Source organism: Enhydra lutris, unplaced genomic scaffold (genome assembly GCF_002288905.1).
Source record: "Enhydra lutris kenyoni isolate GAN:26980312 unplaced genomic scaffold, ASM228890v2 scaffoldscaffold5, whole genome shotgun sequence".
Lineage (NCBI taxonomy): Eukaryota > Metazoa > Chordata > Mammalia > Carnivora > Mustelidae > Enhydra > Enhydra lutris.
Window position 1 is genome coordinate 13907958 of NW_019154089.1, and position 60948 is coordinate 13968905.

Sequence of the window (60948 nt, forward strand, 5' to 3'; positions counted from 1 at the left end):
AAGCAGAAATGGGCAGAGCCAAGGCAGGTGTCCTGGTCCTAGCTGGATTTAAGCCTGAAGCTTGTCACCCCTTGGATTTATGGATATCAATACACTTCTTCCCTCATCACTACCCTTAACTAGCTGCCTGAGCACATTCTGGTCTAATGGCAACACCATTTCTTCTCGAGTTGGCAAATTTCCTTCCAGCATCTCAAGGCCACCTTAACCACCCTTCCTGTGATGGAGTCAGCCCTCTGTCCCCTGGCCAAGTTGAGCAGGACCACGCTGAATGGACCCGTTTCCATGTCACCTCAATGACAGGACCTGCCTTCCCTTTAATACTGTAGCCAGGGCCCAGCATCCAGTAGGCGCTCACTAAATGCTGATTGGAGAAATAAATGAATGACTGCAGAGAAGCAAGCTACTCGTTCATCAAGTTTATGGATGACATGAAATTGGGAGCTGTTTCTAGCCAGAGGTTAGAATCGTAAAGCAGATTAGCTTTCGCAAATGAGAGTATGGCAAGGCTGAGTCGGAATTGGATGACGTTCATTAAGTAACTAGTTTGAAGAAGTCATTGCCAGCAGTCTGTGTGAGCTGGGGAGGTAATGGTTTCTGTGCACGTTCCAGGACAAGCTGTGGAGAGCAGGCTGGATACAGCAAAAGAAGCTGGATATTGAGGGTCGGTCTCCCCACCGAAGTCACTTCATGGGCTCCTGACAGGCAAGACCCTGGCAAGTCCTTCTGCCTCCAGGAAGGCACTCTCTGCTCTGTATTTTGGAGACTTAGAAGATTCAGGGAAGCATTAAAAAAAAAAAAAAAAAAAAGCATTAAAAATAGGGAAAGGGAAGACAAATTGGATTTCTGAAGTCAGGTTAAAGAGACTGAGGTTGCTGCATCTGGAAGGAAAAGAGGGAGAAACCATTTCTCCAATGGGTTTTTATGAGGGGCGTCACCCCCCAGAGCGGAGAAGGTGCCCAAGAAAGGGAATAATGGGCAGGGAGGCAGTGGCAGCCCGCCCTGCCCCCACTGCCGCCTCCAGAGCTGCTACCACCCCTGCTGTTTACGCTTTTATCGTTTGCAATGAAAGACGATGATGTGTGTGCGCTGTATTGATTGTGCCTCTTAGATTTTTATGTCATTGTGGAAAGCGGCAATTATGCTCACCCGCTCTGGAGGGAGCAAATGGCCCCGGGGGAGGATGCCGCAGGGCCAGGAAAACTCCAAAAGCAGGTGGGAGGGGTCCAGCTCAGGAGGTGGAGGCAGGAGGCAGCCAGAACAGGGGAGGGGACAAATTGAACCTGAGAAGGGAAGGAATACCACCAAGTGGATGCACCATCTACCCTGTAGCTGTTTATTAAACACCTATGGTGTGCTAGATACTCAAGTCATTGTCCCACACTCCTGTGAAAGCCCTCCAGTGGCTTCCCTTTTGCATTCATAATAAATCCGCTCTGCTTATCAAGACATACGTCATCTGACCCTCACCCACCTCTCTGGTCCCACCTCCATCTTCTCCCCTCCTCACTGCCACCTAGCCATCTGGTCTTTTCCTGGTCTGCCCACTTACCAAGCTTAGCCCTGCCTCAAGGCCTTTGCTCTTGCTATTCCCTCTGTCTGGAATCCTGTTCTGACACTTTATCCTGTCATTATCTTCGCATTCAGATCTCAGCTGAAATATCACTACCTCACAGAGTCCCATCATGAAGACCCTATGTCATGTCCACGCTAGCCTCTCACTGTCACACCATCTTCTTTTCTTCATAGCACTTCTCATTCTCAGATACGCTCTTGTCTATGGGTTCATTGTCTGTCTCTCCCACCAAAATGTAAATGCTAAAAGAACTGGGGTCTTATTTACTTTTCGTTCACTGCTTTGCCACTAACATCTAGAGGAGTTCCTGGCATGCAACATGAGTATAATGGATATTGATAACTATTACTAGCTAGTTAATAGTAAAGGAAACTGAGATTTGGGGAGTGTATTAATTAGGACCATATTTAACTGGAAGTAACAGGATATCCAGCTAATATCAAGAGGTGATTGCTAACATTGGTCCAATTGCTCAATGATGGCCTCATAGACTGAGGGATTTTCCATCTTTCTTCCCACTTTTTCTTAGGCTGTTACTCTCAGCTTGCCCCTCATGATCACAAAGTGGCTGCTGCTGCTCCTGATGTAATTTGGCATTCAAGACAGGAAGGAGCAGGCAAAATTCTGGTCTAGCTGAGTATGTCTCCCTCTTTACCAGGTCTTTCCCGTTTCTAAAACACCCCTCACTAGGATTCTACTTCCAGCTCATTGGCTGGATCTGTGTCACTTGCTGCAAGAGATATTGGGTAACAGAGCTCTCTGCGCTCCAAGATAAAGGAAGGCAGAGGAGAGGTGGCTTGGATGTGAGTGTTGAGTGAGCCAACCTCAGCAACTACAGAGAAGTGAGCAGACTTGCTCACAGCCGTGGCCATAGATGGCAGAGTTGAGATTTGAGTCGACATGTCTGGGCCAGGGTCCATGCCCTACTTGTCACATCCTGGCACTTCCCTCTTGGCATCTGGGAAAGAGGGCAAAGGCACTAAACAGACCATAAATGCCATCAGGCAGGTCATTCCCCCTCTCCCGCCCCAAACAGTCCTGCCCACACTGGCTTTTCTTTATCCCAACGTCTTCCCCCTCCCCCCAATGGCACACAGTGCTCTAGCCACAACAATCTACTCAGGCCTCCCCAAATGCACACGGTCTTCCCTCCGCTGTCCCTTTGCACACATTGTTCAGAGCCCCTGCCAACTTTCACCACTCTGCTCATCCTTCAAAGACCAGCTCGAGTGTCACCTCCTGTAGCTCTTCCCCTTTCTTGCTTACTCACATGCTAGGACCTGTCCTTATAACAAAGGGGAGACGATAAACAAAATAAATAAGACCATTTTATAGACAGATGGATGTGATGAGAAAACAAAACAGGGTGACATGTTAAAGAACAACCAGGAGGCTGTGACAGATGAAACAATGCCCCCCAAAGATTTTATGTCCTAGCCCCAGAACCTAAGAATATGTTAGGTTACATGACAAAGGGAAATTAATGTTGCAGGTAGAATTAAGGTTGTGTATAACGAAGATTTGGCTGGCTTCTGTCCCTGCTTCCTGGGAGGTGACCCTTAAATCCTTGGTATTTCTGGAGTGGTAGGATTGTCTTTGTTGTTCATGGTGGCCCCTCAGACCACACCTGAAGATTTATGCTAACGAAGCCATTGGGATGAGGGCTGATCATGCCAGAAAGAGCAGCCATGTGATTAGAGAGTTGAAACTTTGAGCCACCTGTTACTAGCCCGCCCTCCTCGGAGGAGGGAGGCTGGACATTGAGTTCAACCACAGGGCCAGTGATTCAACCAATTCAATCAGTCATGCCTACACAATGAAACCCTGATAAAAACTGACACTGGAGTTCCATGGAACTTCCTGGTTGACAATATTGTCACAAGCTGATGAGCTGGAAGGATAACACATCCTGATGGCACAGGGCTAGGACATAGAAGCTTCATATTTGCCCCCCACCCCCCGCCAGGCCTTATCCCCTGGGTCTCTCCCTTTGTTTCTGAGTTGTAGCTTTTTGCTTTCCTGAGTTTTCTGAGTCCTTCTAGCAAATTATAGAACCTAAGGCAGAAGTTAGAACTCCTGAATTGGTAGCCAGCTGGTCAGAAATGAAGATGGCCTGAACTTCTGCCTAATGTTTGAAGTGAGGGTAGTCCTGTGAAGGACTGTGGCCTTGACTCATGAAGTTTGGGCTCATTCCTCATAGTCAGGGTTATAATATTTTGCTAATCAACTGTCCTTGAGTTGGGAGATTATCCTGGATTATCCAGTGGGCTCAATAACATGGGTCCTTCCAAATGGAAGAGGGAGGCAGAAGAGAGAGAACCAGAGAGACAGCAGCATGAAAGCAGCTCAGCCCAATGTTGCTAGAGAAGGGAGGATGGCGGACCCTAGCTTCTAGAATCAGGCAAAGGTAAGGAAACGGATTCTACCCTGGAGCCTCCAGAAGGAATGCAGCCCCACTGGCACTTGATTTTAGCCTTCTGAGACTCAATTTGGACTTCTGTCCTCCAGAGCTGCAGGATAACCAAAGTGTGTTGTTTTGTGGTCATTTATTGCAACAGCAGTGGACAACTAACACAGGGGTATTTTTGGGTGGGGACGCACGTTCTTCTGTCACTTTGTTACTGGCTTTGATTGTAAAACCCTCAAAAATGTAAACCTTACCTGATTCAACTTTGTACACGCACTACTTACTGGAGACCCAGCAGGGACAAACTCCTTGGGAGCTTCTTCCCTCATAGCATTTTCATTTTGTTTAACATTGTGTGTGTGTGTAGTCTATGAATTTTAACACATGTAGAGATTCATGGAACCACTACAATCAGTATATGGAAGATGTCTGGCACCCCCACAAGACTCCGGCATGCTATCCTTTCTCATCACATATTTCCCACGCCCCTCAGCCCTGGCAACCACTGACCTGTTCTCCAATGCTATAGCTCTGTGATTTTGAGAACCTCCCATTAATGGAAACACACGTTACATAACCTTTTGAGACTGGCTTCTTTCCCTCAGCATAATGCCTTCGACAGTCATTCAAGCTGATGACTGTATCAATGGTTCATTCCTTTTTATCACTAAGTTGTATTCCATTGAATGGATGCGCTGCAGTTTATCCATTCACCTACTGGAAGACATTTGGATTGTTTCCAGTTCTTGGCAATTACCAATAGAGATGCTATGAACATTTGTGAACCATGCAAACATAAGTTTTCATTTCTTTAGACTGAATACCTAGGAGTATAATTGTTGGGTCAGATGGTAAGTATATATTTAACTTGATAAGAAACTGCAAAACTTTTCTGGAGGAACTGTACCATTTTGCCTTTCCACGGAGAATATGTGAGAGTTCTAGTTTCTCCACATCCTAGCCAGCACTTGGTTTTGTCAGTATTTTTTATTTATTTATTTTTTCCATTCAGCTAGTTATGCAGTTGTAACTTTTTGGCCTAATGGTTAATGATCATGGACATTTTCTCTTGCACCTGTTGGCCATATTCTCTTGGGTCAAGTGCCTGTTTTCAAATCTTTTGCTTGGTTTTTAAATAAGTTCTTTGGTTTCTTACTGTTGAGCTTTGAGCTTTCTTCTCTGGAAGCTCCTCTGGACTTTCCAGTTCATGGAGGTGCCCCTTTTCTAGTGCTCAGGGCAGAAGGTGGGAGCATTATTTACTTCCATCTATGTGCCCTTCCTGTAACTGCTCATGTTGGGCCCAAGTAGCTCATACTCTTACTGCGACTCCTGCCACCACATTGTTTGGTTGCTGGGGTAAAGATTACTGGGTGGCTCAGTTGGTTAAGCCTTGTTGGTTCAGCTCAGGTCATGATCTTAGAGTCCAGGAATCGTGCCCCACACTGGGCTCCCTGCTCAACGAGGAGACTGCTTGTCCCTCTGACCCCCCTCTCATACTCTCTCTCCACTCTCTCTCTCTCAAATAAATAAATAAAATCTTAAAAAAAAAAAAAAAGTCAAACAGGAGACTTATGTTTTCTTTCTCAACCATGGAAGACCCCTTCCTTGGTCTTCAAGCCAGAATTGGAAGGTTTTTCCTGTAACTCTCTCTGTCGATGCTAATACCCCCTTCAAGATTTTGGGCCGCATTGCATCAACCATTCAACCCAGGGCATAGTAGATTGGAAGGAAGTAGTAAACTTACCACCAATTTGGTGTTACTTTGGTATCTGGTCTTTTCAGAGAGTTCAAATAGCTCATGTGCATTCTCTCCAGGTGTATTCAATGGGAGAGAGAGGGTGGAGTGTCTTACCTAGACCTGGAACCTCCCAGAAATTTTTTAGAGTACGTGATGCATATTTACATACACAGTGCCAAAGCCACCATGCAGGAAGCACCTCTTACATCAGGCACAGGAACAGAATTTTGTGTTCAAAGGGTTATGCTTAGGCAGCTATCCCTTTCTAGCTGTGTGATGCTGGGCAAAAATCCAAATGTATCTGATCCTCAAGTTGTCTTGCCATAAGAGTGTGGCAAAGATCAGACCCAATAATATGTATAAAGCCCTTCACCTCAGGACCCAGAACATAGTAAGTGGCCAAGAAATGATAGCTACTCTTGATGTTATTATTACCACTTATTTTATTGTGGGCAGAGTCCTGGGGTTACAAACTGCAGAGAGGGACTCTGCCCATGTTATGCAGAAAGGGAAGGTCCATTTGGAGCTCCCGGAATCCAGGAGCTGAGGGATCAGGTCTAGGAACATCAGGGACTGCAGGCTGGGTCGAGCCTCACAGTTGAGTTTGCTCCTGGCACCACAGTGTAGGACAAGCTGCCCTTGGGGCTCCCACAGTGGGAGGTGGGTGTCATCCCTGCCCTCCCATGAAGACCACACCCGGGGAACTTTCCATGAGGAAATGGGGACTAATAAGCAGGGGGGACGTGGGTTCAGGGAAACCCTCCCCTTCAAAAAATCTCCTTTCCTCTTTCGAGTTAAAAGACCACAGGCAGGAAACCTAACCTCTCTGTACCTCGATTTTCTCACCTGTGAAATAAGGTCATAACCCTATGAACTGAAGATTTCACCCAATAATATCAGGAAAGGACTATAACTCCGGATCAGACACCGAGCTAGTGCCCAATTCTAAGTTTTATTATTATTACATGTCACTGCCCATTCAATCCTCAGAACAACCTCTGGGTGTTACTGACCTCGCTTTCCCAGTGGAGAAACTCATAGGGGTGCTGCGATTTGGCCAAGGACACTGACTTTAAAGCTGCTTTTTTCTTTTCTCTTCTTTCCTTTTTTTAAAGTAGCCTCCATGCCCAGCATGGAGCCCAACGTGGGCCTTGAACTCACGACCCTGAGATCAAGACCTGAGCTGAGATCAAGAGCCGGATGCTTAACTGACTGAGCCACCCAGGTGCCCCAACACTGCTTTGATTCCCAACAAGCTTTCCCTGTCCCCAAGGTGGGGGTGGTCAGAGTACCACCAGCTGTGGGGCAGGCCCCAGTGTATACAGCTGATGGCAGCCACAGCAGGGACAGCACTCGGGGAAGGGGGTCTTGTAACAAAGGGGGCTGTGAGAACCCCCTCCATCCGAGGTCCTTCGTGTGTTGGAAGCAAAGAGCTGACTACAAAATGAGCTCACCTGCATACAAAGTGCATCTACCCTCAGTGCCCCCACGTTTTGCTCCATGCTTTTCTCATGAGAGATATCGGTTATTTGGATGAAGCTGTCAGGATGAGAAATTGTGGGCTAGGAGACAGGACAGTGTCCCTAGCGGGTCTGTGGGTCATGAGGTTTGGCACCAGAAGCCCTGAGCTGACTGGGCACAGGCTGGGGTGGGGCGGAGGCCAGGGCTGGACCGCCAGCGAGACAGGAAACCTGGGGCAGGGCAAGCCGAGGGACCAATCGGGACCCATCCCGGGGCGGGAGGGGACGGTGCTACAGAGGGCTCCTTATTTTCTTTCCATTTTTTCCCTTTATTTCCCCTCCACTTAAGAAAAAGCTATAACGAGACAGACTATGGAACGACAAGATTGATTGTGTCGTTCTGGCCTTTGAGGGAAGAAGGGGGAAAAAAAATCAAATTATTGGACAGGTTCCTTTTAAAGAACTGCTGCTTTAATTTATTTTCTTATATTTTGTCGATAGCTGTTGTTTTTTTCTTGAACAAGTGCTGCACTTTATAAATGGATTTCACTTGGGCAAAACAAACACAGTCATTTCATACTTCTCCTTCCTTCTAAAATTTACTTTAAATGTGGTGAGTGGCTGAGATTTACACACGGGGTCTGACCATCACTTGGGAGGGGTACAGGTGGCTCTTGAGAAAGCACCCTGTCTCAGCTGGGGAGGGGACAGGCAGGGGCGGACACGGCCACAGACCACCTCCCAGCCACACAGTCAGGAACCCAGGCCTGTTGGGGCTCCCTGTCCCCCACCGAGGAGACATTTTAAGGAAAAAGATCCCCCCACCCACTCTTAAAGAGTCTGACTCAGTGAGTCTGGAGTGGATCCCCAGACTCTGTGGGAGTTTTTAATCTCAGATGATTGGATAATAAATCCAAGCTGGGTGACCTCCCAGCCTCACCCCTACCACCTCCAAGTGCCCTGGACTCCTCTGGTGCCCCCAGCCTCTGTCCCTCTGCTTCCTCGGCCTGCAAGTCAGACTCACCTTTTCAAATGGCAAAATCCTGTTCAGCCTCATAACCTAGGGCGGGTGTCACCATTCACTCACTCAGTTATGCAGCTGCTCATTGAAAATGTATTTATTCAGCACCTTTATATGCCAGGCACTGGGCTTGGCATTACAATGAGTAATATACAGAGATACAGAAAGAGGAAGAGAGAATCCTTGCCCTCCGGAAACCCACGGAACAGCCAAGAGGGAGGGAGAAAGCTTTTTCTGGCCCCTGCTGTGCCACACTCGGAGTGGGGTCTCGAATCCAGACATCCCTGGGGGTCCAGAAGACCCCTACGTGAGCGAAGAAGCAGGCTCGGCCTGGCTGGGGCCAGGGACGGCCCACCCTCCACATGGGGCTGCAGCCCAAGTACGCCTTGTGGAAGGGAGCTCAGAGTAGACAACTGGTTTTTTCAGGAGAAGCTAGGAATCCACATATTTATATGAAATCTCCTGGTTTTTTTTTTCTTTAGATCTACTCTCCCTGGGAGCCACACAAACCTGCCTGCCCGCCTGCCTGCCTGGCGCTCGGGCTAGGTGTGAAACCTTCCAGAGCCCATCTCCTGCAGAGGGAAGGGAGGGGCAGTGTCTGGCTGAGTGATGCCTGACCAGAGAGACCGAGCTGCAGTTGGGCTCAGACGCCTTCCCTGGCTACTGCCACCTGGGTCCCCAGGTCCTGGAGCCAGCCCCCTCCAGGGCCCAGGAGGCCCGGCCAAGCCAGGCCAAGCAGTCCCCTTTCTCTGCCGCAGGATCCTCCAGCCCGGTCGCTCTGCAGACTTAAATAATAAATTGCAGCAGAGAGAGGGAAATTAAGCCATGCAGTGGGGGAGGTGGGGGCTGGGGGCTGGAGGCTGCGATGGAAATCTAATGAGGAGTCAGCCAAGTGAAAAGGAGCAGGCAGACAGGGGGCGGGCTGCAGGGATGGCGAGGGGTGGGTCTCTCCGCCACCCCATCCCTTGAGCTTAGGCCTGTAGCAGAGCTGCATGGCAGCCTCCATCTGTCCACACTAGAAATCTAGCTTGCTCCTGCCATTGCATAAAGCAAGATGAAGCCCCCTGTCACGCCCTCACCTCAGCACACCCCATCAGGACGAGCCTCGCTCACAGGTGCTTGGCACCTGGGACCCCTCAGCTTCGTCCCCATCCTGATCCACCCTGATGAGTGTGAGTAGAGCTTGGCAGCTTTCTTCCTTGCACCCTTTACTCTCCCTTCCTCCCCGTGTCCCCCCTGTGCTGAGGACCCCAGGGTGCCCAATGTCTAAGGTTAACACGGCACAAGCAACAGGTCAGAACGTTCTGGTCCACCACGCTAGAAGAAGCCTGCCCCACCCAGGCTGGGAGAACCCTGGAGTGAGGGGACTGGGAGAGGTGGGGAGAGTTAGTCTGGCCCTGGGTGCCTCACATTTTTTTTTATTTGACAGAGAGAGAGAGAGAGCACAAGCAGGGGGAGTGGCAGGCAGAGCGAGAAAGAGAAGCAACCTCCCCACTGAACAGGAGCCTGACATGGGGCTCGATCCCAGACAGGGTCCTGGGATCATGACCCAAGCCAAAGGCAGACGCTTAATTGACTGAGCCACCCAGGCGCCCCTGTGTGCCTCACTTTTGAGGCAAGGCCTGGGGAGCAGCAAGGCCCCTCTACCTGTCCCCCAGCCAGCAAGACATAAGAAACTCCTTTAAGAAGGGTGAGGACAGACAGGTTTACGGTAGCTCAGAAGGTTCCCGTGTGCCCCAGGGAGCCACAACATTGGTCTTGGAGTGAGATGGCCACCAGAGTGGCCCTGGAACGTGACTGGGGGACCCCAGTGGCCAGGGTGGAGCACGTGGCAGAGGAAAGACCCTGGACTAGGAGGAACTGAGGATCTCAACGGAGAACTCTGGGAATGAAGACACAGCAAGGACAGTGGCACAGATGCAGGGTGAACTTGGCCCTCATTCAAGGCCTTGACCCTTTGTGGGCCCCTCCTCTACTTTAATGAGAAGGTGGAGACTTGAAACTGAAGAAGGAGACCCAGAATTAATCAAGAACACCTGAACTGACTATATTTACACGGAGTTGACCAAAATAGGGGCTAAGATAGAAATTGAGTTCAGTATTACAGAACCATCTTTGCCTACCTGAGTTTGTAACCCTGGAGACTCTTCCCATCCTTGGCACCGAGGTCTCAAGAGGCATTTGGTATGCGGGCAGGGACCCTCCTGAGTGTCTGTTCTGCTCCGGGCTCAGTCCGGGGGCTGGGGGTGCATCTGAGGTCCCAACCCTGCCTGCTGATATTGGACGTGGAGGAGACTGTCGGTGTGAAAGTGAGAGTGACTGCATGAGCTGATGTCAGATGCTGGGAACTGTGGCCTGAACCATCTGCGCAGGGTCCTGTGATCGCGATTGCCCTGGAGGGGACCCAGGAAGGCCTCTCTGAGAAGGAGACACTGGGCTGAGTCTCCGATGAGGAGAAGGAGCTAAAGGGGAAGGTCAGAGGAGAAGGCATTTCAGGCAGAGAGGACAGCAGGTGCACCGGGCCAGAGATGGGCATGGGCTTGCAGAATAGTGAAATGGGGCCCAGTGCATAGCAGCATGGTGTGAGCAGGGACAGTGAACCCCGCAAGGCACAGGGGGGCCTGCCCTTCATTCCATGTGATGGGAAGTCAGGAGCAAGAGAGGCAAGGAAGACTGGTTTGATTTACCTCTTTCAAAGACTAGATCTTGATGACAGGGGACAATCTATAGTGAAGCATAGAATCCCCTGCCCCCTTGAACGGTGCCAGATGCATTGTTCACAGCAGGCTCGTGGCCTCGCTGGCTCAGCTGGCAGCCCCTTGACCACTCCATGGACTTCACTTCCAAGATGCTATTCCTCCACACCGCACAGCCTCACCATGCCGTCTCCATGACCCCCTGTGGGAGTCCCCAGTCACTGTCCCCTGTTAAGCTGTGGTTTGTATGTCTATTCAGGCCACTGACCCAAGTGTGCCAAAGCCACAACGATATCTTCCTACTATCTGCATTCTTTATTTCAACCCATTTTCTGCCCTGCAGTGGAATGTAAGACTTGGTTATCTCAGTGATTAGGGTTTAAATTCTGTTGATTCAGATCTCCTTCTCCCCCATCTCCTTGTTCCTGGATTTCAGCAAATGTGGGTGGTATCTCAACATGGCGGGTGGAGGGGGTCGCAGGTGGGTTATAGGTCAATGTCTTCCCTACTGGCACTCACCCAAGACATGTCTTGGCTGTCCTCTCTCTTGAGCGTTGGCAGCAAAGAGGTGTCTGTATCCCTGTCTGGTCCCTGCTTGTAAGTGTGGGTGGTGGTCTCCCTTTGTCACAACTGGGAGGTCCAGTTGTCCCCCTAGTGCTCTGGGACTGGGAAGCTTCCTGCGCTAAGGACCTTGCTGCAAGCCACCTCTCACCTCCTGTCTATTGTCACCACACCCCGTCAGGGCATAGGGTACCAGAGGACCTCACCCAACCAGGAAACAAAGCTCAAGGGCTCCCTGTGGCCAGATCATCAGCTGCCCTGGGGGCTACTCCTCCCCAGCCCTGCCAGTGATTGCATAAAGAGGTCATTGCGGACATCCCCAGCCCACACTAGGGAAGATGAAGGCTGGGTGAGATGAAGCAATTAGGAGAGATGAGGCCATCTCTGGGGACAACTTGTGCTGAGAGCTACATGTGGCTGCAGGGGAGGAGGTCCCTGCCTCGGGGGCAGGTCCATCAAGGCAACAAGATGCCCAGTGAGGACCCCTCCAGGTTGTTGTTCTCCATCCCCTACTCTGCGTTGATACCATCCACAGACTTGGACTTTGCCTTAAACCCCCTCCTTGGCCCTGCTGGCCAGCCACATGGTACCCTCTGATTCCTGCTGTTACCCACCCTCCAGCCCTTGTCTGTATCCCCATCATTCTGTCCAGCATCATGCCTATTGGCCTTTTGCCTCCCTCACCTTGTTGGAAAGGACCCACAGATGCTGGAGCCCAGACCCTGGAGCTCTGGGGTCGAGTCTCCTCTCTTCCACTCTGATGCCCTGTCCATCCAGGTCTTGGCTGCTCCCTTCTCTGCCATCCATTTCCTGCCCAAGACATGGGCAGGAACCAGAGCATGAAGCTCTGTGTGCTTTCAGTCACATTCACCTGGGAAATGACTGCCGCAGACGGGCTGCTGGGGACAAGTGGCTGGAGCCCCATAGCACAGCAGAGACACTTTGGGCAGCAATGGGACAGTATTCCGTCCAGCTGTAAATGCATGCCCCTCCCCCCGCCAGGGGAGATAACCAAGTCTTACATTCCATTGCAGGGCAGAAAATGGGTTGAAATAAAGAATGCAGATAGTAGGATTGCACTGCCAGGGAGTCCAGTGCTCACCTGCCTTCCAGAAACTGGCCCAGCTGCCTGGGAAGAAGACAGGGATCCTTTTCAGAATGGTTTCTGATTGTGAAAAGCTGGGAGCCACCTAAGTATTCATCAAGGGGGCACTGGGTGTATAAACCTTGGACTAGCTGTGGAAGGGAAGACCACATGCAGTTCCAGGAAGGATCGAGAGCCACGCAGATCTATGCACACGGAGCTGAAAACACGTTGGTGCAAAAAAACGAGAAACTGATGATACTGTATGATACCATTTTAAAAAGGAAAAAAAAAAATCCACAAAAGAGTACTAACTCTTTTTTCTTTTCTTTTCTTTTTTTTTTTTAAGATTTATTTATTTGACAGACAGAGATCACAAGTAGGCACAGAGGCAGGCAGAGAGAGAGAGAGGAGGAAGCAGGCTCCCCGCTAAGCAGAGAGCCCGATGTGGGGCTCAATCCCAGGACTCTGGGATCGTGACCTGAGCTGAAGGCAGAGGCTTCAGCCCACTGAGCCACCCAGGCGCCCCAAGAGTACTAACTCTTTTAAGGTACATTTATGTATTTGTAAAATCAAGAGGGGAAAAAAAATCATAGTCGTTCCCTCTGGGAAAGGGGGAGAAGGGGTGGGATTAGTGCTGGTGGTCACAGGGGACTTTATCTGGAATGTTCTAATTTTTTCAAAAGAAGAACGGATCCTTGTATGACATGTGTAATTTATCATAACTGAAGAAGGACAAAGAATTCCAACAGCTGGGCCATATGCCCCTTGTGTCAGCCTTGTTCTTGGCTCCCCGCCCGCCCCCTCCCCCACTCTCCCCACCTTGTCTCCCCACCCCTCAGGCCTTCCTCCAGTCCCAACCCTCTCTCTGGACCCAGAGCTGGAGGCTGTTAGATCTTCCATTTAAAACTCCTCATCCGCGCCCGCACTGGGGAGTTTCTTACTCCCTTTCAGATGTAACTGTCTGTCACCAATAATAGTCTTTTTCGATTTCATTTCCTTCAGCTCCTGCCAGCCACTCTGAGAGCCTCCTTCCCATCCCTGCTGCCCCCCCACCCAGCCCCAAGTCAGGGGAAAAAAATACATTTTTGCCTTTACTATGATGTATGCGATCCCATAAAATAGTGAAACAGATATGAAAGGTTGAGAGAAGGTAGATAAATGGCTCCTATTATTCTACCAATCAAATGAAATACCTCTCCACGTCCTCATTTGAATGATAATAAAACTCGGAGAGGCTGCTGGTTCACTGTTGTCATCGCTGGCGCCGCTGGAACTGAGGAGCCACAGGCCAAGGTAACCTTGGGGTGTCCTCTGCAGCCTGCTAAGGCTGGTAGTCCTGGCTCCTTACTCTCCCCCAGCCCAGGGCTCTCCTTACTCCTACTCCTGCCCCACCACCAGCTCACCCACTGGACAGCTCTGCACCTGTCTGCCCAGCCCCCAGCTCTCTCCAAGCTCCACAGGGCAGAGCCAGGGCCCCAGAATAAGAAACCAAGGTACCGCCAGGAATGCTCTGCTTCTCAACTTTCTCAGTCCAGACCTCCCCTGAAAGTCCCTGACGGCCTGTCTAGATTGACCACCCACCCCAGGCATTCCCGAGGCACTAGCCACATGCCTCAGTGATGGGGCTGTCACTTGTGTCTTGTTCTGTCTCTAGTCCAGGGCATGTCTGTCTCCGTGGCTTGGCTCTGAATTCCAGAAGGCAGGGACCACACGGGACTGGCTTGGCAGTGCCTCACAGCCTAATCATGTGTGCGGAGTCTTCATTCACTCCGCCGGCATCTACCAGATGCACATGGAGCCCCTCCTTGGTTCAGATGCCTCGCCATCGAAGGAACTGGTGAGAAGCCCTTCATGGGGGAGCCCACTCCATAGGTGTGGGGCGCAGGTCAGGCCACCTCCCCTTTTGAGCCCTGCAGTACCACAGACTGCAAGTGCCCGCAGTTCCGTTTCCAGTGCATTTTTAGGGCCTCCCTTGCGTCCTGGCCTGACAACCAGGGAAACCCTGTGGCTTTGGCCTTCCTGCATTTCCCCCACGCTGCGGGGAGCAGCACCCGAGGACTCCCCACTTCCCTGCCACGGACAGTCCTGGCAGCTGTCAGTCCTGAGACCGTGTACCCTGGTGTGTGCTAACACGGGTGGGTGAGGCCAAGCAGACCCCACTCTGTGAATGGGAGACTCTGACAGAATTTAACATCCTGACGGCCACACCCTAAAGAGACTTGAAATTCTCATGACTCAGATTCCTAGCAGGGCCATGATTTTGGCCCTACCCTTCAAATAAATTCCCCTTGTTTAAGGTAGCCAGGTCAGTCACTGAACCCAGGACTGCCAAGGTCAGACAATGCCCCGAACTGGCCTGCAGGGCCCCAGGACTTACCCTCTTATCTTGCTCAAGTGACATCTCACTGTCCGCCCCCGGGCCCATCAGAGCAGAGGCCTGGCTGAGGAGGTTCCAGCAGCACCAGGAACAGCGCCTGCCCACGGGAGGCGTGGATGACAATGACTGAAACAGCAGTAACGGCACCCATTTAGAGATGAGGAAGAGAAGCCCTAGAGGGCCAGAAACAAGTCAGGACCCAAACCCCAGCTTTCTCTCTCCTTGCCTGGGACTCCTCCCTCTGTACCAGTTGCTCCCATATACCAGATTCTCCCTCTTCCTCAAGCCAAGGAACATCCCTAGGATGAGATAAGCCAGAGCTGAGACTCAGTTCCCTAAAGGGGGAGGAGACTAGCAAATTCGGTCTGTGGGGTTGACTCACTGCACGCAGCAGGTAGTTCCCGGAATGCATGGAAGTCTGACTAGCAGTTCACTAGACTGACAGCAGGCAGAACATGGAGGCCTGGGAAGGACCAGGAGCAAGGGCTGCTCGGAGCCTGCTCCGGCTCCTTCTCAGTCCTTGTGTCAGGCCTCAAAAGCCGAGGACAGGCGTAGGCATGCGGTCCTCCTCTGGCTGGCTGCCCCGATAGCAATCTAACAGACACAAGTCAGCACCATCACCTCCTGCATGGGGGGTGGACTCGGAGCAGCTGAAGTCCCGCGAGCTACCAAGTGAGGCCAAACAGACTGTGACTCCTGGTTCCAGGCTGGCTCAGACTCCCAAGGGCTGCTTTGGGCCTGGCCGCATTGCTCAGGCTTTCACAGGCTTAAGAGCAGGGGCTCAGAAAGCCAAGGGCTCCTTGGAGGGAACTGAAACAGAACATTCTGCGGCTGGGGAACGGAGGGCTGTGAAAACACGGTGACAGAGCCGAAGTCCCCCACCACAACGTGGGGCTGACCCAGACGAGGGATCCTCAGACCTCCACCAGGCAAGAGGCAGTGTGGCTGAGGCAGGAGCTAGGAGCCGTGTGACCTTCAGCAGGCCATTGCGACTCTGAGTCCCTACCTCCCCATGTGTAAGATGAGGCCACTCCTCGGGACCACTGTAAGGATTAAACAAACATGAAATTGATTTGTTTATATGAAAATAACTTGGAATGGAAATGAAAACATATATCCATACAAAGACTGAACATGAAAGTTCGTGGCAGCCTTATTCACAATTGCCAGATACTGGACACCATCCAAATGCTCCGTCAATTGGCGAATGAATAAAGAAACACATGTCCCTGTGATGAAATACGACTCAGCACTCAAAGAAACAAACCACTGATACACCCCAAAACGTGGATGGCTCTCGAAAGTATAATGAAGGCCTCGTGGCAGAGTCAAACTCAAAAGGCCGCATCTGCAGGATTCCATGCACAGCGGGTTCTTGCTGTTCGCGGTCACCATGTTCTGAGAAGTGGCCGCGGACACTGCGTTTGTGAATTCGGACCTACTGCTCCGAGGGGCATTCAGGGTTCGCTTCCTGCAAGCCTCCGTCAGCCAATCAATACATAACCGTGTTGTATGTGAGGTTCTGTATCCAGAAAGACACTTCGTGTAATGTATATTATTGATTCATTAACGTTGAACCCACAGCTGGCAACACTTAAACTCATATGAATGAAGCTTACCTAACACACGTAGTTTCTCCACAGGGTGCGTCACAGTCTTCTTGACACCTCAGAACACTAGGCAACCCTGGAGCCCTACCCTTGGGGGTTATTTTAAACAGTAAAACCACCAACAAAGAGCACAAAAATCTCAAAGACAGGGTACTCAATGAACGTGACAAAGGACTCTTGTTTACAGTATGAGAGCTGGAAGAAGAAAACGGAGTGTCACCTTCTTTAACCTCAGCGGGGGACATGTGCTTCAAGCAAAATAAAATATGTTTTAATTTAGTTATTTGTCAGAGAGAGAGCGCAGTGCACAAGCGGGCAGGTGGGGGGGGACAGGCAGAGGGAGAAGCAGGCTCCCTGCTGAGCAGGGAACCCAAAGTGGGACTCAATCCTAGGGCCTGGGGATCATGACCTGAGCTGAAGGCAGATGCTTAAACGACTGACCCACCCAGGCGCCCCGCAAATTAAATTTTTCACCACTCTGTACATGTCTGTGAATCACCATGAAAGCACCATGAGTCTTAATTTGGGGGTTACAAATAAATTTTAGTGAGTAAACATGTTTACAAATACAGAATCTGTGAATACTGAGGATTGACTGTATGTAAAACTCTAAAGAAAAAAAATCAGACCCACAGTGACAGAAAGCAAATCAGTGGTTGTCTGGTGCAGGGAGGCACAGAGACAGACAAGGAAGGACCACAAGGCACCTTCTGGGTGATGTTCTCTATCTTGATTGTCGGGGGCGGGAGTCACACAGGGGGATAAATCTGTAAAACTCACTAGATCATACACTTGAAATGGATAAGTTTTATTGTTCATAAATTATACCTCAGTAAGTTGAATTTACAGAAATGACTTAGCATGATGTCTGATCATTCTGCCTTTCCTTTTGGGATCTCGGGGCCAGCCTCCTTGGAAGGGTCAGCAAAAGATGAAGGAAGAAGCAGGAAGTGCCAGCGTGGGCTCCATTTGGAAGCTGTTAGTGTCTTTCCCTCCCCATGAGATGGCGTGTATGACCCAGACCTTTGGTTTCTCCCACGCAGACTTTTTCATTCTCACTTTGTCCATCAGAACACTTTTGGTTGCACATGTCAGAAACCCAGTTCAAACCAGCTTAGATAAAGTGGGGAGAGAAGGTGTTTTTTGCTCCTGTCTTGGAAAGAAAGCTCTGCATCAGGCATGGCTAGATCTAGGACTTAAGTGTGGTCACTGGGCCAAGGTTGGCCACCCCTCTCCTGAGTCTGTTTCTCTGGGTCATTTTCACTCTGGGACCATGGGTGGGAAGGTGGTCCCTAGCAGCTCCAGAACTCCAAGGAGAGGGAACTTCTCTGTCCCAGCAAAGATGGGGAAGCAAGCATGCTTTGCCCAATTTACTGCTGAGGGGTGGAGTGTGCTGACTGATCAGGCCTGCATCCTGTTCTCACTTCCCATGAAGAATATGGACCGAGGGTAGGGGAAGAATCTTCCCAAAAGAAAATCCAGAATATGGGACAAGAGACGGGGGCCATGTGCCTAACAGCCAGTTTGCTTTGAGCCAGAGCTCCTTTTCCTGGGCTAATATCATAAATACATCAAGAACCAGGACCTGGCAGGGAATGGATGGGAAATTGGAATTAAACTCAATATTCTAAAACCTGTTGGAAAAAAGGCAGGATAACTGCGTAACTGCCCCAGGAGAAAAAGCAGAAAGATCTTATCTAGAAGTAATTGTCTGGCTTTGCTGCCCCAGCTCCCCACTCCTGATGCAGAATCCAGGTACCATCTTCTTCTCTTGCTACAGAAATTCCAGTGACCTAAACATCTTGTCCCTATTTTGAGACCAACACCAATCATTTTGGAAAACTAAGTCCTTTCCTGCATGCCAAGAGTTCTGTCATTCAGTTCTGGCTTCTATCTTTTTAGCTGGACATGATCATGAAACCACCTGAGCATCAGTGAATTTTCTTAGACTTTTGGTAATGGAGGATCAGCTCTGTCCCTGACTTTTTCAAGAAACATCTTTGAGAACACACTGAATTTTTCTTCAATTTAACAAACATTTATTAAGCATCCACTTAATTGGAAACAATATGAAGGAGATGGTCCCAGCCCTTCTCTCTTCCTTTCTAATCTTTATACTTATTTATTTTCTTGTGTTAGTGCATTTGTTAGGATTCCACTATAATACTGAATGGTAATACTAACAGCATCTTTGCCTTATTCCTGCTAAATATTTCAACATTAAGTATGAAGTTTGCTCTGTATGTCTGATAGATGCCCTTTATTGGGATAAAGAAATTTTTAAAAATTCCTAGTTGTTAAGAAATTGTGATTTTTAAAATTTAATTCATTTTTTTCTAAGTGGGCTCCACCCCCAGCATGGAGCCCAATGCGGGGCTTGAACTCTGGGCCCCTGAGATCAAAACCTAAGCTGAGATCAAGAGTTGACACTGGGGCTCCTGGGTGGCTCAGTGGGTTAAAGCCTCTGCCTTCGGCTCAGGTCATGATCCCAGGGTCCTGGGATCGAGTCCCACATCAGGCTACTTGCTCAGCAGGGAGCCTGCTTCTCCCTTTGCCTCTGCCTGCTTGTGCTCTCTCTCTCTCTCTCTCTCCCTGACGTACAACTAAATAAGATATTTTCCTAAAAATAAGGAAACAAGTTATAAATTGATGTTGAAATTATCCAATACTCTTTCTAGATCACTTTTTACTGGGAAGTGTAATCCAAAAGATTTACTATACTGAGCTTTAATAAACAGTAGACAGGAACCCATAGGTGGGGGTGAGGAGGACCAGGGACAGCCAGGGAAACAAAGGAACATCTGAGTAGGTCCTTCAAGGATGTGAAGAAACTGACCAGCATCAATGCAGGGAATTCTCTGACAAGCCGTCAGAGAATGGGGACTCGTCTGGAGTGGTCCTTTCATGTGAGACACCTCTGCTGGTTGGCAAATGCTGGCCTGCTGTGGGTCCAGGACACACCTTAGCCCTGCAGGAATGGCCGCTTGGGCACTTAATAGTGAAGTCAGCACAGACGGCAAAAATCAAGAGAACAGTCAAGATTACCCTTGGAAATTGCTTAAATTGTCCATAAAACACATACATGGGTTTTATGTCTAAAACCCTGTAAGAATTCTGGAGTGTTCCTGCTTACCCGCCAGGCTAACTCCAACATGCTTCTGTGTTAAGCCTTTTTTTTTTTTTAAGATTTTATTTATTTATTTGACAGAGAGAGACACATCGAGAGAAGGAACACAAGAAGAGGGAGTGGGAGAGGGAGAAGCAGGCTTCCCACCTAGCAAGGAGCCTGATGTGGGCTCGATTGGAGGACCTTGGGATCATGACTTGAGCAAAGGCGGACCCTTAATGACTGAGCCACCCCGTCACACCCACTCCCATTTAAGCTTTATCCTGTGAAGTTAATGTTCATTAGTAGATTTGTTCGGTTCTGGGAGGATTACTTGAGTTTCATCTCAAGTCATCCAGAAGTTAGACAATACAGGATGTCACTGTGATGTGCAGGTAGCAGGCACTGGTCGCCTTCTCCTGGATGGCCAAGAAGGTCTCTGTGTCTCCTCTAAATCAGGCTGAGTTTGGCCCAGACACCCCTGGGAGTCCCCCTTGTCCCCCTGAAGTCTGCAGGCACAGTGACAAGGGAGTGGCAAGGGTCTTCCCAAGCCTGGCTTCCCCAGGACCTTCCAGCCCAGCCAACCCAGGCAGGACTGGTGTATGGCCAAGACCATCTCAGGAAAGGGGTCCCATCCACCATGACCCACAGACCTGGTAATGGGGCTTCTGGCCTTGACCATGACCCTCCTTGTTTTATTGCCACCAATTTCTCAGCTCATCTCCTCTTCATGGGCCACACTCCAGCACAGTGGTCTCTTCTTCATCCCCTTCTTCTTATTATTTTTAAGATTTTATTTTTTAATTTTTTTAATGTAATCTCTATTCCCACGTGGGGCTCAAACTCCCCACCCCTAAGAGTCGTATGCTTTTCTGACTGACCAGCCAGGCTCCACAGTGGCCCCTTCTTATTCCTCAAACACCCCAAGTTCACCTCCACCTTAGGACCTTTGCACTTCCTGTTCCCTTTGCCTAAACTGCTTTTCCTTCTCATTGTTCAGGTCTCAGCTCACGTATTGCCTCCTCAGAGAGGGCTCCCCAGTTTCCTTCCTAAAGTGCCACCTAGATCCCATCACCCTAACACACAACCCTGTTTCCTGCCTTCTGACCACTAACCGTTTATTACCGTCTTCAGTGTTTGTTTTCCTAGTTCCTCTCTATCACGAAGAAGGTCTTGATTGTTTTGGTCGCCTGCTAGCTACCCAGTGCCCGGCACTCAGTAAGCACTTTATAAATATTTGTCAGTTGATTATGCAATGGAATCCTTGTTGCTGGTCGCTCCCATGACTACTTGGTCCTGCTTTGAAATGTCTTTCTCTCTCCCCCACACATGACTAATTGAGGACATTGCCTGCCCTACTTTAGGGCCCTGATGCTTTCCTGGGATGCCATCCCAGAACTCCAGTCCTGCCCCCTAGACGGCCCCTGCCCTTACCCCAGCAGACAGCTGAATTCCAGAGCCCTTCTGCCCACCTGTGTGCTCATGCTGCCCCAGGTCCTGGGTTGAGGGCCAGATGGCTGCCTTGGCTGCTGGGCAGAGGCAACTACAGGCTCCCCATCTGAGTCATGGGCCTGCTCAATGCATCTCCATCTCCTGCCCTCCTCTCCACTCCTGCGCCGGCCTCCGGGTGAGCGTCCCTTGGCGGCACCTCCCGCCCCATTCATCCCCATTAGCCGCTGTCCACACTGGGCTGGAGGGAGATCAATTACCAGTGCTGGCCACTGAACCGTGCTAATGAGGATGAACGCTCGCCCAGCTGGAGGCAGGGGTGGGAGGGAGGGGGTAGGGGAAGCAGCCAATGTGCGCTACCTCACTAAAGGCATCCAGGAGGAAGGCTCCCTCTGGGGACCCTGGAAGGAGCCCCCTGTGGGGCAGGGACCCCAGGAACCAAGGTTCAGCTCAAGCTGTGTTAGGAAGAAGAGGAAACAGCCTGGCTGGGGAGTAAGGACTCAGGAAGCAGGGGTGACCCTGCTAAGAAGAGGGCCGTCCTCAGGTCTGGACTAATCAGGCCCTTGGCTTAGGCCCTTCCCTCTGCCAAAGGTGCCCTCTCTGCGTGCCCCACGCTCCAAGGGCCAGCTCAGAGGTGTCCACCTCCACCCTCACCCCAACGGCCTCCTGCTCCCAGACCTCCTTAGACCTTGCCCTGCTGAATTCTCACTCTGCCAGATGGTGCTGTTCTGTATGAAAAGACGCTTGACCTCTCTTGTAAGAGTCATGCAAAGGAAAACCGCGAGGAGATCGTTTCCTTCTAACAGATTGGCAAAGAGAGAGAAGGAGGACAAAGGCAGAGCTGGTCGTGCTGCTGGGAGCAGGAGGGGCAGGGGCAGCTCTGCGTAAATGGGTGTGATCGCTTCAGAGGACAATTGGGCAGCAGCTATTTCAATTAAAAATGCGCGCGCCCTTTAACCCAACCATTCACTTCCGTGCGCTTATCCTCTGAGATACGAGTGCCCAGTGATAAAAGTACAAGAGTGTTCCTTGCCCGGAAACATCCCACATGTCCATCAGGAGCGGCCATGGAAGTCCAGGAGGCCTCATCACACCATGGGGCCTTCCCCCGGCCTCCTTGCCTGTGCAGCGAGATAAGTGGAGTGCCGGTGTCCAAGCTGTTTGGGGAAGGAGGTCAGTTAATGTAAATAAAGTGCTTAAGGGCGCCTGGGTGGCTCATTGGGTTAAGCCTCTGCCTTCGGCTCAGGTCATGATCCCAGGGTCCTGGAATCGAGCCCCCCATTAGGCTCTCTGCTCAGCAGGGACCCTGCTTCCTCCTCTCTCTGCCTGCCTCTCTGCCTACTTGTGATCTTTCTCTCTCTCTCTCTGTCAAATAAATAAACTATTAAAAAAAAAGTGCTTAGAGGAGCATGGGCACATAGTAAGTACAAGTTCCTGCTATTATTATCGCTTTACTATTGTTGAAAAGAACGGGGTGGGTCTATCCATTCCATACTGATATGTAATTATCTCCCAGAAATGCTGGTCAGTGAAAAATGCAGACAGAAGATTCTGCTGGAGGCGCCAGTCGCGCAGTGCGTGGACTGGGTTCTGGCTTGCTTTGTTTCTTGAGGAGATCTGCTTTTGGATGCACAGACCATCTCCAGGAGGACACGGCCAGGACTAACAATAGTGACTGCTCTGGAGAGGAGAAGGTGACCAGGAGACTGGGGCGAGAAGGGATTTGCACATATCCTTCCATGCAGCTTGTGGTTTTTAACCACATGCCTGCACCGCCTATTCAAACAAATAAATCACTTGTCAAGCCTGGGGACTCACCTGCCCGAATCTCCCACCAGCCCCCGAGCCCCCTGAGGACAGAAACCGTGTCGGAGCTGCTGCCAGGCTCGGGGCACCCAGCGGGGCCTGGCTGACACAGATACTTTGCAAATGTTGGCTGGCAGGCAAGCCACCTGGAATTCCATGTGGCCCCTCTGCCCGGAACCCCCTCTCCCCAGGCATGATTCCAGGAGACTCCCCCAGATGGGGGCAGGCGAGTGCTGGAGCAGCCTGGGGACGGTCTGGCCTGATTGGGAGGCAGGCCCGAGAGCTAATTTCCAGAGGATCATACCTGGAAGCAGGACCCAGGTGTCCAGATGTGTCCAAGCCTCCAGGTGTCTAAGCCTCTGCCAAGAACTAGAACTTTGGGCCACAGCGGTGGCCCCTCTGTACACAGGTTACCGATGTCCCCATCTGTCTGCGTAGCTGCACAGGGGACCAGGTAGGCATCACCATGGCAACGGCCTTGGCAATGCCAAGGGGCTAATTGTGCGGCTTTCACATCTCTGATGGGCTGAGCTCCAGACCCCCAGAGGCAGTAAATGCTGCCTATCAGGCCAATGCTTGGGCTGAGGAGCAGAAATGAGGCCCCAGGCCCAGGAAGGGTCCTACCGGGGCCAACGCTGCCATCAGCCCTGACTTGAGGCCACCCTTCTCCATAGCCCTCATCCTCTTGCCCAGTGAAGGGGTAGCTGCTCCAGTCTAAACCCCAGGAGCAAGGGCTTGCCTGTGCCTCTCACCAGAGCCTTGGAGTGGAGCCCAAGTGGGAACAGCTTGACTCTCGACCACCTATCAGTTAAGGGACAGAGGGGCAAAACGTGGCTTGTCCCTGCAGGGAAACACCCCAGCAGTCACACTGGGCTCATTGGGTTAAGCCTCTGCCTTCAAAACAAAGCAGCTCAACATGCACAGACATGACCAGGTCTTCAAAACACATTGTGGGGTTTGGAAAAGCAAGCTACAGCAAGGCAGGAGTGGTGTCCTGGCACGTCAAACACACACACACACACACACACACACACACACACTGACACCAATATTTTCTATGTGTACGTAACGTGAGTGCAAAATTTTATTTTTTTTTTGAAGATTTTATTTATTAGACAGAGAGAGAGCACAAGCAGGGGGAGCAGCAGGCAGAGGGAGAGAGAGAAGCAGACTCTCTGCTGAGCAGGGAGCCTGATGTGAGGGTTCGATCCCAGGACCCTGGGATCATGACCTGAGCTGAAGGCAGACACTTAAGCAACTGAGCCACCCAGAGGCCCCATGAGTGCGAAATTTTAAAAATATAAAATGTCTGGAAGGATTTATGTTTCACAGTGGTGGTGACAGGGGAGGAAGGCAGGAGAGGGGAGTAGAATGGTAGTTAGGGAACTTTAGTTTCATCCATTTTTTAAGGCAATTGGGTTCCTATTTTACCTGTGCTATCAAAATAATTTAAAATTAAAATCAGGGGTATCTGGGCAGTTCAGTCAGTTGAAAGTCGGCTCAGGTCATGATCTCAGGGTGGTGGGATCAAGCCCTGCATAGGGCTCTGTACTCGGGGAGAATCTCTCTCTCCCTCTGCCCCCCTCCCTCTCTTCTCGCTCTCTAAAATAAATAAATCTTTAAAAAAATAAATAAAACAATTAAAATTAAAGACTTTATTTCATGTCGCTTTTTCATAGAAAGCAAGACCACTCATTGACCACCCCACACACTCCCAAGGCCCCTGTTCTCTCTGATATTCCCATGGCGCTCAGCCTTCCGCAGCTGAGTGACTCACTGTGACGCTCACTGGGCGGGATTTCCTTCCTTGGCTGGTCTGCCGCTCTAGCCCAGGAGGACTCCTGCCCACTGCCTGTTTCCATGTAGCTCCAGAGCTAAGAATGGGTTCATATTTTTTTTTTAAGATTTTATTTATTTATTTGACAGACAGAGATCACAAGTAGACAGAGAGGCAGGCAGAGAGAGAGAGAGAGGAGGAAGCAGGCTCCCGCGGAGCAGAGAGCCCGATGTGGAGCTCGAGCCCAGGACCCTGGGATCATGACCTGAGCTGAAGGCAGAGGCTTTAACCCACTGAGCCACCCAGGCGCCCCAAGGGGTTCATATTTTTTGATGGTTGATCATCAAAAGGGGGATATTTTGTGACAAATGGACGTTATATGAAATTCAAATTTCAGTGTCCAGGAAATCTTAGGAAAACACTGCCATGCCCATCTGTTTGTTGTGTCAAGAGCTCCTTCCCGCCATAAAGCAGAGCTGAGTGGTTGTATGGCCTGAAAGCCTAAAATGTTTACTATTTGGCCCTTTGCGGACAAAGACCGCCGACCAACCCCCCCCAACCCTCCGTCTGGTCTGTGAGTGCCACAGGGGTGGGGGACTTCGTTTTGTTCCTTATGTATCTTTTTTCTTTTTTTTTAAGATTTTATTTATTTATTTGACAGAGGGAGAGACAGTGAGAGAGGGAATACAAGCAGGGGGAGTGGGCAGAGGGAGAAGCAGGCTTCCCGCCAAGCAGGGAGCCTGAAGTAGGGCTCGATCAAAGGACCCTGGGATCATGACCTTAACGACTGAGCCACCCAGGTGCCCCTGTTCCTATGTATCTTTATACTACAAGTGTCTGACACATAGTAGGTGCTCAGTAAATCTGGTTGAATGAGTGAAGGTGTATGTGTTGGAGCCTGTTGCCTGGACCCCCTTCCCACCATCTGTGGGGGCCTGAAGGTGGACTCAGGCAGCATCATTGGCTCTGAGTCCTTGAAGAGAGGCCAGAGGATGACAAGGCCTGGATTTGGCTCCAAAAAGGTGGGCCCCCAGGTCTGTGGAACCATGGCTATGGCCTTGCTCAGCCCCAGCACCCACCACACCCACCCTCCTCCGCAGTGATGGCCACACCCAGAGCCGCCCCCTGTCCACAGTGGAGGTGGCTACACTGCATGGGCTGTGCTTTGGTGCCCTCTGGTGATCACTGGGAGTGGCTCCCTCCAAGGTCTGCACCACCTTGATTAACCTCACTGCCCATCTTCTGGAGGAACACTAACCTGGCCCCCTGAGCCTGTCTGACCTCCTCATCCAGAGATTCAAGGGCCCACCAGCCCAGGATCTCTTTCCTTTCCAGTTCCCCCATCTGGAGTAGCCTGATGTCACAGGACCCTCTCCCTCTAAGCCGTTGTCAGACACTACCGGCAACTCTCCTCTGGTTAGACTCTGCAGGCCCAGGACTCTGGGAGGCTCCCAGGCTGTCAGACAATGGCCACCTCTGTCATAACCAGGGTACGCTCCTCCCTGACAGAGGGTGGGAGGGTGACCTCAGTCCCCATGGCCTAGGGACCTACCTAGAGGGGTGGGCTGGGAGAGGATAAATAAAGCTTCCTTGTATTTTCTACACATCTGGAGAGATCCCCTTCTGGGTAAGGATTCCTTAGCACAAGAGAAAGAACTGCTATGGGTTCCACTTTGGGGATAGCATGAAATGCCACCTAGCAGTGATCATCACGAGTTTGTCATGATATACACATTACAACTATTCCAACTGCCTCTGCCAAGAGACCGTGGGTTCCAGGACAAGGGTGAGTTTGAGCTGCTTCGGTAACTCCAGCCTCCATCCAGGGAGTACCTGAGTGGATGATGGTGGATGGGGAGGAGTGGATGGATGGATGGATGGATGGATGGATGGATGGATGGATTAGATGGTTGGATTGGTGGATAGGTGGACAGATGGGTGGGTGGATGGGTGCATAGGTGGATGGATGAGTGGGTGAATGAAAGATAGACAGATGGATATCCTATAGCAGAACTAAGCTTTGGAGAATCCTGGGTCCTAGCCAGGGTCACAATCACTCCCACCAGTCATACCCATCCCATCTCATCATTCCCATTTCCAAATATATTCTGGTTCCCCCATTTCCTTCTGCCCCTCTCACCACTCCCACCTCTTCAGTACCCCAGGTTCCTTCATGCCAAACCCATGCCAGCAGCAGGGTCTCTAAGGCAACTGGGACTCAACCCTAGAGAACACTGTTCCCCTGGAGCTTCCCAGAGATGGCAGCCCTTCTACCTCCCCATCAAGGGGCCCCTTCTCCCAGGCACCCCAACTGTCACGGTCTAGCCATCCCTCTTCCTTTCTTGAGAGCATGTATTACTAACACCGATGCTTCTGCCCCTACCCGTTTTTGTGTCTCCTGCAGAAGAGCACGGCACAGGGGCCAGGAGCTTGACCTTCCCCCACACACACACCTAAGCAGGCGGTCGGACATCTGGGCTGAGACATGTTCCTGCCCCTCATGAGCTGACCCTTCAAGTGTGCAGGTTCCACCTGGACAGGACTGGTGCAGTGCAAGCCAGCAAGAGGGGTCAGATGGGGGCGGGGTGCAGCCCTCCCAGCTGTGTGCTCCAGGGAACCCCTTCCCCCAGAGGGTTTCCTCATTGGGAAAAGACTTGGCCACCTCGGGAGGTGCTGTGAGGTTTGAGGTGAAGTGAAAGGCAGAAGCGTTTACAATCAGAAACCACAAGACACGTGCACAATATCATGAGCCCCGTTTATTGTAGCATGTAGAGCCCACCCACAGCCTGTGTCTCCCGGAGACCCCCGGACACCGCCCAGCCCGCACCTGGGAGCCACGATGGGTGCTGGCCCACACCCCGCCCACCTACAGCAGCTCCCAGCATTCCTGAACCGAGGACTCGCCAGGGCCCCCATGGGGCACGGTCCCCGAGGGACCTATGGTGGTGGTGGGGGTGTGTGTGCCAAAGATGGCCCCCACACCTTTTGTTTGACTAGCAGGGTTTAAGAGGTTTTTCTCATTAGCTGCAAACAACTCAAAACTCGGGATAGTTCACATAAAAAATCTAGCTTCTTGGCTTCCCCAGACTTTTTCCATTAGACCTACCTACATTCTTGCTATACAGCCATTAGCTCAAACTGAAGGACAGCCACCAATTTCAGGTGGGAATCTGTGGTTTGCCACAGTCCCCACCACACCTTGATGTCACTCAAGGCCAGTTGCCCTTAGTGACTCAGACTCAATCATGCAAGTATTTCTCAGCACAAAGCAATGTCTCTCTACTCTATGTCCCATCTCCAGGAATAGTGGGAAAAATTAAAGTCCCAAAGGCCTCACAACTCAAAGGTCTACTTTATTTTTATAACCCACCTGGCCCTGAGGGCATCTAAGTTAAGAGACTGGGCACTAGGCCAAACCTCTCCTTTGATTCACAAATACTCACTCCACACATACCCCTTTGTGCAGATCTGAGAACAGCAGCCAGGCTTCCCCAATCTGAGCCACTCTGCTCCTTTAGAAGCTTGTAAATTCCCTGAAACCCAAAGAACTAGTAAGCAGGGTGGACACATCAGGCACAGGGCTGTACTGGGTGGGGTTGCCCTAGGAAAGCCAGACCCAGGTAATGCTGTGCGGGCGCGCCCTCTAGTGGTCAGGAGGCAACTCTACAGGCCACTAGGAAGATTTTGAACTGAATTCCAAGAGAGGCTAGGAGTCCTACCATGGGTGGCCCTCAAACAGGGCTCTCCCCATCTCCATGGGTGACAAGCTCAGGCTTCCAGCTGCCTCCTGCCCAAAACCTTCCTGATCTCCATCCCACCCTTCGGCCATTCTCCTGGGCACGCTGGCACCCATCTTAGACCCCAGGAGGGCCAGACCCTTCCCAGGCTGTGGCCTCTTCAGGGCAGGCTCCAGCCTCCCCAATTCTTCACCCTCCAGGCTTCGATCCGGGCTTGGCCCACAGCAGCCTTGCAGCATTTGCAGGGGAAAAACTTGCAGAGGTGGAGGAGGCCAGCTCCCAGCCTCCAGGGTCAGGCAGGCAGGACACTTGAGTGAGTAGAACAGGCCAGGTGGGTCCCTCAGAGAACAGGAAGCGCATGTCCCAGGAGACGAAGCCATAGAAGAGCCGCTGTGGCCAGATGGCCATTCTTCACAAGATGCTGGGGATCTGGACTTTTACGTGAAATATGCCAAGTTTTAAAGGTTGGCTCAATGTATATACTACCCAGGCCAAGAAAATATGTTGGCAGGGTGGGTCCGGGCTGGGGCCCCAGGTGGATGGCATGGCTGAGGCCCTGCGGCCCATGGAACCTCTGAGATGGTGGGCGTAAGCCAGTGGTTTTCAAGGTTTGTTTATCTGAGTAGTTTGTAGCCATCATCATGTTTGATCCTGAGAGGCAAACAAGGGAGAAAAAATTCTTGGACCCATTCTAAAGTCTGACACATTGAGGCCGAAGGGGGCTTCTGGCAGGGTCAAGGTCCCAGCTAGTAGAGAAGACAGCTCTGAAGCTGAGTGAGGCTGTGTCCCAGGCAATAGCCCACCAAGCCTGCCCTAATAGCCAAGCACAAAGCAGTGTGTCCCAGCCTGGGCAGGGACAGGGCAGACCCCTCCCACCCCACCCAGCCAGCACCCTCTTAGCTATGCCATTCCTAGTTCCCTGGAGAGCCCGCCACCCCACGGCAGCCGAGAAGGTGCTCCCTGTGCACATTCACACAGACATATCCACCCTCCGTGCACACAGCTCCAGGACAGGCAGCGCAAGCAGAGGCACACAGCTGTCCCCACGGGTGCACAGCGCACCCACACTCAAGACCCTTAGACCCCTTGTTTGGGTCCAAGCAGAAACACCTGCAGCCTTGCCCATCAAGGGTACGGTGGCAGGGGAAGTAGGGGGTCCCTGGGTAGGCCAGGCAGGTAGCCATGGCCAGTGTGGTAGCCTCACCAGTTGGCCTTCACTGCCTTGATGTCACTCACAAGGTTCTGGGCCAGGCAGATACCAAAGATCTGTAGGGACAAAGGGGCAAAGTGAGGAAGGTCTGCTGGCAGGGCAGGGGTGTAGGGGGCATGCTGGGCTGAGGCAGTACCTGGAGGAGAGCGATGCCCACAAAGACCCCAGCCACAACGATCAGGTTGTCCTGCAGCCACTTCTCAAACTGGCCCACACAGCCTTTGGTGTGTATGGAGCCCTGCTGCTCCAGCTCCTGGGGACAAACAGGCAAGGGGCTTGGCCCACCCACTCCCACAGGCCTCCTCTCAGTCTAGCTTGCTAGGCTCATCCCTGCCCCAGGGCCCGACATCTTAGCACCTACTGCCTAGATGGAGCTCTACCACAGGGCCTTTGCACGACAGGCTCCTGCCGGTCATCAGGGTCTCAGAACAGATGTCCCCTCCTCCAAGAGGCCTTCCCTGACCACCCAGCCCCAATCCCATCACCTCCCTTACTTTATATTCTTCCAAGCTCTTGGTTAAAAATGTCACATTACTGTTCATGTATGTTTATTCGTGAGCTTACTGTCTTTCTCCCTCTACTGGAGTGGGAGCTTCTTGAGAGCAGGGGCTCTGTCTGCCTATCTCCTAAGCAGGAATTTCCAGCATCCAGGGCTGCCAGGTGTGAGCATCAGTGCGTGCTTGACAAAGAACTGAAATGAGCAAACACTGATGTGTCTGTGCCCACCAGTCCACTGTCCCCATGACTGGCAGTACCAAGCCCAAGGTGCCTGGACGGTTCCTAGGACTCAGAAGCCCCGCCCCCAACCACAGAATCCCTGAGGCCTTTCAGAGGAGCCTATGAGAGGCTGACCTTCCCTTCCCAGTGCCCCCAATTCTGTCCCCAACCCTCTCACCAGTTTGAGCCGGACATCATAGCCACACTGGGTGTTGAGGACATCTTCCTGAGAAAAAACAGGACAATGAGCGACTTGGTGAGGGGGTACCCCACAGGGGCCCAAGGCACCCAGCGCTGCAACGGTTCCTGCTTCTCAGGGGAAGGAGATGGAACCACGGACTCTGTCCATGCCCAGCACTGCTACATGAGGCTCACTGAGGCACACGCACCTCTTTCCCTGGTGCCAGAACAATGTCAGCCTGAGCTGCCTCCTGTTTAGAACTCCTGTCTGCTCATGTTTATAAGAATGGGAAGAGTCCTGGCCCCCAGCGTCCCAGGTGAACTATGATGGGAGAGATGTCCCTGGGAGAAGTTTCTGCTCTGAAGAAAGCCATAAAGGGGTCAGAACCCCCACGCCCTGCCACTCCAGAATGGTGGCCCAATGGTGTAGCAGCTGGCTCGCCACCATCGAAAAGACAGGTTTGGCTGCAGGGTGCAGCCCCTCCCCCAGCAGGCCTCACTGCTGCTCATGGACACAAAGTCTACTTTATATCCACTAGGAGGACTCCCCCCAGCACCCGAGGCCCCCGGAGTGGGCCGAGCCCAGCGAGCCCTGTGGGGGACTTTTCCCCACATGTGGCCCGTGTACTGCGATGTCCCCGCCCATCCCTACCAGGCCCCACTCACCGCAGGGTCCCTGACACAGCAGGAGAAGGGCACCCCGCAGCGCTCTCGGCTCGGGTTCAAATCAGTGCAGTTGAAATAGATATTGAGGTTCCAGTCATTAGGCCCTCGGGCTCCGCAGCAAGACCACTAAGGGGCGAGAGGAGAGCCCAGGTGAGCCAGGCCCACCCCAGGAGCTCCATCTGGCTGGGAGCCTGGGCTGCTGGAGACAGCATAGGGCCGGGCTGTGAAGGGGTCAGGAGGCCACTAGGCAGGGGGCTTCTGTGGAGAGGGGAGGTCTCGAACTCGAACACATTCAGAGGCCAAACAAAGAACATAAACGAGAGAAGAGGGCCAATGGGTATAAAGATACAGAATGGCAGAGATGATGGCAAACAGAGAGCCCCTGTACCAGCAAAGTGGACAGCAGGATTGTAACCCCAGCCAACACAAGCAGTCCAGAGTTTCTTAGAAGGGGACATCTGTATTTTTCTATCAAATTTCTTCCTTTAAGTGTGTTATAAACCCTGGCCTAGGAGCTGCCAGGTTGGAGCCTCCGGCTTCTGTTACCCAACACCGTGTTCCCGCAAAACTAGGCACATTGAGGACCTACAAGGATCACAGAAGCTGGCTTCACCTCAGACAAGGGGTCTGGCCCTTTCCCCTGGGGCGTGGACAGGGGAATGGCCCCAGAACACAGGAAGCTTGCTCTCTCCCACATCTGCCCAGCAGCCGCCTCCCGCAGGTGTAGCCCACTGGCGCAGGACTCACATATTCCTGAGCAAAGTCAATGAGGTTCTGGAGGTCAATGTCGTCCCGATAGGCCTTGACATTGTTGTTAATGAAGAAATTGAGCTGGTCTCGAATCCAGTCCTTGAATACAAAGGCCAGGATCCCTGTTGCCAGCTCCAGGAAGAAGATGAGGCCAAGGAACACTGAGAACTGGGGTGGGGGGCACACAGACAGTTGGCGTCAGAAATGCAGGGCCTGGGGGGGGTGGGGCACGCGGCGGAGCTCCCCCACCACCACCACCCCAAGACAGCCGAGAGAGTCCCCACCTTCTCTCCTATTAGTATTGTTTTTTGATGGCGAATGACATCGCGGTTCTGACCTACCCATCCGTTCTGATTCCCCAGGTAATCACCCTGTTTTCTTTGAGAAACCACCCTCCACATACACCTTTAGCTAGCTCCTCAGGCCCAGCCAGAGCCATCTCCACCTCCTTTCCCATTCCTGATAGAGGACTGGGCATGCGCCGGAAGCTCACCAATCAGAGCACTATCTCTCCCGCGGCCACGCCACAGGGATTGATCCAGAAACAGCCAATCTGAGCCAAAGAGATGCAATTAAAGGCCCTGCCCACTGGTTGGGAAGAGAGAGCCTCAGCCTCCAGTAGGAGCCCTCACCCATTCGTGGGCATCCTTCCGTCCCATGGGGAATGGAGCCTACTGGAAGGACACACTAGAGAAACAGAGAGACCAGGCCAAGTGACACTGTGATGGCCCCTGGATCCAAATGTGTGGGCACCCAGCATACCCCTGGCCTTTCCTTGGTGAGCCCATAAATACCCTTTTATGCTTGGGCCACAGGGTTTCAGGCATAACAGAAAGGATCCTATAAATACAGATAATACAATTCTGATGATTTTTGTTATAATAACACAACAGTAATAAACTGGCCATTATTAAGCACAAACTATATGAAGAAGTCAGTGGGAGGAGGCTGGGATCCCCAGCAGATCTAGGTGGGGGGTGCACTCACAAACTTGAGCAGGAAAGTGTTCTCCCGGAGGGCCCCGATGCAGCCGGCAAAGCCCAGCACCGACATGACGCCTCCAACCACTACAAACAGCCACACAGGGTCGAGGCCTCCCAGATCGGTCAGCGCAGAGATGTTGGAGAGAACACCCTGTGCCAGGGGAGCAGAGGCAAGTAGTCAGGCCGATGGTCCCCCCGCCTCAACCTAGGGCAGCCCCATACCCGGCTCCACCCAGCCTTACCTTCTCACCCCAGGCCCAGAGGCCGATGGCCAGGAACAGGGCTCCCAGCACCTACAGAAGCAGCAGTGAAGAGCTAAGCATTGGAGTGTCAGCATCCTTCCCCACCCCCAGGAGAGTCTCTCACTGTCTAGTAGTCAGGGTCTTGGGAAAGGGGAGGGGTAAGGGGACTGGACTATAAATGGGGTCCCGGGTCCTTTCTACCTCCCCAAGAACACATTTCAGTTCTCACCCTAGCGCTTTCCGGAACTCAGCACTGCGGCAGAGGGTGGCCGGGACACTCCTGCCAAGCAGCAGCAACAGTGATGTCCTGAGCCTCTCCTCCCACCAAGCCTGTTCTAGCTTCCGGGCTGCTAGCCTCCTTCCTGCCTCCTCCCAATCTGGCCATCCTGCTGCCGGGAACTCTGTGACAGCTGCCCTGCTCTGCTCTGTTTTCAACGCTCATAAGCAAAGACCCCTGAATGACAAGGAATCCTGATGAGAGCAGGATCCAGCTTAGGGACGCCCATCTGGGCCAGAGGCTATGACCTTGAAAACATTTGGCCACAGTTCTGCCTGGACCTTCTAAGCACCACCCACCATCCTGCCTCAGTTCCTTACTGTGCAGAGTCCTGGATGTCCAGGCCATATGCTTGAGCCTGAGCAGATCCCCAGATATCCAGTCTCACATGGAGAGTGGCCCTTCTGTCCCAGCACAAGGCCATGACCCTGCCTCTTCACACCTTCCCCACCCACCCACTTTCCCAGGCTCCTTCCCCTTCCCCCACCAATTCCAGTCCATTCCACCATGACCACCCACTTTTAATGCTTTCCCCTCTCTCTGAAGACTCTTCTCGCTGCAGTACTCTTCTCGAAAAATGTCTTTCCTTCCCTCCCCCCACACTAGATCTGGGATGTGAAACCAAACATCACTGCTCCTGCCTCATCCCACTGCATGGCCTTGTGCTAGGGCACACCTGCCTGAGGCAAACACCTCCATGTCCCAGGCTCGGTTCCATGTGTGGGAAGTAAATCAGCAAACAGGACAAATGAGCTCTCTGCCCTCAAGGAGTTTACACTCCAGTGGGGAAAATCCACAGTGAGCAAACAACGAATTACAGATACCAACGGATCCTTTAAAGAAAAGCAAACAGTAATGCGGTGAGGAGTGACTGGGGGCCGTGGAGGTGTGCTTTTGTTAGGAAAAATGGGGACATTTTAGCTGAGCTCTGAATGATGAGGAAGTGTATCAAGGAGAAGAAAATTTCAGGTGGAGGGACTGCTGGAAGCCCAGGGGTAAGATCCAGTGCGGCGGTGCAAGGGACAGACTGAAGGGCAGCAGGGCCAGACCCCAGAGGGGACTAGAGATCGCTGGAGGAGTCTGGACTGTATTAATCGCTGAAAGGTTCTTAGCAGCGTTAACACCCGGGTCGAGGTTCCATTAGAACAAACAAAAATCTCTGGCACCTCCCTCCAGCCACTTGGATCCAAACCTGAAACCTTCTTATGGCCTCCCTAAGGGGCCTGGTCCTGTCAATTCAGCCTCATAACTTCCCCCGGAGACTTCCTCACTTCCCACTCCCCACCCCCCAGCTTCCCCCCAGCCCTCCTCCCTGGTCTCCCAACTTCCAGGCCCTCTGTATGTCCCCCCTACCCCCAAAGAAGGCAGACAGATCTGCCTCCAATACAAAAGCCAAAACAGACCCATCAACCAGCAATGAAGCCCTCAGTGCTTTACACTGTGCTCAATGTGAAACTCCAACACTGTCCCAGACCTGGGGCCTTTCCTGCTCTGGCTCCCCAACCGCACTCCCCTGCAAAAGTGGGTGTGCCTGGAACAATCCTGGGCTTCTCTCACCTGTCCCCCTTGGCATCTGGGGACTCACTCTTCTCCATGCTCTGCCTCACCCCACCCACTGCCCCCGGTATGTACCTTGGCTCTACACTTAACTAGCCTTGTGACTCCCCGTTAAAACGACTTAACCTGTCTGTGCCTATTCCCTCATCCATAAAATGTGGATAATAAATAACAAAGTAGCCGTGTGAATACAAGTTAGAATTCATTTAATCTGCCTAACAACCCCAAGTGGCAGGCTTTAGTATCACCCCTCCCAGGTAAGGAGGCCAGAGTCTTGCTGAATAAAACTGAATGGGCCTGGCATTTTGACTGAAGGCAGCAGGAACAGAGACTGTAGAGGCAGCAAGGAGCCATAGAGATGGGATGCGGGAGGGAGAAGGTAAAGATGACTTGGCAGGGCCCTGGGGCAGGTGCCACCCTGGGAGGGCTCCACTAGCAGCTCCCTTTTCTGGCAGGGGCAGCACCGCCCCAAAGGCTCGGTTTTGTCAGCTGCGTAATGTTGAATTCTGTTCCTCCAGGGTCAGCTCCGGACGTCCCAACAGGGGAGATCTCCTGTCCCCAGCAGAGTAAACTAGAGCTACTGGCCCTCCCAGCCCGCAAGCTCTCAATATGGAGCGGGCTGACCTACCCACCACCCTCCCACCCGACTTGCAGGAGCTTAAGGCTAGACGAGGGGATCTGGCCCTTCCCTTCACTGAGACACTCCTCCCTGTGGACTAAACCAGGTGCGGAGCTTAGCGCACAACCACACTCCACACTCCAGGGTAGCAAAGGAGCTGGGCAGGAGACAGGTCCGTGGGACCTTCAAGGAAACACCTCCCCTTTCTCTACCAGGGCTAGAGAAGATACTGGGAGACTCCACCTCCATACCCTACCCCCGCGGCGCCTGGGGCCCCGCCTCCAGCAATCCGGGCCTCCCCGGGGTTCCCTGGGGTGGTCCTGAGAGTGGGCGTGGAGGTGGGAGTGGGAAGAAGGTGGGGGGTGACGGTTCCAAGCCCTTAAGGCAGGGAGTGGTCCCTCCACCATCTCCACCAAGTAGGGGACTGAACCTCCTTCTCCCGCCACCCCCAACACGGGGCCCGGAACCCACCCCGCTCTCACCCAGAAGACAATGTTGAAGCCAAACAGGAAGTATTTCCCGCAGCAGCCGACCTCGGGTTCCTGGAAGTGCTGGTGCTTGCCGGGCATGGTGAGCAGCCGCCCGCCGGCCCGGAAACCGGAGCCGGGGCCGGGATCGGCCCTCCACGGGCCGCCCTGGGCTAGAGCCGCCCGGGGCCTAGCCCGGCGGCTGCGGCTTCATGGCTGCGGCCACACAGAGCGCAGATCCGGCCCCGCCCGCCCCGCAGGGACCGCCCCTGGCTACCCGCCGGTGCAGTCTCGTCGGAGCCCCGCAGCCTCTAGGCCTGACTCCGCCCCTGCCCTGCCCCCTCCGAGCCCCGCCCCCAGGGGCAGGCTCCGCCCCCGACTCGGAGCCCCGCCTCCAAGCCTGATCTACCCCGAGTGCTGGCAGCTGCGTAGATCTCCCCAGCGTCCTGCGGACCTGCAGCGTGATGATGGCCCCGCAAGTCGCAGGCACGAAGCACCCCCAGTCACTCCTACCCTACAAGGCTCAGTACCAGAACCACCCCAGTCCCCAGCCTTGCTGTCGGAATCCAGTCCAAGAGAGGAGTAACTGCTGCTCTAATGAGCAGATGGGGACGGTGATACGGTGTTTTTAAAACACGTGCCGTCCGCTTTATTACAGTGCAGTCGAATCAGATGCGCTTTTCACTCAATGGAAATTCATCTCGACCTCTCCTGGCTCAGACTCAGGCCAGAGGACAGTAGGGTCTTGTGAAGGCCACGCCTGCTGCTCCCTGACACTCTGGCATTGCCAGGGGCATATATATACCTGGCTCCTGGTCTCTAACCCCTCAAACATGGAAACCTGTCCCTGACTCTTTCCATCTTCCCCCTCTCCCCGTACTAGCTTGAGCCTGATTGGGCCCCGGGGGTCTCACATGAGCCCCCTTAAGGCCGGACAGGTGATGACGGTTTGCAGGGGCCCAAATATTACTCCATTTTAGAACTCTCGAAAATAATTCTAATTTTGTTCAAAAGTGTTTATTTAGAACAGGAACAGAAAAAGGGCTTAAACTTCATCACCTTTCAGCTAATCCACCTCAAGCAGAACCATGAGGGGACCTAACCACCGTTGTCCTCCATTCCTGGGCCAGGATCTCGTCTGTCTACCCACCTCCGCTTCAGCCTGACCCTGAGGCAGACGAGGCCCAGACACCCCAGACACAGCTGAGGACAGGGCAAGAGGACACACTTGTATCTCTGTGAGATAGTGGGGTTCTGCCTCCAAGCCTCCAACCCTTGTGACCTCTCATATAGCCCTGCTCCAGGGACCCACCCACATCTGGTTAAGGGAAGGTGCAACATACAGTACAAATCTCATGAGAAGGCAAACACATAAAGGCTTGAAGTAGAGTGATTACAAAGACGAGAGCCCAGCGCCCAGCCCCCAGCCCCTGTTCTTGAGCCCCAGCTCTCAGTGTCTGGGGCCTTGGGCCCTCTCCCCCAAAACAGAAGAGTCACCCTCAGGCCACCCAGCCCTTTTCCCAGGAGTACCCAAAGTAAGTGCTGGACTGTAGGATTCTCTTGTCATCTTTCCACCTTCAGTTGAGCTCTGCTTCCCCCAGTGACTCACCCCAACCCACCCTCTGATGAAACAAAAACATTGAGGGCTTTCCTCCACCTTTCCTGCATCCTCAGGCTGGCTCCCTGACCACAGAGCTGTCCCCTAGGCCTGAGCCCCAACTCAGGCCTAGGGACATGCTCCTATTCACTCCAGGACATGGGAGTTCAAAGAATGTTCATATTCACTCCAGGACATGGGAAAACCCAGTTGTCTACCCCCCAGTCCTGCCCAGCATCAGCACTGTAGCCCAGCACCACTTACACACACACACACACACACACACACACACACACAGAGAGAGAGAGAGAGAGAGAGAGAGAGAGCAGGGAGGCTCAGGGGCAGTTGAATGGAGAGGGGTGCCAAGGTCTCATCACACCACAAACTTATTCTTAGTTAGGGAGTTGCTCTTGGTGGCTGTGTCTGCGTGGGCCTGATACCCAATGACGATCTTCGTGGAGAGGCCTAGGCGCTCTTTGTAGACCTGCCTGGATGATGAGTAGAAGAGGAAATGAGACAGAGTCACCAGCGGGTCTTGGAGATAACCTGGGACCTCGGGGCCTCTGCCCAGAGCTCCCACCCTGGTTCCAGTCACCATCACTCTCTCTGCATCTTACCTACATGGAAACCCCAGATAGGACTCTTTAATGCAAAAGAAGAGTCCTGTTAGAAATAGCTTGAAATATGGATTCCAAACCCCTATAACAGGTGGGTAAGGAAGGAGATGACACAGAAAGTTCCAGAGGTCTCCCTCACAGGCCAAGCCACCACCCATCACACACACTCACCTTCTCCCCTGGAACAGACCCTGCGCCAGAGCTACCCCTCACCCAATGTGCAGCACGCCCGCCTGGTTCTCTGCCTCCCTCGTCCACACGGCGATCTTGTCCCCCTTGGTTCGGATGTTGATGACAGCCCCACACACCTCCCGGCTGTGCTCCTCAAAGCTCTCCCCGATCAGGCACAGCAGCTGGGGCCCAAAAGGGAGGATGGTGAGACCTCTACCTGAGTCACAGGGAGTGCTCCCACTATCCTGGAGACCACTGACACCACATCAGCCCAACCTCTTCTAGTGGGGGACCCTCCGCAGCCCTCCCTCCTCTCCCCAATGGCCACTCACAGTCTCCAGCCACAGGCGGTCCAGCTCGCTGTGGCGCTGCTGCTTGGCAAGACTGACCAGCCAGCGGCCACCCCTCTTATTCCTGCTGTCTTCCCACATGGGCTCAATGCCATCCTAAGAGGTGGGATAATCAATCAATAGCTTCCCTTTGTTTAAAGGGAAAGGTGGGCCCAACCACCTTCCCAGGCCCTGCTCCGGCCCCTAAATCAGCCTCCATAGGCCAGGGTCCCTCTTGCCTCCAACCCCTGTGAACAAGCAGGTTCTACCACCAGCCACTAAGCCCCCCAGACCCTCCCATGGGCTCCCCAGGCCACTGATCCTCGACACTTGTCACCTTTTGCAACCTTGTAGATATACATGTATGTGTGTCTCCTTTACTGAACTGAGTTCCTTGAGGCCAGGGTTCAAATGCCGGGGGCAGGGGGTATTAAGGAAGCCTCAGGGGCCACCGTAGTATGTACATAAGTCATCTGGGGAGGTCTTTAAACACGGAGGGGAGGGTCCCACCGCACACACCTGCTGGGTCAAGACCTCCAGAGATGAACACTGATGAGGGCCTGGATATTGATTCGGAGTGTTCCCGGACAATTCTGAGGCATGGCCCTAGTTAAGGAGCCGGGCCAGAAACCTGGGCTTCTTCCGAATTCCCCCTTATCCCCCATCCCCTTTCGGACTCTTTAAGGTCCTACAAGGCACAGCTCCAGCCTGACACGCTGTCCAAGCTTCTGTTTAGCATTTCCTTGGACTGGAAGTCACATCTCAGCTGAGGAAGGCTGTCTGTGGCCACCCCCATCCCCAAACCCTCCACGAGGGAGGAAGGCAGCAGAAGCTGAGAAGGATCAGCCCTCTTGGGGCCTGAAGGGTCCCCAAGTGGGTTAGGGGGAGGCAGAGCTTACCTTGAACAGGGCGTAGTCACAGCCGGAAGAGAGCTTACTAGCCAGCTGGATGTGACTGTACATTCTGGAGAGAACCCCCCCACCCCACCCCCAGGCTGAAAGTCCAGACTTTTTATGGCCTGGTTCCAAATTGCCTTGTCCCCCCCCCAACTTCTCACCAGACTCCACTACTTTCCACCCACTCTTCAGGCCTCCAAGACTTTGCTCACACCCTCCCACCCCCTGCCTGGAATCCCATCTCTACTTACCCAAACCCTCAAATGCCACCTTCTCCCTGGAACCTTCCCTAATCATCCAACCACCTGGGGAGGCTTTTAGAGCCCCCAGGGCTGGGTGGGAGAGGGGGTCCAGGCACCCCTCCCCAGCTGAGCCCCAGACTCTCACCCGCCCCTAGGCTTTGTGTCACACCTTTCAGATTCCTTCCCTTGATCACCCACGGTCAGACCAGATGGTCAGAAACAACCAGGCAGCCTAATCCTTCCTTTGTGGCTGAGACGAGATCAGAGAGGGAAAAGACCTCCCCAGAGCCACAAAGCCTTGGAGCTGCTGAGTCTGGGGCAACTCCTGGCTTCTCCCACCTTGTAGCCTCTCTCCCGAAGCCCCGAGAAGGTTTCGGGGGGGGGGCATGTCCCAGGCCCCAGGATTCCCACCCCCAAGCAGAACCCACCAAGCCCCAGCCCTCAGCAAATGCTGAGAGGTCCCAGGGAGAGCTGGGAGGAAAGAGCTCCATGGAGGGTTGGGGCCTGGGAAGGATCGCCAGCTCACAGTCCCCTGGCTCCGGCCTCCCCAGCCAGGAGCAGACACTCACGCCCAGAAGTCCTCCACAGTGTCAAACTTGGTGACCAGATGCAGGTTGTCCTGCCAGGCACGGCTGCGGTCATTCTTGAAGAACCACAGCGCCCACCTGGGGGAGGGGAGGCCAGGAGGAAGCAGAGAGCCGGCCCTCTTGGGCCCATCACCAGCAGCACCTGTGCTGGCGGGGAAGTCATGCTCCTTCAGGGACAAATGATGAGATGGGATTTGGGCACAGGACACCCACCCCCCAACCCCACCACAGTGACTGGGGTTAGTTATCCTGAAAGGCTGGGCAGGATGGGGGAATTTAACACAGAATCTCAGTTGGGTTAAGGCCAAAAGGGTCAATAGGGCCCAAGCCTTATGCCTGCTCTGACCTTTCTTGGATGAGGAACCGGGGCCGAGAGAAGTAGGTCTAGTTCAAGGCCACAAAACCTGCCTTACCTGTTCAGCAGCGGGTGTAACTCCAACTTGACCCCCTGGGGGGCCCCATCCTGGGCCTTCCTCCTCTGGGACAGCAGGGCCCCGGGGGGATTCAGAGCCCCCTCTGCCATCAAGACCGGCCCTGCTGCCCCCTCTTTCTCTTCCTTTTTCTCCTCCTTCTCCCCCAACTTTCGGATTCCACCCTCAGCCTCTCTGGCCTGACCGAAGAAAGGAATCAGGGTGAGCAGCAAGCCCTGTCCCCCCGAGCCCCATCCCTTGCTGCACGAGGGGCAGGGAGCTGGACCTACAGGGCTGATGGCAGCCATAAGGCAACCTGAGCTTCATCCCAGTTGGCCCCCAGCTGCCAGCTTTTAACCCACCAGCGCTGCCCCACCCCTCCCCCAGAGCACGGGATGGGGAGGAGCCGGAGTAGTGTGGCTGGCGCTCAGAGGGGAAAGGGCTTGCACTATGCGTCTCATCAGCAAGCATTTAGTGAGCACCTTTGCATGCAGGCAGGTGGGAGGGGAACAGGTGTGACCAGACAAACCCAGCCACCACACACACGGCCATGGGCTGGCTGGGTCACAGAAGGTAAGCGTCAATATTAGGGATCTGCCCTTTGTGCAATCACATCCCCTGGAGGATGGGCCTAGAATGGGCGCAGTAGGGAGGGGGTGGGGCGGAAGAAGGAAAAGCTCTGGCTCTGGCTACCCTTCCCCTTCCTTCTCAACAACACTCTTTTCTGCAGGAGCTGAGGGCTCCCCAAATTTCTCACCCTCCTCTTGGCTACTTCTAGGGTCTGAGATCTATAAAGAGACTAGTCTCCTCCCCCTACACCCAGGGAAGCCCTTGACCACCTGGAGGCTGACAGTCAATCTGTCTCCAACCCACATGCCCTAAGCTCCAGGTACCGACCAGGCATGGGGCTGGGTGCGGGGAGGCACTGAGGGGTCAAAACTGAGTAACTCCTGTGCTCTGCTCTATCAGGGGGAGCCAGAGAGCAGGGACTCTCACAAACACCCGTGTAGTCACAGATTCAGACCTCGGAAGGAAGGGAGGGAAGGAAGGAAGGGAAGATGGAGAAAGATAAGTCCATGACCTGAACTGGGGGCTTTCGAGTGGCAGTTCTCCAGTACATGGATCAGAACCACCTGCAGGCCTTGTTAAACAGGCTGCTGGGTCCTGCCCTCAGAATCTGATAAAAATGGCATTTCTAACAAGCTCCCTGAGGATGCTGGTCAAGAAGCCCATTTTGAGAACCACTAGCTTGGAGGCAGTTCATGGATGAGGTGATGTTTGCTCTGATACCTAAGGCATGAATAAGAGTTAACTAGGTGGGTGGAAAAGGGCATCTCAGGGACTGGGAGCAGCATGTGCAAAGGCCCAGGGGCAAAGGGAACATGGGGCACTGGAGGAAAAAAAGAAACACCGGTTGTGGCTGATGCCCAAAGGAGGAAAGGGTGGTAGGTCTTGATCTTAGGAAAATGGAGAGCCACTGAGGACTTCAAGTGGATACAGATGGGCTGGGGAGGTAATCAGATGGGCTTTGCAGCAAGTTCTTTGGGCTTCTCTGCAGGAAACAGACTCTGGTAGCGAGAGGAGGAGATCTATTCAGTTACTAATATAGTTGTCCAGGTGGCAGATCTGGTGACAGGGAAGGTGAGGAGAACATGATGGATGTCAGAAGTGTTTGGAAGGAAGACTGTTTAGCCTCTGGTGATGGATTGGCTCTGGAGAGGTGGGCCACAGTGTCCCAACTACCTGTTGCCACATCACAAGCCACCCCAAACTTAATGGCTTAAAACAGCAACAGTCCTCTGTTTTGCTCACCAATCTACAGTTCAGGTTGTGCTCACTAGGGACAGCTCAGCTCTGCTCCAAAGTGCCACTCCAAAGTCAGTCAGAGTGGCTTACAGGCTGGGGCTAGAGTCATCCGGTCCCTCCCTGGGACAGTTGATGCCAGCAGTCAGCTGGACCCTCAGCTGGGAGTATTGGCTGGGACAGCTCTATGTACCTCTCCATGTGGCTGCTTGGCCTTCTCACGGCATGGTAGCTAGGTTCCCAGAAGCAGCATCCCAAGAGACAGGAAGCAAGAACTGCCAGCTTCTTAAGGCCTGGGCCCAAAACCTGGCACAGCTTTGTGTCCGCTGTATTCTATTAGTGTCCCAGGGCCCACATTCAAAGACAGGGACATAATCCCACCTCCTGATTGGAAGAGTGTCCAAGAATTTTGGACCGAGGAAGCACTAGAGGAGGGCCAGGGTTGAGGAGAGATCATGAATCTATATTCGATGGAGAAAAAAGGAAAAAGGACCTTCCCTGAGTGCCAGGCTTGGTCTTAGCTGCCTTAGAGTCCTGGCCCAGAGCCTGGCATGGAACGCCCCTGCCAGCCGCAGTGCCCCTTCCCACCTTCTTCCACATCTTCCTGCATGGGACAGCGTGTGGATTCTGGAGTTAGATTACTAAGGAAAGACCCTAGGAATAAACCTCTGACCTATGGGGTCCTGGTCCCTACTCAAAGCCCTCCCAAGTCTATCTATGGAGGACTTCTGCACAGTGGGCTCCTGCACCCCAATCCTACCATACTATTCCGAAAATATCTTGAATCTGCCCATTCCTCTTATTCCCCACTGCCCCCACTCTAGGGAAGCCTGCCATCTCTGGCCTGGGCCACAGCCCAAGTCTCTCCTAACGCTCTCCTTACTTCTACTTCCTCCTCCTCCTTACAGAACATTCTCCACTTGCCTCAGAGAGCTCGTTTAAAATATTAATCTGACCACTTAAGTCCTCTGTTTAAAACCCTCCAGGACACCCAGATTGTGACCCAAAGTCCAGGTTGTGGGCCTGCAGGTTTCTGCATGATCCAGCCTCACAGTGCTCCAAGCACACCGAGCCTCCAATAGGCCAGACTGGCTCTTGCCTCAGGGCCTTTGCACTTGCCATTTGCTCTCCAACTCTTTGCAGGACTGACTTCTTGTCCTTCTGGGCTGGGCTCAAATGTTGCCTTCTCAAAGAGGGCCTCCCAGTATAGCCCCTCCTAACACACCATGTATTTTCCTTATTTATTTTACTCATCTGCCTTCCTCTACTAGAACAGAAGAACCATTCACAGCTGTGCTCTCTAGTACCTGTAGCTCTTAGCAAGGACTCGGAGGGCTAAGTGAGGAGGGAGATCACTGATTTGGACACGAGCAGCACCATCTAAAACATCTCATCTGGCCAATAGCTCATTGGCTGTCTATTGCTTCCTACTAGAATTTCAGTGTTAGAAGAGCAAGGACTTCATGGTCTTGTTTTCTGCTGTATCTCTGGTACTAGAACAGGGTCTGGCACCTGGTAGGCACTCAGGAGAAACTGACTGGAAAGAATAGATGCCAATGGCGGGTTATATGACTTCCCCTCTTTGGTTGTTGGCTCCCTCATCTGTAAGCAGGGGAGGGGACTGAAAATGCCTGTTTTCCAGGATTGATTTCAGGGATTAATGATACAATGGAGGCCAGGCCTGCGATGTGGTAGGCGTGCGATGAGCATCATTCACTCCTCTCTCGGTTTTCAGCTCCCACCCCGCCTGCCGGCCTTCCTCCCCAACCTGAGGCCTCCGTACAGCCCGAATGTTGATAAATGTTTAATCACGCAGTCAGGCACCACACACAGAGTTACAAAGACCCAGCTGGATTTTCAAAAAACCCAGGCAGGGCTGGGATCACCAGGATCTCCGTGATCCTCTTAAGAGAATGCGGGCCGCTCCAGCCGCCCCAGCTGCTCCAGCCCCTCCAGCTTGCTCCGCTGGGGATTTTCTCCCAACCCCTCCCCACATTCTCCCACCCTTCCCTCCCCCAAGCTCCCGCAACCATTCTCACTACGTTCTTAGGAAGAGGAAAGGGAAGAGAGGAATGGAGAGACCCATTTTCCTGGGGGAGAGAAAATGGAACCGAGGAGAGGTCCTGGAGAATTCACAGGATCAGGGCCTGGTCAGAAGGAGGCCCAGAGGGGCCTGGGCTCTGCCATCCTGTACCCTAAAGGGGAGAGGGGGAGGAGGTGGGCCGCAGTGTGACACAGGGTGAAGAATCCCTTGTGCTGGAAAGTGGCGGCCCAGTGGCCACGCTGCCTTCTTTCTGGAGACAGTACATAGAGAGAGGACAGTACATAGAGAGTCAAAGAAATATCTAGCAGATGTTAACACCTGGTGAATCTAGCTGGAGAATATTCTGGTATTCGTTACATTAATATTGCAACTCTTCTGGAGATTTTATTCGCTGTAGTGTGCTCCTCGCAAATTTTCTCTAGGTTTGAAATTTTTCAAAATAAAAAAGCTGGGTGCAAAAAGAAATAGCGACAGCGATGCTAGTAGCCTTCTCAGTAACCATGCTCCCCCTCTCATACTTTGATTCTGGGAAGTCATAGGCCCAAGTTAGATTGCCACACATTTCCAGCCTCCCTAAAGCAAGGCATAGCCTGGAGGCATGCAGAAGTTGTTAGTTTCTGAAAACTCCTTGGGAAAGAGATCGACAACTGGCAGCTGCCCTTTTACCTTACTTCCTCTCCTCCTGCCTTCTGCATAGATATGATGGCTGGAGCTGCCGCAGCTGTTTTGGACCGTGAGATGACCTTGAAGGTAGAATTCGTGCACTAAGAATGGTGGCACAGGCCCTGCATCCACATTGGGCTCTTCCTCCTCCCTCTCTCTCTGCCTGCCTCTCTGCCTACTTGTGATTCTGTCAAATAAATAAATAAAATCTTAAAAAAAAAAAAAAAAAGAATGGTGGTACAAGAAGGTAGGAGTCTAGATTCCTGAGGAATGTGCAGTTGTCAAACCAGCTGTGGCCTGCCTACCACTGGGCTTCTTTAAGTGAAGGAATAAAAACCTGCTTTGCCTAAGCTTCTGTATTAGCAGCCAGATGAACTGCCTGCCTGATTCACAATGTAACCCTGTCTTCTGCTCCGTTTGTACCCTGGACTTTTTCACCTGTTGAATCTTCTGCCAAGAATGTTCACCATCACTTGTGAGGTCCTTCTCATCTTTCAAAACCCAGCCTGAATATCACTTTCTCCTGGAGGCTTTCTGGAGGTGCCCCTTCCCTCCTGGGATCGCATAACCCCTGTGCTACTGTTAATGTCCCTGACGGCCCCTTTGCTGTGAATCTGAGGGCTCATCACTCCTCGTTGCTTTTGGCCCCTCTGTAGCATTTAACCAGCTGTCCTCTCATCCCCTTGGTTTCCCGGCTACCAATCTTTCCAGCTTCTCCTCTTCCCTGTGCTGCTCCTTCTCAGTCTCTTAGCCAGGTCCTCTGCCCCTGGCCACATGTGAAGTTTGCAGTGCCTCAGGGTTCTCTTCTGGACCCTCTCCTTGTCACTCTCCATGTTCTCCTGGGCAACCGCATCCCCCATGGCTCTAGCCACCACCTGCATGCTAATGACTCCAAATCCGGTAGGATACTGGGCTGCCTTAGACCAGCTCATGAGAGCAATTATTACAGTTTCAGGAGTTTGTGAGCTAGGTGTTAAGGTCATTATCAAAAATTAAATTATATAAGCTTATGGTTATATAGATTATGTTTAAAACAGATGATAAATGCTCAAAACATATCTTCCTAGTTATTTTATTATTATCAATGCTTTTAAGATTGTTCTTATTAAATTTATCTGTATGGTGAAAATACTGTAAAAGGCCATACTGTGGCCCATCTCTTCCCAGTTCTCGCTCTGTGACATCACACTGACAGTGAAATCAATCACAAAGAGAGAATTCACACCGTGGATGTGGGCAACTTCTACAAATCAAGGTATCTCTCTGCTTAAGAAAGCCACACGTTAAAGAATTCCAAGTACACAGTGGCCCAAATAGATACCTGTAGCCAGCTCCAAGTGATGCCCTGAGCTCCAGCTCGATGTCCATCTGCTGGATACCTCCTTCAGTTTGTCTATCAGGCACTGCACAATCAGCTCTATTAGGCCTCAAACAAGCTCTCCATCGCCGCCCCCCCCCCCAATCCTGGAAGCTGCCTCATCTCCTCTATGTTTTTCTTCTTTCTTTCTTTCTTTCAGATTTTATTTATTTATTTGACAGAGGAGAACACAAGCGTGGGGAACAGCAGGCAGAGGGAGAGGGAGAAGCAGGCTTCCTGCCAAGCAGGGAGCCCGATGCAGGGCTGAGATCCCAGGACCCTGGGATCATGACCTGAGCTGAAGGCAAACACTTAACCGACTGAGCCACCCAGGTCTTGAGCCACCTCAATGCCTAATTCATTTTGCAACAGCATCTCTCACCTGCTGTCCTAGCCAGAAACCTGGGAATCTTCCCTCAATTCATCCCTCTGCCTCTTCCCCAACACATAATAGGTTACCTCCTAAACAACACCCAACTGTCCCTCCAAACCTGTTCCAGCCTCACTGAGGCTTTTCTGGTTCAGGCTCCACCATCAGTCCTGATGGATTCTGCCCCAGCTTTCTCATGATCTTGCTGTGACCCAGACCCTCCAACCATTCACCTCCATGTGGTTCCACAAAATGCAAATCTCATTTCAGTGTCCCTGGTGCTTAAAATCCTTAGTGACCTCCCAGTTCCTATGACAGAAATACAACACCCTTCGTGTGGTCTTTCTCTCTCCCCGCCCCCTCCTCTTTGCTTCTTCATCATCTATTTTGACATTCTGGGGTTCTTAGTCAAGAGTCACAAAAATCGTTTCTGGCTAATTTAAGCAGATAAGGATTTTATTATCCAATACTGGGCAGCTCAGAAACTCTCCAGGAAGGCCAGAGAGTCCCCCTTGAAGACAGAGCATTCTGGATTAATGCTCCAAATCACACTGCCAAGCAGACTCTAGAAGGTTCTCTCGATGCTACAGCTGGTCACGGACAATGTGGTTGCGCTGTTGGTGCTGGATGCACCCAGAAGCAGTGTCACTGCTGTCCATGGTCCCTAGTAGGACCTGCCACCACCACCACCACCAGTCCTCGCCAGAGCTAAGAGCCCTCCTTCCCTGCTAATTCAGGTTCAAGGCTGGGGCTAAGGTGTCTGGGGCTGAGGTCACATGTCTGGGCTTCAAGGAAGGCTAGGAAAGCACTGTCGGCTCCCAGAGGCGGAGGTGGGCCCTGCCTCAGATTGTGCGGGATCCCCCAAACATAAGAAGGGGAAAGTTCCAATGCTGAGAGGCCAAAAATAATGACAGATATCACCCATGCTAGCCTTTAGCCTGCTCCCCCCTCTCTCTCTCTCTGCCTGCCTCTCTGCCTACTTGTGATCTCTGTCAAATAAATAAATAAAATCTTTAAAAATAAATAAAAATAAAATACTTTTCAAAGTAAAATAACCAAACAGCATAAGAAGGAAGGTGATAAAATGTAAAAAGCTTCCCTCCTTGAGTGCTCTCAGCCCCATTTGCCAGGAGCAACTGCTATAACCCTATTTTGGAAGTCCTTGCTGGCATGATCTTTGCATATCTAGATGTAAGTATGTATATATGTGTGTATAAGGGGTCTTATGTAACTATGTGTGTCTATGTATCAAAACTGACTAGTTCCCCACAACAGTTTAGTACCTCCCTCTCTCACTTCACACCATTTCTCCATACACTCCCATATCAGTACACATGGGTCCTGCTCATCCTTTCACTGGACAGATGTCCCACAATTAACTAGCCAGTCCCCTACAGATGGACATTTGCATTATTTTCAGTGCTGTAGTGAACATCCTTGTACAAATGGCTTTGTGCGCTTGTGTGAGCCAATCCAAGGAATGAATTCCTGGAAGGGGAACTGTTGGCTCAAAAGGAGCATGCATTTATGTTTTTGGTAAACACTGGCAGACTGCCTTCCAAAAACCATGCACCAATTTGCAGCTCTATCAGTGGCCTATGAACACTTTCCCTCCCAGGCCCTTGCACCGTCTGGCTGCCTCCTCACCTCATCCCCTGTCATTTACCCACCCTGCATTTCCAGCCACAGTGCCTTTGCCCATGCTATACCCATAGCCTAAAATGCCATTCCAGCCTGTCTTCCAGGTAAAAACTTATCTCTCCCATGAAACCTAGCACAGAGGTCACCTCCTCTGTTCAGACTTTCCTGATTCCCCTGATCAGCTGCAGTCCTCTTCCTCTGGGATCCCATAATTTCTTGGGCATAATTCTGTCATTGCTCCAACTGAGGACCTATGTGTGCCTGGCATTCTATGGCCATTTGACAATCCCCACCATAACCACACACCAAAAAATGGTCTTGTCTAATCCTCATTCATGCCTGGCTATCCAGCTGTACTTCCTTTTATCTGTTCCTAAGCACAGTTCTGTCTCAGGACCTTTGTATGTGCAGCTGCCTCCCTATGGATCTTTCCCATATTGGCCCGGATGCCTCTTTGGGGGTCTCTGCTCCCACTGGCCTTCCCTGGCCACTCTGTCTCAAGCACCCTCCTCTAGTCATTCTGTTACATCACCATTCCATTATCTTCATAACATTGCTCACAAGCTGAAACAACCTTGTTAGGTTTAAGTGCTGACGCGTTTGTTTTCCCATTTCTGCACACACACAAACACATCATTGTAAACTCCCCAAGGGCAGGGACCTTGGTTTCCTTTTCCACTGTCCCCAGCCTCAAACCTGCCTAGCATCTGTCTAAACGTTCAATCAACATTCGTTGAGCGAGTCATCTATTATTTTGCCGGAAAAGAAACTGGCGTTCAGATAGGAAGACTGAGTAGCCCAAGGTCCCACAGTTAATAAGAAGCACCCCTGAGATTCAAACCCATTTGAACCCCAAAGCCAACTGCAGACAGTATGTCTTCCCTACTCTTGGCGCTCTGCATTGTCTCCCCCACCCGATTAGGCTCTCGCGGGCTGGATGCGGGTCTGACGCTCAGAGGTCCCCAGTGGCGCGTCGGGGACTGGCCCCGGGAGGCTAGCGGGCTCCGCGGAGAAGTCACCCTCCCCGCCCCCTGTCAGTCAGGCTGAGGGGGCGGTGCGGCCGCCAGAGGGGGCGCTGAGCTCAGAGCTGCCGCAGCGCCGGAGCGGGAGCCGGAGCCGGAATCGGAGCCGGAGCGTGAGGTCCCGCAGGGCGCAAGGCGCGATCCGCTGCTGGCGACGCACCAAAGGCCCGGGCATCGCTGCGCCCCGGCTCAGGGCCCGCGCCCCGCCTGCTGCCGACCGACCTGGGCACTTGGCGAGGCCCCGATTCCCCCATCCGCCCCAAGCCCACCCCAGCCCGGCCTAGCCGATCCCCTGCGTCCGCGCGCCGCAGCCGCAGCCGCTCCTCCATCCCCAGCCCGGGCCCAGCTTCCAGGTGAGGCGGCCGCGCTCCGGACGCCGGGGTCCGGGAAGGGGCTGGGGAAGGAAAGGGGACTGGGCGGGATGGGGAAGCGGCTGGGAGCGGAGACTGGGAACCCGCGCGAGAACGCAGAGAGGGTTCCGGTAGGTGCGTGTCGGTGCGCGCCCTGGTGTGTTTGTGTGACTGCTGCCCTGTGCCCGCAACTGGCTGGGTGGCCGTGTGGTCGTGCTTCCAGGCCCGTGTGTTCCTGTGTGTCAGGGTGTCCGTGCGCGTTTGAACGTCTGCGTGTCCTGTATGTGCACGTGAGCGTGTCGGTGGAGAATGTTTGTGTGTATGGTCGTGTGACTCTGTCGTGTATACAGGCAGGTCCCCGGACTTCGCGCCGAGCCCAGCACCCCGATTGCGCGGGGCTGCAGGTTGCAATGTCCCGAATAACCGAGGCAGTGGCTCCTCCCGCGTCCCCGGGTTTCAAGGACGCCGGGACTTGTCGCGGCCCTGTGGCCTCCCGCTGGGGAGGGGGTATGACAGGAGGGGGCCCGGCCTGGAAGGGCGCCGGGTCTCAGGAGCGAAGGGGGGGGTAACCAGCGTCCCAGGGGAAGGAATGGGGTGAGGGTGCGGGGCCAGCGCACCGGTGCCGGTGTGTTCGCCCTCCCCAGGCCGCCAGGATGGACGTGTTCATGAAGGGCCTGTCCATGGCCAAGGAGGGCGTCGTGGCCGCCGCGGAGAAAACCAAGCAGGGGGTCACCGAGGCCGCGGAGAAGACCAAGGAGGGCGTCCTCTACGTCGGTGGGCAAGGGGCAAGGCTTCCGGGGCTCTGCGGGGTTTGGGGGTCCTTCGAGGGAGTGGGGCCAGGGTCATTGGAGGGAGGGAGTTGTCCACGGAGGGGTCTAGGCGGGAGAATATGAGTCAGCAGATGGGGCGGGGTCAGTAGGGGTCACTGGGGACGCAGCCAGCAGAAGGAAGCCTGGGTCAGTGATGAGACCTATGGGGAGAGGAAAATGGAGGGAAGAGTTGGGGAGGGTGGGGTTCAGCTGAAAGGCGGGGGACAGATGCATGGGTCAAAGCAGACAGCCTTGTTCTTACATGATTACTAGTTCCTGGTGTTTAGCGCTTACTCTCTGCGGAGTACCCTGGGAAATGCCATAACATCCATTTCCTCAGGTCATGCCCCTCGCCCATTCCACAGACCAAGAAAAGTGGGGTTCCCAGAGGTTTAACTACAGTGCTCAAGGTCACACAGCTGCTGAAACCTGAAGCTGGAGTTGGAGCCAAGCCTTATGGACTCCAGAGCCCCTGTGTTATTGGGACTGCCCCTTAGCCCTTCTCTCCTGCAAGGTCCACCTCAGAGCCGCTGTTAGGGTCTTCCTGCCTCCCGATGCCAGGAGCTCCATCATTGCCTCTGGGTCCCTCCTCCTTGCCGCTTCCAGCTGTGTGAAGAGAAAGGCCGAGTGATTAAAATCTCTCATCCTAAGTGTGAGAGGAGAAGGAGCCCGCAGGGTCATTTGCATAAGGGGATGTAAGGCCCCACACTGACTGATTACCGAATTTCCGTGGTGATTCAGGGCTTACCGGTGTGTAGTAGGCAGAATGATCCTTTGTGTGAGCGGAAGAGGGCTGGTTAATTTGCCCGTGGTTGTGGCAGATTTAGGATTGTGGCAATCTGAAAAATACCGACTTCTTACTACACGCTAGTAGGTGCCGACTCTCCTGATAGTGATACAGAGCACTCCAGTCATGGGATCTGACATCCAGCGGCTGGGATGGGACCACTGCAGTAGCGTAATCATAGAGGCTAGCATTTGAACTGAACCCCAAAGAATAAGAAGCTGGCTGGAGGAGGGGAGTTGGAGGAAGCAGAAAAGGGCTGATGGGGACAGGGCCAGAGAGCAGAGGGCAGGCAGCAATGGTGGGGGTTGAGATCAGAAAAACCGGTGAGTGGCAGCTCACAAGGGGGCCTTGATGCCCAGGCCAAAGGATCATTATGACCTACCTGCCAGGAGAGATTGTAAGCTAGGGACTGACATGATCTGACTTCATCGTAGAAAGTTTCCTTGGGTCTCTGTGGAGAGACCAAATGCAGGGAGGCCTGGTGGAGGGTAGTGTAGCCAGCAGATGAGGGTGGCTGGAACTAGGGCACAGGTGATGGAGATAAGTTGGAGGCTTGAGCCCACACCTGTCAGACCCCAGCTCTGGCCGCCCTCCTCCTATGTATCTGGCCGCCCTTTCGCTCCTATGTATCCCTGGCACCCAGCTCGGTCTCCCTGCTAACAGACTCGAAGCACCCCCTTCCCCTTAGTTTGGCACCTGCTGCTCTTCCGCCTGCCCAGGAACCCCCAATGGCCCCCAGTTCCTACACATTAAAGCCTCAGCTTCCTGCAGCCTGTAACTCAATGCCATTCTCCATCCTGCCTCAGTCCATGTGTCCATCTCTCCAGGCGCACAGATAGTACTGCTGGGCTCTGTGCAGGCCCTGAAAGGACACCTCTCTGTGCCCTATCTGGGTGGTTTCCTGTGCCTGAGATACCCTCCCCAGTCTCCTTTCTGCATATCTCCCTGCTCCCCATTTGTCAAGGCCCAGGCAGTGCCCCTCCCCTACCATGTACCCCTTGGAGGCTGGATGGAAGTCCTTGCCCCACTACTTGAGGTCCAGGGCACCAAATCTGCTCTTCTCTTACCCCATCTGATGGTGAGCCTTTGGCCTAGGACCTGGCACAGAGCAGCTGCCAACAAATGTTTGTGGGAGGAATGACGGGATGCAATGCAGCACACCCCCCACCCACCACTGTCTCTGTCTGGCTGGCCAGAGCCTGGGGCCTTCCTGCCTTCCCATGCTGTCCTCTGCTTCCACTAGCCTCAGCCCTCCCAGACACCCATTACCCATTTCAGGGTCTACCAGCTGTTGTCTGTATTGCTACATTCCCAGAATAGGAGACTCCCCACTACCCTGAAGCCTCCTGCCCCCCTCCCCGCCCACCTCGGATCAGACCATCTTGCCTCTCCCAGCAGTTACCCTCCCGAGAAGACCCAGCCAGTGCCATGGGTGTCAGGCACCCTCGGACCCATCACATACTTGAGAAGCTCCTCACTCTGGCCAGAAGAAGGAACTCACACCCCAGTTAGAAGACACTTTAGAAGAAATGGAGTGGGGGCTGGTGGGTGTGAGGGTCCATAGGTGGGATGTGGGCAGTCAGGCATCAAGGGCACCAGAGGAACCTTTCCAAATACACACCACTACCAGCCCCCGCCCGCTCCACCCCCACTCCCACCCTCACTTGCTCACCCCCGGGCTGAGAGGTAAAGGAATGCGCTTTGAGCAGTGTTGGCTCCCAGGCAGCATCCCCCCAGTAGGCATGGAGATCTTTTCAGGTGGAGGAGGGGCCGGCGGTGGGGGAGAACTCCTCAGGAAGTAGGTGTGGAGGGCTCAGGGCTGTGATGGGGGGGGGGGCATCTGCGGGATTTGTGCTGGGGCCAGGATGCCCACTGCCGACTGGGTCCCTCTGCCCACTCCATAACCTCCACACTTGCCAGAGGCTCTGTTCCCTCAGCTCAGAGTCCTGATGTGTGCTCCTTTTTGTCCCTGCAGGAAGCAAGACTCGAGAGGGGGTGGTGCAAGGAGTGGCTTCAGGTACCAGCCCAGCCCTGGCACAGCTCCCTTCCCTCACCTCGGGCCTGGGATCTGGCCGGGATCTGGAGGGGGGGGTGGCGGTGGAAGAGGGCACCCCCAAGGATTCCTGAGAGTGTGCTCCATGAGGGAGGCCAGCTGGAACACCATGTGGGAGAGAGACGCATTTCTTTCTGCTTTACCTGGGCCCCCAACCCCCTTCCCCAATGGTCTCCCTGCTCCAGTGGCTGAAAAAACCAAGGAGCAGGCGTCCCACCTGGGAGGAGCCGTGTTCTCCGGGGCTGGGAACATCGCCGCGGCCACGGGCCTGGTGAAGAAGGAGGAATTCTCCGCTGATCTGAAGGTGAGCTGTCCTCTTGCCATACACACGCACACACCCACGCGTGTATGCACACACATGCCAGGCACACCATAAACACGCCTCAGCCAGCTGGAGGCACACCTGGCCTCACGTTCTACGGAGCTCTGATAGACTCGGCGCAGAATGAGTTCGCAGGGTGGGTAGGGGTGCGGTAGTCCCTGTGACTGTGCCCCCAGTTCTGGCTGTATACATGTATCCTGCTTCTGAGTGTGACCCGGACCACTGTGGGCCATGTCTGCATGTCACGGATTGTTTGTTCTTTCTTGTCTTCAACAAGTATCCATGCCAGAGAGGAATTATTCTAGAAGTTGCCATGGCGAATAAGTTCCTCTGTTCAGGGAGCAGATGCTATAGTGGAAGAAGATAGATAACCAATGAATGAGATGGTTTTAGACGGGGCTAAGTGCTATGAAGAAAAGACAAAGGTGATATGGTAGAGAGTCGAGGTGTAAAGGGACTGCTGTAGTTGGGAGGGCTTCTCTGTTGAGGTGACATTTGAACTGACCCCCAAGGGATGAGGTGAGCCTTGTGAGAATTGTATTTCAGGCAGTAGATCAGCATTGGCAAAGGCCCTGAGGCAGGCATGAGCGAGTGTGGGCCACGGGGGAGGGCCGTGTTGTCCATTGCATACTTGTGCAGACAGGACAACAGGACAGGACAACCCCCACGTGCATGAAGGAAGATACCTTCATTGGGACCCACTATAGCATAAGACCTGTGAACTCTGAAACACCAGAGTTGGATTCAAGTGCCACCTCCACTACGTCCTGACTCCGTGACCCTGGGCAGAGTCCATCACCTCTCTGAGCGGGCTTCTTTGCCTATAAGACAGAAGATGAATGCAAGAGGGCTTTTACACACATTAGGTATTTATCAGAGGTTCTCAAAACTTCTGTGTGCATCCAAATCAGCAGGAGTCCAGGTTAAAATACAGACTGTTCTGCCGCCTCCCTAGAATTTCTGATTCAGTAGGTCTGAGGTGGGACCTGAGAGTTTGCATTTCAAACAGATGCCAGAGTGATGCTGGTACTGCGGGTCCAAGGACCACCCTTCATCACAGGCCTTTACACATTGACCCTTTCGCCTGTCACTGGTCTGGGGCTTGACTTGGAAGTTCTGGCTTAGGTCCCGTGTATGCGTTTTATCAGCTGTGTGACTCCCCATGTATTATTGTTCCAAGGATCCCTCCTGTTCACTGATCTTTTATGTGGGCAGGCAGGGTTCTAGACTCAGTACCTGGAGTAACTCACTGAATCTTTATATTCTCTGGGAAGAAGGCACTACAGCATGTCCATTTTACAGATGAAGGAGCCAAGGCCCAGAGAGGTGAAGTGACTTGCCTGCCTCTCTAAGAAGGTACTTGGGAGGAGAAGCTCAGGTTTACAGCAGTGAAGTTGCTGGTAGCCACCCCAGGGCCAGGGTCCGTGCTGGGAGCTGGGGTGCAGAGAAAGCCAGATCTGAGCCTGAGCTCTCAGCCTCGAGGCGCCTTTGCCCAGAACCATTACTCTCAGGCCTCCTCCTTCCTACCAGCACTTCTGACACCCCAAGCCTCTGCTCACAAGGGAGCTCAGGATCATGGACTTACTATTTAAACAGCAGCCTTTTGGGGCTATGAGGCATGCGGAACCCGCGCAAGCCCAGGGTGCACATTTCCGAGCGTCCCCACCTCCCATTCTGCTTCGGTGCCTTACCATGCGACCCTCCCTGTCCCCCTACAGAGCAGACAGCACCATCGCATTTCCCATCTAAGGCAGCTGACTCCAGAGGTGAAGTGACTGACCTGAGCTAGTGAGTGGCCGGGCTGGGATGTTTTTAAAGTAAACTTTTTATTGAAGTACAACATACATACAAAAAGCACACAGCCCCAATACGTTTTCACAGAGCGAGCCCCCCCCCCGTGTAACCAGCACTCATATTAAGACACAGGACATCAGCCCCTCAGAAGCCTGCCTTAGGCCTTCTTCCAGTCCCTGACCCCCGGGACCAAGACAAGGGTAAGATGAGGGAGGATACTGGGACCCAAAATTTGAGGGGGAACACCCACTCTGGGGTCTCATGTGCATGGCCCTAAGAGTGGGGGCCTTCTTAAATGTGTACCCTAAGTGCCTTATTCACCTTCCCTTGGTCCTGGCCCTGCCTCCCTCACCAAGGGTCATTGCTCCTTGACTTCTGTCAGCACAGATGAGTTGGGTATTTTTAACCCCATTTCCATGTTACCACAAAGCACACGCTCTTCTCCTGGCTGCTTGTGCTCAACTGTGCGGTAATTCGGCTGCGCATGGCAGGTGCGGCCCTTCTCCCCTCTCACTGTGCGCCATCCACCCCGATGGGCCATACTGCCCACCTCCGTTCTGCTGCTGCTGGACATGTGGGTTGTTGCCAAGCAATGAGTTCCAGCTGGAATTTTTAATACTGGGTGACTTGGGGCAAACTTCCAATTTACCCACCTCCTAGGCCTTGATATACCCATCTGTACACTGGGGAAAATGAGCCAGGGCAGTAGCTGTAAACTCGGGTGCCCACGGGGCCCACCTCCACTGGCCACGTGAAGGAACTGAGGCTACCTGGATGGGGGTCAGGCAAGCCTTCTCTAGGCCAGCCCTCCAGGCTCCCAGGATTCTTATCTCTGCCCAATAGGGAGGGACAGTGGTTATATGTGGGGAATGGGGAGGTCGTATAACCTCCTACCTACAGGTTCCCCCCTCCGGGGATCCAGGAGTGTGCCACCCACATGTGGCCGTGTGCAGCCGTGCATGGACCCCAGGTGATTGTGGGTGGGCGTGTGCAGCCAGCTCTGTCTCATATGTGTGCATACACGTGTGCTCACACACAGGTGGCTAGCCATGTGTCTGGCAGCCTCCCTGCTTGTGTGCCTGCTGGTCTGCACCCGTTAGGGCAGCAGATGCAGGGGGGAGGGGAGAGTCTTAGCTCACACATCCAAGCAACACCATGAGCTGTTGCTTCCAGCTTATCTTAAAATAGCAACAGCTGAAGAAACCAGGCCACACAGGACCCTGGGGGAGGGATGGGTGGAAGGTGGCAGGGGAATGGCTCCGAGCTCCTGCCTGGCCCTGTCTCAGAGCTTCCATCTCCCTCCAGCCCAGAGGAGCCTCCAGGGTTCTCTCTGGGGTCCTGATGCTCAGCAGAGCCTAACACAAGGCAGGTAAGGATAAGTCAGTGATGGAGTATACTGTCTATCTCCCCATCCCATCCAGTCCAAATGATAGAAGAGCAGTAGGCTACAAGGCACTGGGGAGAGGGGTATGGAGAGCCCCTCATCTCACCACTCCCAGCTTCATGGTGATCTAGGGGGATTTCACCTCTTGTGCCTTAGTCCACTTCCAAGGCAATTGGATTCCAAGGCAATTGAATTAAAATTTCTGGTTGTACAGCCAACAAAGCCTAGCCTTCCCCCAATCAGCCAAAAAAGCTTCCCAGGGTAGGAATTTGGGGGAGCATCTCCCAGCTGCCCTCACGGCCCTGTTCCTTTTCTGCCGGCAGCCAGAGGAAGTGGCCCAGGAAGCTGCTGAGGAGCCCCTGATCGAGCCCCTGATGGAGCCAGAAGGCGAGAGTTATGAGGAACCGCCCCAGGTGAGTGGTGGCAGGGCTGGGTGGGGCTTTGGGCATCCCAGAAGATTGCCACCATTCCCAGCTGGGGTGGGAAGTCCCTGAGAGGATAGGGTTGGGCCAGGAAACTTCACACCCCCTTTTCTAGAACCCAGGCCCTAGGAGGTGGCAGCAGAGAGGGAGGACAGATGGGGCCAAGCACTGGGGCCCAGGCACCCCTGCCCAGGGAAGTCCCAGCTATCCCCAACTTCCAGGTTCTTCCCCTGCCCAGGGAGAGGGGCATGCACTGTTCCTCCTTGAGGGGGAGGAGTCTCGGGGCCAGAACATGGCCACTTGGTTTCCAACCCCTTCCTCTTTTGCTCTTCCCCACTCCACCCCCATCCCTCTGATGCAGGAGGAGTATCAGGAGTATGAGCCAGAGGCGTAAGGGCCCAGGACGGCCCCCCACCAGCAGCACAATCCCTTCCCTGTCCCCTGCCCCTTCCCCAGAACCAGGGCTCTCCTTCTACCCCTTCCCCCCAAACACAAGATCTTCCTTTACTCCAAGGGGCCCCCTTGGAGCCTGTGTTGGTGTCTGTCCATCTGTCTGTCCTACCCGCCCGCGTGGATCCCTGGGGCCTGGACAGGGCCGGGGCTGCGGCCGTGGCTGGTAGCTTCGCCCCACCTATGTTGCCTCCTCCCCACCCTACCCCGTCCAATGTCTGCGCGGATGTAGCATGTTCTATGTATTTTTAAAAGAAGATCAGAAAGCGACGGCTCCCCCCACACACTCCCAACAGAGGCTCTCTGAGGGTCCCCCGGGCAACCCCAGAGCCTCCCACCCCACTCCCACAACGACCCCAAGAACCTTTTTTTTTTTTAGCCAAACCAGGAGCCAGGCTGTGCCATGCCCCCTCCCTCAGCCAGCCCAGTCCGAACGCGGGCGTCGTGTGTCGTGATTGTGGCATGGAGAGTTCCCCAACCCCCGTGTGAGCGTGTCCTGGGTGGGCGGGCCCGGGTGCCTCCCCGCTCCGCGTGTCCACGAATAAAGCCAATCTGTCTGTAGCCGCCGCCGCTCGGGCAAGGCAGGGTTGGGCGGTGGGTGGGGGCGGCCGGCGGGCTTCCACGCCCGACTACTCCACTCCGCTCTTTGGTGCCTGGCACCTTCAGCCCAGGTACAAGACTGACAACCTCGGGCCTCAGTTTCTCCATCTCCTATCCTCCCCCACCCCCACCCCGCCCGGGATGACGCAGGGGAGAGGGTCTACCCAGACTGGGAATCGCGGTTCGCTGGGAGGCGTGAAGGTGGCCTCGGACGCCACCTGCTGGACTGTAAAGCGCCCGCTGGGGGTGCAAGGCTAAAGGAAGCCCCTCGCCACCGCAGCGCAGGGTGGACGGGCTCACCTCTCTGTACACGCAAAGCAGGGTCGCGGATGACAATGCACACGCAGACATGTGTGCGCGTACAATGGTCCTGGCGCGCCCGCCTGAGTGTACGCACCCTGGCAGGGGCACACGTGCAGATACGCATGCACGCCTGCTGACCCGCACGTGCGGACTCGCGCGCGCACTCAGTTATGCGCGCCGCCCAGGAGCCCTCGGAAACCAGCTGCGCGGGCACTGAAAGAGCCTTTTACGCTCAGAACGTTTACAGGTGCTCAGCCCTGCGCACAACTGACCAACGCAGAAAGACCCGTCCAGGGGCAAGGGGAATGGACAGTTGCCCCAGAAGGAGGCAGAGCGCGGGCAACCGGCGCTCCATCCCTCTCGGAAAAGCGCTCGGAGGTTTGCGGCCTCCGCAAAGGTGGGCAAGGGTCCTCAGAAAGCTGGGAAGCCGGTCCGAAGCCCTGAGCAGATAAGCATCGGCACTAGAGGGCCCCCAACACCGCCAAGGTGTGGGGAAGAAGGGGGCGGAGACGCCGCGGTGAGGCGCGAAGGCTCTACTCTGCTCTGCTCAGCTTTGAGGCGCCCCACGCCGAAGCTCCGCCCCCGCTAGTGACAAGCCCCGCCCCCATCGGTGCGGCGCTCTGTCCTCATTTGCCGCAGCGGCTCTCTAACCAGGCTTGTACGAGGCCCCACCCCCGCTCATGCGGAAGCCCCGCTCTGCTTTGCCGCAAGGGCCCCCACCAAGTCTGTGCAAGACGTCACCCTTTTTCTCCCGGGTGCGACCTCCTTTCCGACTTTAGCCCTGTTTCGCCCTTCAGCCCCAGGGCCAGAAGGAGCTTGCTCCATTTAATCAACCCCCGGGTGTTAGCACTTCGTCCTTTCCTGAGTCGTTGGGAGCGAGAGATGGTGCCAGGCCTGGGTAGGCCTTGAACCCTGCAGGAGGCCGGTCCACTCGGGTCACCTTGGCCTGCTGTGTGCAAGCCATTATTTCCGGAAGTAGGAGGCAGCTGGCAGACGTGCGTGTAGAGAACAAACCGGTGGGCTCAGATCCTCTGATTCAGCATGCAGGTGCCGGGATCTCAGATCCCTTTTGACTGAACTAAGACCCTATTTACAAACCCACTCATCGCGGGGATTGCAAAGTCGTGGCCCTCGTGTTAAATTTGGCCTGTAGGGATGTTTGTGCTAGCCCAAAGTTTAAATTTTTCTCATTTGATTCCAGTTAGCGACAGCCCCTTTCCCTACCTCTCGTCTTCATCTCATCCACTTTCCTCATTTTTATGAACTACCTGGCTGGTAAAGAATTTGAGTTTGCCACCTCCCCTCCCGCTACCAGCACCTGATTTCCATTTTTGGATGCTGAAACCAGGTTCACCATCTGGCTTGTGGGGAGGTTTATTCTTCCTTCCTGGGTGCCAAGCCACGCACCTGGTTTCCTGCTCAGAGACCAATGTTCTCATCTGCCAGGGTCACTTTAAATGCATTCCAGGCACAGGCCCAGATGCATCCTCGGAAGATGCCAGCCCTGTGTCACAGGGCACTCCTGACTCTGGGTACACGTGTGAGAAGACACAGCTCATGGGTTCCTCTCTTATGAAAGGATGAATTATTTCTCAAGTGCCCAGTAGGTCCCCAGCATCCAACACTTGACTCCATTAATTTTATTTGAAACCATCCTCAAGGATTCCTTGTTATTCTAACTCCCCAATTTATGGAGGAGAAAATGGAGGCCAGAGGAGCGAAGTTGCCTGCTCTGGGTCACATTGCTGGGGAAGTGGCAAAGACCACATTTCAGCCGCATCTCTGAGTCTGAAGCTCACCTCCTTCGGAATTTTCCAAAACGGACTTGCTCTGAGAAAGACAAAGAACA

General features: G+C 53.4%; 3 protein-coding genes across 4 annotated transcripts; 1 reads left to right on the plus strand and 2 right to left on the minus strand.

The window, feature by feature from the left end:
• Window positions 1–27407: 27407 nt before the first annotated feature.
• Window positions 27408–36345, minus strand: LOC111141073 (tetraspanin 17). Of its 2 annotated transcripts, none has more exons than XM_022493402.1 (9): window positions 36092–36345; window positions 33157–33207; window positions 32919–33065; window positions 31929–32099; window positions 31182–31307; window positions 30514–30561; window positions 29755–29871; window positions 29613–29674; window positions 27408–29059 (listed from the first exon to the last, which is right to left on the minus strand). In XM_022493402.1, exons 1-9 carry the CDS (start codon window positions 36176–36178, stop codon window positions 29023–29025), a joined length of 846 nt encoding a protein of 281 aa, XP_022349110.1. In that variant the 5' UTR covers window positions 36179–36345; the 3' UTR covers window positions 27408–29022. The 2 variants fall into 2 exon arrangements, with proteins under 2 accessions (XP_022349110.1, XP_022349111.1); XM_022493403.1 differs by lacking the exon at window positions 36092–36345 and adding an exon at window positions 34110–34677.
• A 1701-nt stretch (window positions 36346–38046) lies between these two features.
• On the minus strand, window positions 38047–41386 carry LOC111141077 (eukaryotic translation initiation factor 4E family member 1B). Its single transcript, XM_022493410.1, has 7 exons — window positions 41333–41386; window positions 40929–41125; window positions 40498–40593; window positions 39690–39753; window positions 38794–38907; window positions 38504–38643; window positions 38047–38161 (listed from the first exon to the last, which is right to left on the minus strand). Exons 1-7 carry the CDS (start codon window positions 41384–41386, stop codon window positions 38047–38049), a joined length of 780 nt encoding a protein of 259 aa, XP_022349118.1.
• An 8546-nt stretch (window positions 41387–49932) lies between these two features.
• LOC111141083 (synuclein beta) lies at window positions 49933–58757 on the plus strand. Its single transcript, XM_022493417.1, has 6 exons — window positions 49933–50178; window positions 50820–50949; window positions 53747–53788; window positions 54010–54128; window positions 57648–57737; window positions 58108–58757. Exons 2-6 carry the CDS (start codon window positions 50829–50831, stop codon window positions 58138–58140), a joined length of 405 nt encoding a protein of 134 aa, XP_022349125.1. The 5' UTR covers window positions 49933–50178; window positions 50820–50828; the 3' UTR covers window positions 58141–58757.
• The last annotated feature ends 2191 nt before the right edge of the window (window positions 58758–60948 follow it).

What these genes read in the sequence shown, in the direction of transcription:
- LOC111141073 (XM_022493402.1), bottom strand. Translation starts at nt 36,178, where the DNA reads ATGCCCGGCAAGCACCAGCACTTCCAGGAACCCGAGGTCGGCTGCTGC. An exon ending in ACACTTTCCTGCTCAAGTTT is followed by an intron (nt 32,100 to 32,918) that starts GTGAGTGCACCC and finishes CCCCCACCCCAG; the next exon opens with TTCTCAGTGTTCCTTGGCCT. An exon ending in TTGACTTTGCTCAGGAATAT is followed by an intron (nt 31,308 to 31,928) that starts GTGAGTCCTGCG and finishes CTCGCCCCTTAG; the next exon opens with TGGTCTTGCTGCGGAGCCCG.
- LOC111141077 (XM_022493410.1), bottom strand. Translation starts at nt 41,386, where the DNA reads ATGAGACGCATAGTGCAAGCCCTTTCCCCTCTGAGCGCCAGCCACACT. An exon ending in TTACACCCGCTGCTGAACAG is followed by an intron (nt 40,594 to 40,928) that starts GTAAGGCAGGTT and finishes CCCCTCCCCCAG; the next exon opens with GTGGGCGCTGTGGTTCTTCA. An exon ending in GCGGGCGTGCTGCACATTGG is followed by an intron (nt 38,162 to 38,503) that starts GTGAGGGGTAGC and finishes CTCATCATCCAG; the next exon opens with GCAGGTCTACAAAGAGCGCC.
- LOC111141083 (XM_022493417.1), top strand. Translation starts at nt 50,829, where the DNA reads ATGGACGTGTTCATGAAGGGCCTGTCCATGGCCAAGGAGGGCGTCGTG. An exon ending in AATTCTCCGCTGATCTGAAG is followed by an intron (nt 54,129 to 57,647) that starts GTGAGCTGTCCT and finishes TTCTGCCGGCAG; the next exon opens with CCAGAGGAAGTGGCCCAGGA. An exon ending in GTTATGAGGAACCGCCCCAG is followed by an intron (nt 57,738 to 58,107) that starts GTGAGTGGTGGC and finishes CCTCTGATGCAG; the next exon opens with GAGGAGTATCAGGAGTATGA.